General features: G+C 39.2%; 1 protein-coding gene across 2 annotated transcripts; it reads left to right on the top strand.

The window, feature by feature from the left end:
* Window positions 1-21,382: 21,382 nt before the first annotated feature.
* On the top strand, window positions 21,383-40,400 carry EMB (embigin). Of its 2 annotated transcripts, XM_088540320.1 has the most exons (11): window positions 21,383-21,464; window positions 25,403-25,489; window positions 26,720-26,809; window positions 28,650-28,739; window positions 30,475-30,649; window positions 31,882-31,970; window positions 34,044-34,171; window positions 35,347-35,629; window positions 36,378-36,411; window positions 38,073-38,148; window positions 39,528-40,400. In XM_088540320.1, the coding sequence occupies exons 1-10, from the start codon at window positions 21,383-21,385 to the stop codon at window positions 38,128-38,130; spliced, it is 1,116 nt and encodes a 371-aa protein (XP_088396446.1). In that variant the 3' UTR covers window positions 38,131-38,148; window positions 39,528-40,400. The 2 variants fall into 2 exon arrangements, with proteins under 2 accessions (XP_088396446.1, XP_088396447.1); XM_088540321.1 differs by lacking the exon at window positions 21,383-21,464 and having other exon boundaries at window positions 25,406-25,489; window positions 31,882-31,934.
* Window positions 40,401-72,089: the final 31,689 nt, after the last annotated feature.

Genomic DNA, 72,089 nt, shown 5'->3' with positions numbered 1-72,089 from the left:
TAACCCCTCAGAGGTGAAGTGAGGAACCTTCCCCTTCTGTCAGGGCTTTTCTGCCTCTTACGACACAACTGAATAATGTTTCCGGTGGAGGAAACCCATCACTTCAGGACTAGTGGATAAAATTTTCACTGCGAAATGAAAATTTGAAACATTAGACAAAAAAAAAAAAAAATCAGATTCCCCACTCTCTTTCTAAAGCAGTTGCTGAATAAAGTACATAAATAGGATTTAGAAGAGTTCTCGTCGCTCCCTAGTGGGTGCTCTCCCACAAGGCAACAGATTCACACTCCCTTTCAGCCTGTGTCTCTGGGATAATTAATCTTTAATTGTGCTATGACAAAGGTAAGACCCCTTGCAGGAGGACGTGGCGCGTAGGCACTGCAGCCTCCTCAGCATCTACCGGCTCTCCTGGGCCCCACGAGACAGTGGGCAAGTGGAAGAGCAAGGGTCTGCTTAGTGCGCTCCTGACAAGGCTTTTTCCTCCTGCTCTGGAGGCTGCAGAGATGTTATTTCATGATTGCTCCTACAGCAACCATTTAGGTCATGGTCAGTCCCAAAGACAAACAGGTCGCTACTTCTGCTCTGGCTATAGCTGCGTTCAAGGCAGTTGGGATGGTGGTATCAAAAAGTCTTCCCTTGAGAATGACATTGCAATATCTGATTATGATTTTTAAATCCTTTACTAGAGACACAAAAGCAGATTTGCCTTACTGCTTCTTTCAGAAAATTAGTGTATTTTGTAACAAGCAGAACTACCAAAAGAAAGAAAAAAATACAAACAACACACCAATTAGGTAGGAAAAATGAAACTATTATCTTTGTTCTTGGACCTGAGATAGAAGGGAGTCTGTTAAAAGGACAAAGCTCCTCAGAGTTTCAGGACAAGCCTGAGGGATGGGGAAGGAAAATGATGCAATTTCACTTGCTGATGGGGTAGGAACGGTGGGGAGCAGAGTCCTTAGAAGAAACAAACTGATGACAGAAATGTATGTATAAAAATATAAGCAAACTGCTGACTGTAGTACTGAATAGGCAGTTTTATTCAGCTTAATGGTAGGAGAACAGATTTTCATGTACATGAGATGAATTTCTTTCTCCAAGAAAATAAACGATCCAGATGAAATCTAGAACAACATCTGAACTCTCAGCAGGGGCAGACCTCAGTACAAATAAAGACAAGTGGCCTTCTAGGCTGAAGCTTTCTCGGGTCACAATTTTTCTTTTCACCATGAAGGAAGAGGGAGCGCTGGGTACATGCAGCAGGCGAACAAACAGGACCTGCACCCAGACAGGTGGGTGCAGACTTCACACATGCTGAAGGGCATGTGGAGGCACTGAGGGAGGCACACGGCAACCACTGCTTTCACCACAGGGTAAGGTTTCCCGAGGCACCACCACCAGGTTCATTACATGCTGCCTACAGCATAACCACCTACTGCTTAAAGACATCTAACGTGTTGTGCCAAACCACAGTTCACCATATGACCCACATATGCAAGCCATCTTTTTCCCCGAAACAAAGACACAACACAAAAAAAAAAGCCTTCAAAAGCTCCTGAAAATTATTGTAACGTATTTTTCGTCATTACTGAAACTCTGAAAATATCAACTAGAATTAGATAACTCTTTGCTTTAGTAATCTTCAATTTACAGGGAAGTCCTCAGTTGCATTTGGCAGACAGCATTAACTGCTGCATTCAAATGTTTAAAGCAACTAATTTTAATGTTGATAAAGAAGAACCGAGGTATCATTTCTGAGGTTGTCTCTATTTCGTGTTGATTTTTTTGAGGGAATTTGGTTTAAAAAAATCTTTTGCCAACATTTGGTATTCAGTATCCTCTCAGATCTCTAAGCATGAGAAACAGACCTAACAATCATAATCCAACTTACTCATAGCAAGCATAAGAGAGACAAATTATACCTTAAAAAAAATGATGATTTCACAGATTTAATCATTATCAGAAATACGACCAAAAGAACTACACGCTAAAAGAGCACACTAAAATCCTACACTTTTTGACTTAGGCCAATGACCAATATTCACAATGTTATATGGGTATGTTCTGAGAAGAAAGGCTCATTTCACCATGATGCATTCTTACAGGCAGTCCTATATATTTATGATGTCCATGTGTATCTAGACTAAGCAAAATGTCTAACACATACTGTTTGCCAACAGTTGTTGAAACCCTTTCTATTTTCAGCTTTCTTCTGAAAACACCGCTCAAAAGTTTTTTTAAAAAAGTCATACTAGTCATTCCCATGATACTTCTGATATTTCTTTGACATTCTCTCAAGTTTCTGTGCTCTGTCTGTGTCTTTATTAGAGACCATTGTGTAAACAATATTAGAAAAGAAAATGTTAAATGTTATTAGAAAAGAGTTATTAGAAAAGAAATGTTATGAGTGTTATTAGAAAAGAAATGTTAAAATTGCATGCAGATCTACATTTGAAAGCCTCCTACTGCCCCAAACGCACAGCTCCTCTCTTATTTCAGATTTTCACCTCTGTTTTGGACATAAACTCTCCCCATCTCTTCTTAAAATACATGTTCAATGAAATGCCCATTTTTAACTATCTTCTATACAGTATCATAGTTTCAACAGTTTTATGCAATACCCAGCAGAATGAAGTCAGATAAAAATAACACTTTAGAAGTTAATACTATCAGTAAAATTCAGTTGTTAGGAATACTCATGTAATTACACTGTAACATTTAACTAAATGCATATTTTCTTTCACAACCAGTCTCACCTGACTCCTGCTCCCTCCTGTCCTCCCAACCCAAAATTCACCAAATATTAGTATCTTGCAAGGTGCAATGAAAGCTTTTGACATTAAAAACTAAACAATAGGCTAGATATCTCCAGGGAATGGTCATCTCTCCTATTTTACAGGTCAACGGCTCAAAACTAGCTTGTCTCAGCAGTGAGGGAGTGCTGTTATCATCATAAAAGTACTCAGTGATCTATATAAAACTCATTATAAAGTCTTGTTACATTATGAGTTTTTTACCTCAAAATATTCTTCTACTCTATCTGGAGATAATTTCTGTCCTTTAAAGAAACAACCAGAGTATTCTACTTTAGACACGTCTACTTAAAAGATGATGTCCAGGCCCAGTGCTCACCCTCAGGCCTCCCTGTCCCTACACATCCCAGGGCCTTCCTCACCCTGCTCAGGGCCAGCCCCTGTTTCAGCCCCGCTTGTGGCCATCCGTCCCACACTATGGACTTCGCGGCTTGAGCTCAGACCTGCCTCATCACTGTGATTTTGCCCCTTGATCCTGGTTCTTGGACCTGACACCACCTTGGGGATCCCTCACTCCGGTGCTTCAGGACTGGGTCCAGCCCAGCAAGGCCCTGCCCTGCAGCTTGCGTTAACCCCTTGGCTCCCAGCTCTCCATCCCGGGGGGAGGTTGGGACAGCTCAAGGAAAACAAACACAGGGTGCTCACCTATTTCTGAAGCCTTTCAAAAGGAATGGTGGAGGCACTGACATTCCAATGCGATAGTCAAACACAGCAGGAATCTTGAATTAGTTGAAGAATATGTACTAAAATTTACTGTCACACAGGACTCTAGTCACACAGGAGTCTTAGCAGTTTTTAAAATAACACCAGACACTGCAACCTTAGCAATTTCTTTGCAGTCTCAAAGACAAACACAAAGGAGGAAACTGTGTCCAAAACTATGTTTGCAGCACATGCTTAGCCCTACGAGGGCCCTAGCAAGGGCCTTGGCTCCTAGCTTGCTGGTGCAGTATGTGAGGACAGTCTGGCTGCAGAGACATGAGGGCAGCTTGGTTGCTCGCCCTAGGAACTGTTCTTCTTTGGAGCCAGAATTCAAGAGATTCACAGTCTGCTCCTGGGAACAGAGGTGTTCAAGCTCCCCCAAGAGGGCTGGCTCTTCCCCCAGGCAGCTTGGAGCTGCTGCTGCAGAGGAAACTAGAGGGCACCAGGAGGATGCTCCACCTGCTCATCAGACGGAACACAGGCCCAGCCATGCAGTAGTCTAACCAGAAAGCATCAATATGCCCTATATGCTAAGTGCGGCAGAAAACACAGAGAACTAAAACCAAAAAGCTTTTCCTTTTCTAATTTTCTATCGCGATAGCTATTTGTAACAAGAATCAGTGAAAATTCACACAGAACAGTTTGTTTGATTGAGATAGACATTTTCCTCTGTCATCTTCAGAGGGGAAAGTTTTTTCCTGATATATATCAGTGATTTCTATACTAATTCATACTAATTTATCATACACTGGTTTACTTCACCAGTTAATTGTTACTGATAGTTTTATTTTTTCCTCCTGTTAAGTTCTACTAGTGTTCTTAAAAGAGCTTACTGTTTTGGAAAAAAACAGACCGACATTCTAAAAGCTGCCTGGGGATAAAAGGCAGAAGATACAAAAAGGAATTTTTCTTTCCTAGAAAGCTGTGCCACAAGGTTTATTCTATTTATGAAAAGAAACTTAGGATTTTTTGTATCATACAAATAATTAATTACACATTGAAAGAAAGCTTTTTTGTTTTTATTTTAATTTTTAGTCTGATTTACATATTCTCATGGTTTGTTTTGGCCATGTCTGAATGGTCTTCAGACACAGACCGAACCTTGCACGCAAGTCCAAGCTCACCTGTGTTCAGAAGTCCATGGACTACAGGCAAAATTCAGACCATTCCCAATAACCCATCACACACGGCTCTCTAGTATGATCCAAAGCACAGTCTTATCCACTGTTGAGTACTGAAAGCACAACAGCTGCCTTGGAAATACTATAAGGAATTTGATGTGTGTTTCCTGTAAGCCAGTTTGTTAAGGTTCTGCTTCAAGATTTGACAATGTTCTACAAAGAGCACTATTCCTCTAGGTCTGTGCAGGGAGACTTAGACTTTTTTTTTCCCCTCTATACAGAGGAAAAGACTATGTAGACTTCAAACTAGAGGAACCAAGCACATTCAAATTTCCTATCTCAACTTTTTCTGATAAGAAATAAAACAGAGGAGCATTCAAATTCCACTCATATCTACAACAACAATAAAACATGGCAAGGGCTATCATATGTAACACCTAAAGAACAGGAAAAAAAATGCAATTGATAAACATTATTCTCTAGCTTGTGCTCCAGGAGCAGAAAAGCAGCAAGCATTACACAAGCAAAGGCACTTTCTGAGCAAGAGACATCAAAGTGTTACTTGCAGCACTACTGTTTTCAGTAGAAAACTTTGAAAAATCTTTGGTCAGTTCCCAGAGAAATCCAATCCTTCTGTACAATATCTCCCTTTTCACAGAATCACAGAATCACAGAATGGTTGAGGGTGGAAGGGACCTCTAGAGACCCTATAGTCCAACCCCCCCTGCTCCAGCCGGGACAACTGCAACTGTGCACATGGCACAGGGTGACATCCAGGTGGGTTTTGAAGATCTCCAGAGATGGAGACTCCACAACCTCTCTGGGCAGCCTGTTCCAGGGCTCTGTCACCCTCACAGTAAAGAAGTTTTTCCTCATATGGAGATGGAACTACCTGTGTTTCAACTTACACCCGTTACCCCTTGTCCTGTCACCAACCACCATGGAGAAGATCCTGGTCCCATCCTCCCTACAGTCACCTCTCAGGTACTTGAACATGTTGATCAAATCTCCTCTCAATCTTCTCTTCTCCAGGCTAAACAGGTCCAGCTCACTTAGTTTTTCCTAATGTGACAAATGCTCCAGTCCCTTAATCATCTTTGTGGCTCTCCAATGGACCCTCTCTAGAAGCTCCATGACCCTCTTGTACTGGGGAGCCCAGAACTGCACCCAATACTCCAGTTGAGGCCTCACCAGAGCTGAGTAGAGGGGCAGGATTCCCTCCCTTGACCTGCTGGCAACGCTCCTCCTGATGCAGCCAGGATCCCATTGGCCTTCTAGGCCACAAGGGCACATTGCTGCCTCATGGTTTACCTGTTGACAATGAGGACTCCCAAATCCCTCCCTGTGGAGCTGCTTTCCAACAGGTCGACCCCTAATCTGTACTGGCGCCTGGGGTTATTTCCTTTTAAAAAGACTAAAAGTTTGATTTTTTTGAACTACAGAGGATGTCTGTTTAGGACTAAATGTGGACAGTCATACCGAGAATCAGATAAGCTGCATGTTTGGCGTACACACAAAGGACTGGAACTGGTGATGCTTCCGGCTTCAGCTGACTTCGGGTTGCCATTACCAGATCCTGTCTTTTTCTAGAACTTCCTCTTTTGCAATACTACAAGTTTTCAACCATTTCAAGTGTTTCTGGAGGGGCTTGTTAATTATTAACAGTAGTATCCTATGGTATAGGGAAAATGTATAATGTAGAAGACCTTCCTTCTGACAAAAAGCTACCTCAATAAAGATTCATTTTGCAGCTTGAAATGAGCTAAATGAAGTAATTGAAAGTGCCACTGCTCAGCCTGTTAGTGAGATTAAATTAAGTGATGTGTTGATCATATCAAGTTTTCTGTTTCGAGTCCATCTCCAGATGGGCTTTCTTTGTAAGTATCTAGTAGCAACACATTTGAAGGTCCACTCAGGAGTGCAAGGTGCAAAGCATGAACAGACTGAAGGAAAACTGTCAGAAAATACATGTATATGAATCAGGCTCCCCACCTCCCCATTAGCAGGGAAAGATGCAACTGATAGATTTTTTCAGTGGCCAAAGCAACTTCTGCAGCATGCAACAGCTGGAAAAAGTACAGCACTGCAATGAGTCTTCTTAGGAATAATTTCTCTTTCACTGCTGAAGGACAGGAATGACAGAGAAACCATAAAATAGTGACGAACAGTGGCACACCAGTAAAATATGATGCACTAGATGATTCAGAAGGTCTTTCCATACACATACATGAGTATTTTTCCCTTATCTAGATTAAGTTAAATAATGACTAAAAAAAAAAGCATATGAGAATAGGGTCATGCATTTTCCATTCTATTCAGAGTTTCTGGGAAGTGACTTCTCTAAAAATCTACTCTTCTATTTTCCTATTACTATGCATGGAGGTGATAGACTGTGTGTGAAGTACTAACTACTTCATGATTACTTCAAAAAATGTAATTAATACCTGTACTGCCCCTGGTATATTGCACTGTAATAGCTATGCACCATCATTCTCTAGGGTGTATTATCAAGAGAAGAAAAAGATCTTAAGTAATTTAAAATTAATAGGTCTCAGCAGTTTAGCAATTTCATAAGAAGCCTTAAACAATTTTACAAAATATTCATGTTGAAAAAAAAGTAAAACTATAACTGAAATTGTACTTCTGATTACAGATCCCAGGACAGTTCATATGAAACAGTGAGCCATCACTTTGACAGTACAGCTAGTCTATCTTGTTGAGTCCAGAAGAGACACTTCTGCAGGAAGCTTCAGCTTCCAAAATAGGCTTTTATCCAGTCCATATACTAGACTGGTTGTAAATTCAGAAGACCTGTAAACATCAAGTTCTAGAGATCTGCAAAGAATGAAAAACACTTTCAGAAATCACAGAGGATGACAAACTCATGCTCAGGCCATTTTTTTGGCCATTTGTACTTGAAATCCACCTTCCAACATAATGTAAACATATAAAAACACAGGAAATTCTGCTTGCGTGAGGGTGACCCTATTCACAGAGCAACTTGCACTCCTAGATGTACTTGGCAATCCATACCTGTACGAGAGGGCACACCTCCAATTCTTCCCTAGCCAAGTTCAAACATGTTGTCTGCAAAGGGCAGGGCTCCCTAAAGGAAAGAGGAATAACAAAATAACTCAGCAGGGAATGCCACCATTCCCTAACGTTCTCAGTGAACCACAAGTAGCTTTTTCTACCTACCCAACCTCCACTTTATTCCAGGGAATCAAAAGCAACCTGCCACAGGGAAGAATGAGCTAGGAAAGAGCAGGGAAGTGTTAATTTTTTCCTGTGTTACCTCAGGTAAGCCACTTGGTGTTCCACTGCAGTTAACATCACCCAAAAGGTTGACGTGAGGATAAATGCATCCACTGTTACAAAGCACGAGAGTGGGGTCCATACAAATACATCAAAACACGCTGACAGACTTTTTAGAAATAACAGAGAAAATCAGTCAGAGGAGTATAGACCATCTAATCAGTCAGGATGGTCCAACATTTCCTCAGTAAACCAGTTCACATCATTCTCTGAAACCTTTATGTTCCAGCAATTATGCAACCCTTAGTTTTACTGCATTGTAGGTAAGTCTGAAGTCTTACTGACATACAGTATAATTTATTACTCACACTTTTTCCTGTATGACTTATTTAAAACCAAACTGAATCAAAATGTTTTTCTTCAAAAAAGCCATCTTAGCATTACTAATTCTAACTTGCAGCTGAATTACTCAAAATACAATAATTACAGCAAAGTTTTACTTTAGGTTACTGTAAATGGCAATTCTAGAGTATGGCTTACTGTTGGTTCTAGTAGCTTGCATAACCAAACAAAGGTGCAACAAGATGAAGTTGGAACAATGAAGGAGCAAAATGCTTTTTCTTCTGGCACCTGTGGGGTTACAAAGCCTTGAACCACCTTGATTCTCTGATTGTGATATCACAGAGTGGTTGAGGTTTGAAGGGACCTCTAGAGATCATCTAGTCCAACCCCTCCTGCTCCAGCAGGGACACCTAGAGTACGGGGCACAGGGTGGCATCCAGGTGGGTTTGGAAAATCTCCAGAGAAGGAGACTCCACAGCCTCTCTGGGCAGCCTGTTCCAGGGCTCTGGCACCCTCACAGTAAAGAAGTTCTTCCTCATATGGGGGTGGAACTGCCTGGGTTTCAACCTGCACCCCTTACCCCTCATCCTGTCACTGGCCACCACTGAGGAGAGTTTGGCTCTATCCTCCTTACATTCTCCCCCCAGGTAAGAATTTTGCAATCAACAGTTGCAGAAACAGACCTAAAAGTAAAACACACATATTGCCATTCTTTTTCGTTTTGAAATTCTTACATCACTTACTGATTATTTTGGGCTATTTTCACAGAAAAATGTATTTTTCTTTTCCCCTGGGAGCACAGCCATAGAAGTTATATCATAAGCAGATAAAACCTGTGTGAAAATGCCTCCAGGGTCAAAATCTCTGTTAAAAAAGTCATCTTCAGAGCTTTATCTTTGAATCTTTTTGGTGTGACATAAATTCAAGTGAAAAAGACATTTTAACACCATTTTTAGCAGTGTCAGGTAAAATTTATGTAGTAACAGGACCAATGGATACCCAAGCTGTACAATACCCCAGTAGTTCTTCTCTCGCATGTTCCCTTGGACACCTCTAACAGAGGTGTAGGACTTTAGGCATCAGAAAAACTGCAGGATCACAACATATACCCAGATTGAAAAAATCTACAGGTGAAAATGGTTATGCACAAATAAATATTCCAAAAATTCTAGACATGCAAAATATGACTCTTAATATTCCTTCTTATTTCAGATAAGAAAGCTTCTTTTTTGGAGTTTTGGTGGCTTTCCTTCTGCTTTTCTAAACACTATGTTTATGCAGTTTCTCCACTCCAAATAAAATATTTGCAGAGTGAAAAACGATCAGGTTCTGAAAGAACCTGAAGGTTCTGATGTACCTTCTCCTACATGCAAGGAACTAAAAATGTTTGCAGGCCTATTGTGTTTTAGAATGTTAGTTTCCTTCCTAGCCAAAGGAAAAATACCCAGGACTACCTCTCTCCAGACCAACATTTTTTTCTATTAAAGCACAAGCCATTCAATTCTGAGTACGAACCACTGCAGGGAGTGTCTGCATACTTCCAGGGTGCTGCGATTTCAGAAAAGAATTAGATTATTTAAGAGAGAAAAAAAAAAAATCTTCTATGTCATACATTGACAAAGTGTGGTTTCACTACACATTAAAAAGCCAAAGACTTAAAAACTATTTAGAAATACAGGAATTCTGGATTACAAATAATGGCGTAATTTTAGTTACATAACGCACTGCACTTTTTGAAGCCTTCATCTCTCTTTTCAATAATAACACATAAAAATTAAATGAAAAACATTGCTAAAGTGATGGGATCCTATTATCGGTAGATTTTCTACAGTTTCCTGAAATAGACTAATATATATATCGACTGTTGTTTAACTTAAGTGACCCAATTTGATTAAATTCCCTCCACCAGGAATATAATCAATAATGATTAGTCGACTTTACTGGTTATTTGTCTTACGTTGTCCTTTAAGACTAATTTTCAGCATCACAGGCATGTTAAAAAAATAAAAAAGAGAAACTGCATTTATATGAGGCAACCAACAAAAACCACAGCAGACACGAAACAGGTCAGCGCTGTCCCACACACACAGGAAGCAGGCAGTGTTGGGAACGTCTCTCACACGCACATGATGCTCCTCCACAGCAGAAGCCCCATACCTGAACGGGAGAAAAGGGCCCCTCAGCCTCGCCACACACTTTAATATTCCCACTTACTGCTCACAACAACAAGCCAAAAAGAGCATTGGGCCGTGATGGACGGATTTCTGCAGTTCATACCATACCAGGCCTGCTGCCATTTTTAGCTTTGCAACAAATCAATTTTAAGTTTACTTTCAAGAGTTTTAAAACTTGGCAAACGCAGAAGTCATGAAAAGAAAAGACTTATCAGAGGCAATCTGCTTGATATTAGAACAGGAGGTGAGACTGTGTGTCTTCAGTAATACAGTTTAATACAATTTGAGAACAGTTACTCTGAAGGTCACTGTTTCAGATTAGAGGCTGGTTTGCTTTTTCTACATGGCTATCATGAAAGTTCTGACATCTCTCAAAATCTGGCCTTGCTTGGGACATTTAGAGTACTTTCTGCACCTTTTGAAGCAACAGCCAGCAAAGCAAACCCTGCCATGGGATGCCACGTGTTGGTAACACAATAACTTTATTTTTACGTTTCACTAACAGATTGTAGAAAAACCTTTATATTCCTGCACATAAGGTTTAAATTTATCTTGCATTTTAAACAAAATATTAGTTTTATTTTACTTTATTTTCTATTAAAAAGGTCTCATTTTTTTCAGGCTTCAGTGGAGGAAAAAAAGGAAAAGACTGTTAGCCAAAAATCTTTCTTGGCTGCCATTGTGGTCAGTGGTTTCTGATTAAAATGGGCTTGACACATAAACGAAGCCTTTCTGGAGCAGCCTCAAACTACACACGGAAGCACTGTAATCCGGCACAAAACCAACCCCCCCACTATAATGACTGAGATAGTATCTCGTGTACAGCAGTATCGCCAGTGCCAATAATTGGTAGTGGTAGCAACACAATGGATCCCAACACCAAATCTTATTTTCAAACAACCTGTGCATCATATAGTTCTTATGATATGTTTCTAAAGCACGACAGCTCAGATTTTTGTTTCTTTTACAACTCAGCTCTTTGCCAGTGTCATTGAATATTTGATAAATGGCATAATTCCTAATAGAGGTTATAGGCTTAATCTTGCAAATTGCCTTCTGTGAGGTGACAGGAGATACTGGTACTAACAGCCCTTCAGGAGCACGCAGAATTTGCAGATTATACAATTGCAGAATAAGATGACTGCATAATCAAACCTGTAATTTCAAATCCAGCTAATTCCCGCAGAGAGAGCAAGAACAAGATAAATGTCTGATGAAGCCAATAAAATTCATTTTTGTAGTCTTGCATGCAATTTATTGCTTTGGCTTTTGCAAGCACATACTCTACAGTGTTTTTTATTTTATTGCGACATAATGGGGACCCAGCTAGATCTCACGAAACATTTCCTCTACCCTATCTTTTTGACAGCAGCCCGCAGCTTAGTAACACAGAATCCCTAAAATGCTGGCCTGACTTTCAAGGCTCAGTTCTCAGTTAATTCTAAAATGTTTCCCATACTTCACGCTGTTTATTCATTCATGCTTTCTCATTTCTTACTTTCTGTTGCACCTTGCGGAAGAACAGACTCAGTCTGGGATGCAGAGTGAGACAACTTTATTCTCAAAGCAACTTCTTTCATACCCTTTTAACACAAGTGTTGCAAAGATTACAGCCAATCAGCATCTTGGCAGCCATGCAGTTGTGGTTTTCTTCTTCTCCTTGCTTTGTTCCTCATCTGCTGACAAGACATTCCACATGCGGTTGTAGTCCTCCTCCTTTTCCTGCTTTGCTCCTGGCTGATAAGACATTCGTCCTTGCGGTCAACCGTCCACTACCAAGGCATCCTTGCAATTAACTGTCTACTAACAGGCATCTATTATCTACTAGCAAGGTACTATGCCTCCACATCTCACCCTTCTTTATTTGTTTTTAGTTGAACAGCCATGACTTAGTTAAACGATCAATCAATCGTTAAACACATAATAAGAAACTAAGCAGATATACACTAAGTACAGTTAGTACAAAATACAGCTAGTATGAATGAACAAAAAACAGTTACTACCATAAACTTTGCGTTAATATAGCTAAGCAAAAGATTGTTTAGTTTGTTGCGTTTACTTCCGTGGTTTGATTCCAACAAGCATAACAGTGTCCTTTTCCCAAGGTCGCTCCGCTCTCGAGTCTGTCCTTGAGACCCCCACACCTCCCCCTTCTTTATTTATAAAGAATGCTTGTTTCAAGGCACGGTCTATTAAACACTGAATTGTTTTTAACAAACACGGGATACAAATTAAAAGGCAAACAAAGATTATTAAGCACATCAAACTTCTTTGCAACATTCTCTTAATCCATGCGGCTAATCCTAAATTCCCAAAAAGATTCCCAAAAATATTGAAACCATCATCTTGACGTATGCACTGAGGCATAAATACAGGAGGAGAAGGTTTCAACAGAAAAATGTACATATTTAAATCTCCCAAATTCAGGTATATGCATCACATTTGATTGCCAAATTTCAAGTGCAGAAAGACCACAAGGGTTTACACCAATGCATGGTACTGGTAAAATGTGCTGGCAGTCTGGGCATGGCTGTATGATTTGTCTAGCTTGTTCCTGAGTCAATTGGAACAAACTCCTTAATGCTTTTGAATTTTGGTGATAAAAGCAATGCGACAAACGTGCTTGTGCAATGCGATCCAGCAGAACTACAGCACCTGCAAGGCTGTCTGCTTGAGCATTACCTTCGCCAATTGGTCCAGGCAGCGAGGTGTGCGAGTGTACACATTGGATAAAGTACAGATAAATCCTTCTGTTTAATATCCATCTAAGCTTCCAAAGAAGCGCAAAGAAGGTCTCATTTGAAACCTCTTTTAAAAAGGAGTGTTCTAATCTAGAGATTAACCCTGCAACATAGGCAGAGTCTGTTATAATGTTAACTGCAGAGGGCCATCGTATAAAGGCGCGGACAACTGCTGATAATTCCACTATTTGCGATGAGTCTGTGACAACATGTATGTCGCTCTCCCAGTGCCCTTCATCATTTTTCCAACCAAAAGTGCACAGCCTGTCTTACCTGAGCTATCAGTAAATACTGTAAGGGCATTGAGTATTGGCATAAGGCTCAAATGGCAAACAGGTAATAGAGAAAGAGAGTTGAAAGACTGTATGATTGTATGTCCTGGAAAGTGGATACTTATTTGTCCTGGATAATCTGCCAAGGCACACTGAAAAACAAAAGACTGGTGAGTCAAAAAGGTTAACTGTTTTGTATTAAGCGGTAAATAAATAATATCAGGCTCTGTGCCATCTAGAAACATCCAACCCTCTCTTCCTTTTTGAATAACCATCGCAATGATATGAATAGCAGTGGTGACAGTTTTGCCAAAATTATGAGATAGATACACCCATTCTAAGATTATTAATGGACATGTGTTGTGCTAATAGGCCATAGCGTTGCAGGCTAGAATAAAAAACAAAAAAACTGACAGGATAATTCTGCTTTCGTCTGCGAAGAGTCTGAGTGGTTAATTTGTCCACGACTTTGCCAAGCACAGCTTGTGCAGGAGGGGTAAGCTTCCTTGGGCATGTCGAACTCGTGTCTCCCTCTAAAAGCTTAAATAGAGGATGTAATTCTTCTGTGGAAAACCCTAAGGAGGGATGGATCCAATTAATAGTTCCCAAAAGTTTTTGAAGACCATTTAAAGTCTTTATGTCTGTCTTTAGGGTCAATGATTGTGGCCAAATTCGATGACCAGAAATTCTGCTGAGGCAGAGTTTCCTGTACTTTTTCGTCTGCAATTTTTAGTCCTGCAGCCAATGATGCTCATGTAATCTGATGCAGGGCCTCTTGTGCCGTTTCCTTCTGTTCTGCAGCAAACAATATGTCATTTATATAGTGATAGACGAGGACATTATCAAAATACTTGCGTACGGGGCTTACAACTGCTGCCACAAATTGTTGACATAATGTAGGACTATTTTTCATGCCTTGTGGCAAAACTCTCCAATGATACCTGTTATGGGGTTCCATAGCATTGATAGAAGGTACAGAAAATGCAATCCGAGGTGCATCCTGCAGTGCAAGTGGAATGGTAAAGAAACAGTCTTTCAAATCGATTACTGTCAAAGTCCATGTCTGAGGTAACATTGCTGGAGAAGGGAGTCCGGGCTGTAAGGCTCCCATATCTTTGATGACCTCGTTGATTTTTCTAAGGTCATGTTAACAGTCTCCAGAAATTATTTTTATTTTGAATTACAAAAACTGGTGTGTTCCAGGGGCTTGTAGTAGGAATTATATGTCCAGCTTGCAATTGCTCCTCTACTAATTTGTGTAACTGCAGCAGTTTATTTCATGGAAGGGGCCACTGATCTACCCACACAAGATTGTCTGTTTTCCAGATCATGGATGGGACCTGCTGCTGGATAGTGGCCCTAAGAAAAACCCATACTTAACTGCATGCCCCATTGACTCAAACTGTCTCTCCTCAACAAGGAGATGGATCCAGGCAGTATAAATGGTCTAATGGTTGCGGTTCCCCCTTCTGGGCCAATAATATTTATCAGTCATTTGCTTTGCATTGGGGTTCTTTGCCCACCAATTCCCGAAAGCGATGTATGTGCACTCATTAGCGGTAAACTGTTAGGCCATTGCGAGGTGGCGATGACTGTAACGTCCGCTCCGCTATCTAAAATTCCTTGTGCATTAAACTTTATCATTCCTGCTTGTAGCGTACAGGATATCTGCGGGCGATTCACAGTTATCTGTTGAGTCCAGAAAATCTCAGGTTGCCCTCTGGACCCAAAAGAGCCTATGCCGCGTTTAGTTTTTGCAGCATTTGGTGTCTGTGGTAAAAAGTATTTGGCTCCCCACTGGCACAGTACACGGTGGTATCGGTGGTATCGGAGACCATACCATTATCTTAATTTCTCCTTTGAAATCTACATTGATAACTTCACGTAACACAAACAGCCCTTGTCTCGATACTGAAGATCACCCAATCAACAATACTGCCATTCCTTGCCCCATGGGGCCACGGATGCCAGTGGGGCCACGGAATTAGCACAACTGAGGTATCAGTAATTGGCGCTTCTGTTGAGGTGGCCAGGTCTACCCGGTGCTACCACTGGAACTGGCACACAAGCGGCAGCTGCTTCCTGGTGGGACCACTCTGAGGGGTGATTTGCTGTCATGGCGCGACCCCTCGCCACACTCTGCTTGAAGTTTCCCAAAGGGGCCAGCGGTTGACTTTCCTTATCAAATTTTGATCAACACTGATTAGCACAGCGTTGTCCTTTGTGGCAGCACGGACATATTCCAGGCACTCCTCCTTTGTTTGCATGCATCTTTGGACAGTATTTACGGATATGCCCAAATTGGCCACAAGCAAAACATGGCTTTTTCACAGACATTGTTGCAAACACCTCGGCCATCAGAGAGCATTCATACAGTTTAGAGCCGACATTAATGCACGCCTTGAGCATGTCATCAATAGTAAGATCCCTGAGTGGCCGCAAAACTCTCTGGCAATCAGGGTTGGCATTCTCAATTGCTAGTTATTTAAAAAGGTAGCTTCGTGCTTGTTCATTATCAATCTGCTTTTCCAGAGCCTCATTAAGTCAGTCCAAAAACTATATATGGCTCATTCGCACCTTGCCTTATACTAACAAAAGGCTGTCCTTGTTTACCAGCCTCCGGGACAGCCTTAAGGGCCCCGAGAGCAATGCCTTAACTTGCTGCAGGTCCTCAGGGGGAATTCCTGCTTGTGCCGTAGTAGCACTGTGGTCACCCTCCCCCATTAGCACGTCCACAGTAACAGCCCGTAACGGACCTTTTCTCGACAGCCGCTGGTTTTCCTCCCTCTGTGCTCGAGCAAGCTGTCTCATTTTCGATTCCCACATCATATATTGCATATCAGTTATAATGAGGCGAAACAAAGTTTTAAAATCATGGGGAGTAAAAAGCGAAGAATCACAAAGAGATTGTATAAGGTGGGTGGTATATGGTGCGCCAAGGCCATGATCTGTCACTGTGCGCCGCACATCCTTAATAAGATTACACAACAAACCTTCCCAACGCGGATTCTAGTCTGGTGCATAGATAACAGGGAAGGCTTTCAGCATGCCCACATCCGCCGTCTGTTTTGCTCCTCGTTTCAGGGAGGGCCATTTATCATGCAGATCCAGGGGGTATAGGTCCGGCTCCTTTACAGGGTCAATAGCACCCGAGTCAAAAGGATCATCGTCCTGGTCATCAGGTGGCAGTACCGGGAAAGGCATTTGCAGCAGGTTTTCTTTTCTGATTTTCATAAGGACATGACTGAGGTAATGGAGGCACGGAAGGGATGGCAGGGGGCTTGACCCCATCATTTATGTTCGACTGCGCCCCACTATGAGATTTCAATGTTTCGAATACAACTCGCCATTGTGGCAACAGGCCAGAAGCAGCCTTATCACTGCGAGTGGCACAGTCCGACAGTCGGACCCCAGTTTGGTCCTATTTCTCCGGATCGAATACATTCTTACTGTTCACTGAAGGATCGCTTTTACAAGCCCATGCAAGAACCTTTTGTAGATCTTCCTCATCTAATTTCTTGTCCTGCTGTTTTAACATCTTAAGAAAGACTTCTAAGACATCTTTTTGTTCCTTCATTTGGTGTAACCTCACAGTTCCCAGCCACTAACCTCTTTCCTTTCAAGAGGTGTTGATGCACGCACAAAGGAGGCTTCCTTTCAGAGTGATCCTTATGCTTCCTTTCAGCATGAATCCCAAGAGTTCAGCCGGGCAATGCAACCAGAGAGACAGCTAGTCTTTGAGCCGCACGTTGGGTGCCATTTGTTGCACCTTGCGAAAGAACGGACTCAGTCTGGGATGCAGAGTGAGACAACTTTATTCTCAAACCAACTTCTTTTTTAACACAAGTGTTGCAAAGATTACAGCCAATCAGCATCTTGGCAGCCATGCAGTTGTGGTTTTCTTCTTCTCCTTGCTTTGTTCCTCATCTGCTGACAAGACATTCCACATGCGGTTGTAGTCCTCCTCTTTTTCCTGCTTTGCTCCTGGCTGATAAGACATTCGTCCTTGCGGTCAACCGTCCACTACCAAGGCATCCTTGTGATTAACTGTCTACTAACAGGCATCTATTATCTACTAACAAGGTACTATGCCTCCACACCTTTCTCATCTATAAACAAATGTTGCCTCTTATTTCAAGTTCCTTAAACAGTACAAAAACATACTGAGAGTCCCAAGAGGGTTTTGGTGGCTCAGCTTCAGAAACTGATAGGAAGGGAGTGCAGTCCCCATCACAGAACTGAACTGCCACCCCAGGAGGCTTTCAATCCCTTCTATTTCTTCCCCGTTCTGCTTGCACATGTGCATTAGTTCTCCCACTTTGGCTGACTTTATAAAAGCATATCCTCAGCTAGGGAAAACTGCTGGATTAATTGATCGTTTTAGTTTTTAACAGAAAGACATGAGCATCAATGCTTTGAACATGCAAAAGGTTGTTGGACAAGAGGTGCCACAAAAGTACAAAGGATTGTCACACGCATTTTTCTTCAGCTACTAATGAACATGTCAAGGATGTTTTCAGAGCTCCATTTATTTTGCTGCTGCCATAAAATCATATTAAAAAAGACCATGTCAATGAATGAACTAGCCATTTCCCTTTAATTAGAGCTTTTACTTAATATAAAAGTTTTCTCACAGTCAAGAGTAAGGTTCAAGACACAAGTCCCTGTTCTACTACAACTATCACATTTTCCAAGTTATTACGATGTGAGAACAAGGTTTCTCTCTGGACAGGACAGCAAAGATTAGCTGGAGAGAGAAGATAAAAGCACTCTGGATGTTTATAGATGCAACCGATCAGTCCTATTGAAGTTTAAATAGAAATACTTACCTGGAATTCCTATTGCTCGCCAATCGTGGTTACCAAATATAAAGCAAATATGAGACCTATTTTAAAAGTATTCTTGTTATTCAGTTTCCTCATAGTTTGTTATTACTAACGTTACCATTTCTGAAATCTCTTAGTATAATAATACAGCAAATCCCACAGTGCTATTATAAGAGTAATAAATATGTGTTTGGTTCTTTACTTCATCAGTTTCTGTAAATTCTACTTCTTGTTTGATTCTTCCCCCTTTCATTGCTTTGTGGCTTCTATGACATAATCTTGAGTATCAGAAAATAATGGCCCATGGAGAAACAGTCTAGTACTTTTTTCTTGCCTGTTCATCCCATAAGCATGGGATATATCTTTAGCAGATGACAAGCCCTGAAGAAGCTCCAAGTTGAGAGGAATCCTGCAAAGCAATTCAATATATCTCCAAGTTGCTTTAATACTGTCACGGAATGAGTGGTGGTGGGGGTGAGTGACACAATGCACTTCACTCGTGGGAAAGAAATAGGAATAGGTTTTATTGGTAATGACAATGGTTTCATGAGATTCTATGGCAAGGTCACTTATTAGTTACTGCATGGAGGTTCAAGACACACGCAGAATTACCAAGGACACCCTCCCCTTGCGTCACGAGGTTCAGATTGGACCCCCTGCTTTCCAAACTCCTTCTGAGAGGAGTCTGGGTACGTCTGGTCCCAGACTTGGTCAGTGGTTTATGTCTAAGGGATTTGTGCACAGTTACAAGGTGAAGTTTACAAATTCAGAAAGAGAAAGGCGCGCTATAGTCACTTATCACAAATCTGTAGTGGGAAGGATCCCCAAAGAGTATCCTTGAGAGGCGCCCCTGCTCAAGGGGAGATCCTGGCGTGCAGCCCACTGCCATGCAAGGAGAGCTCAATGGGCTCTTGGGCTGTTCCCGTATTTATGAGATAAGATGACTGACTGATAGTCATTCTTTCAATTCAGAAACGACTGTTGGCTGGTGTACTCACAGTTAGCCTTATCTCGCCATCAGGACAGGGCCATCAGGACTGTTATTGATGGTTAATCTCTGGGTGGGGGAAGAAATCAGGGAGGCAACTACCAGGATCAGATAATGTGGTAGTTAACACCTGAACAGGGCTATGTGTGAGAAGTCAGGATGAGCTGGGGAAGGAGCATATCCGTCACAAACACCCCATCCAAAGTGACTTGGAAGGAAAGGTAGGAGATATATAGTTCTATGTAGCTATAGAAAAGCTATAGTTCTACACAGGACACAACATAAAGTCAGGCAAAATGAGGCATCTCTGCCAGAACCTCTGCAGTTTCCACTAGACAGTAAAGCTTGAGCTAGATCCCCAATCAGATTGTCTTACCTGCTCCATTCTGGCAGAGCTTAACCATACGCTTCTAGGCAGCATTAATTTGTCCACTCCTCCCAGTGAGAGCTATCCTGAACTAAAGAGCAGCCTTTTCACACCTAAGGACAGCTGCTATCTCTCTCCCACACACCCCCTCAATCTTTTCCTCTTCTGGCCTAAGAGATTCCGATAAACCAGCTTCCAATTTCAGCCTTTTTTTTTTTTTTTTGCATTAAAAGACAAAGATCTTTTGTCATTTCTAAACAGCCTTACCTGAACTGGATTTTGCCTCTTAATTCCATCATTTCATGTGGTTGTAGCAGGCTGACAGATTAACCAAATGTTGTGCCTTTGGTCTCTCTCTCAGACAACTCCCCAAAACTGCAGGCTGCAGATTAGCTGTAAAAGCAGTGCATTTCCAGCTGCATCAGTATCACTATGCATCCACTATGTATGACTCCCTACTTTCTGTAGATAAACAGGATTGCGGAAGGCTTCAAGTTTATGAAAGGTGCTACTCTTTCAACAGCAGGGAAGCACCTCTCTGCATGTGGTGCCACATAGCCTTCCTCTACCACACAGGTTGCCTTAATGCACCAGCTCTATTACCAGTCCTTGGCCATTGATTGTATTTCTTGGGATATAATGGAAAATTTTAACCTGGAGGAGACTATTCTGGTCAGCGCATGCATGGTAGCATGATGCTGAAATATCAGTATGTAGGGCACTTGACTTATTCCTGCTCTGCATAAACTCCAAGAGCTCTGCCAGCATGGGAGAACTAAGATGATTTAAAGGCTTAGTTGCAGTGACCTTTCTGCATTATTGATGCAAACCTTATGAAGTCAACCTTTGCATCAGCTGATGAAACTGTATCTCAACAAGAAAGCAGCAGCAAATTCTGCCCTCTTCGGGAGACCCTCTGGCAGAGAATGCCACCTTGAGAGATTTTGTAGTGCAAAGGTGAAGATCAACTATATGTCAACTATACATACGCACACTGGTATCATATACATATGTGGATATACTACATATATGTGCAATATAGACACACCCACAGAAATATTCTGAGCGATTGAGGAGGGCCTCTAAAGGCACCACATGCTAGTTAAGAGACTGGGGAAGTGCTGGTTAGAACCGGTGCTGCTCAGGCACTGCTGCCCTTGCCAGGAGGTTTACAAGGAGCTCTGCGGAGCCCTAACCCTCACACCGAGTAACCCAGCTGCCATGCCGCCCCCGGCCCGCGTTGGGCAACGGGCAGAAGGCGGCCGTGCTGTTCCCCGGATAACCTTCTCCAGGGGAACCCCATCGCCGTGCAACGCCGCAGAGCTTTGCTCAGAGGCAGTTCTGCAGCCCTAGGAAAAAGGAAACCCTCCAGGTGCCCCGCCAGCCCGTGACGAGGGGCGTGAAGGCTCTAACGGGGCACGCGGCAATGGCGCCGCCCTACCACATTAACCGGCGCCGCTCACCCCCTGCCCGCCTTCCCCTCCAGAGGGCTCCAGTGCCGCCCCTGCACCCGCCGCCCCTGCCCTCCCGCGGCCGCACCGTGGGGGAGGGACGGGCCCTTCCCGACACCCCTGGTGCCGCGCGGCATTTGGCCCCTCTGGTCTCTCCGGCGAGGAGCCGCGGCCGGCTGCGCTCCGCTCCTTGGCGCTTCCGCGGCGAGGAGCCGCGCGGGCTGCCGCAGAGCGGCGGGGGCGCCGGGGCGCGGCGGGAGGCGGCCCCGGGGCGCGGGCGGAGCGGAGCGCGGCTGCCCGCGGCGCGGAGGAGGCGGCGGCGGCGGCACCATGTCCGCCTCGTGCGGGGAGCGCTGCGTGCGGCTGCTGCTGCTGCTGCTCTCGCTGCGGCTGCCCGGCGCCAGCCCCGCAGGTAACGCGCCCTGCGCGCCGCGGGGACGGGGCAGGGCCGCGGGATGGCGCCCGGGGTGGGCGGCGTGGCCGGGCCGCGCCTGGGGCTTCGGGGGTCTCCTCTGCACCGGGACAGAGCCGGCCTGGGACACGTAGAGCCGGGCTCGGGTGTTGCCGCCCGGGAGGGATGTTGCACGTTGGTCCAATCGGTCCCGTGCCGAAATCTAGTGGTGCTGAAATCCTGCACCGTAAGTCTGCGCTTTCTGCCTCCCGAGCGGGAATGGTCATCCCCAGCTCGCAGTTGGAGGACTTGGAGTCAAGGCGTAGTGTCCAGTTGTTGCTTTATCTTAGCCGAATAATGTGTTGTTAAGGCTTAAGAGTCCCAACTCTGTATGTTCTGTACTAGTAAATTGCTTAAGTAAAATATCGGTATGCCTTGGGGGTTTTGAGGAATGCTTTTGAAAGGATTTTGTACTGCATTTTTAAAAGCAATGGCTAAATTATTCATGAATGAGAGGGGACTCAAACATTATGGACTGTATTCTACCTCTGATGGGTTTTCGTGGTTCAAGAGCAGGCCAGCCATTCCTAAGGAGATAGGAAACTATCTGTAAGACTTGTGCACTTCATTGTTAATCACTATTTTTGACATGTAGTAATGGAAGTAATAATCAGGTTGCCGATATTTGCTGTGCAGAATGTTAGTTAGTAACGGAGCATCTTCTGCTAAGACCAGTTCTGCGCAGTGTATGTACACAACCATTACATTACAACCATTAGTGCTGCGAGTTTAATTAACCGGCAGTGCCTGAGCTCCATTTTCAGTGTGCAGCCTGCAGCTGAGCAGTGTCGGTGCCTCTGTGCCACTTTCTGAATACGGTGCCCGCTTTGGTGATAAAATTTTACAGGAGTTATCATTTTACGGGGGTTATCGTGTTATATGAAAATATGAAAAGGCAGAAAATGTAGTTTCAACAAGCTTGAGACATGCAAACCATTATACTACATACACACAGTAGTATATGTGTGTGTGTATGAGAGAGAAGTTTACTTAGAAGCCCTTTCTAAAGGTTTCTTCCATCAGTGAAAAGGTTTTGTTACTATAAATGGACTGATATTTGTGGGAAACTGTCAGTCACATCATGACAAGCAAGCCATAATGATATTTATTTTCTGCTGCTGACTTCTACTACCAAGAATTATACCCAGCGGTCACTGAAGCAATTCTAAATGTCAGAGTGCACTTACGCAAAACCGCAAGGGAAATTATACCTTTTCTTGCCATAAAATTCCTCTTTTGGGAGTAATTTGCCCAAATCTCCATCTTTCTAAAGTGATGAGTACTATGTCTAGTATTAATCAGATATTAGTAATTGACGTCACTTGTATTAGTACCATTTATCAGTATAAATTAAGGCTTTTGGTTTTCATGTTTGTATCAACCCTTTTATATTCATGTGAAATAACTTCTGCAAGTGGGGAGGCTTTATGCTGCAATTTCCATGCAGTCTTAAATGTGGGGAAGGTTATTTTATTCTTCCGTTAGTTAATAATTTACAAAAACTTGGTCAGGAGCTAGCACAGCAACTAGCTGAACCCCACTTCAAAGGGAAGCTAATGTTACCTTGGAGGGAGATGTACTAAAACTGCCTTCTAGTGAAATATAGAAACAAGATGTATTCTGGAGATGTGAGGAATGAAATTTAAGTGAACCTCCAAACCAGCATGTTTCTTGTAATGGAAATGTTTGTGGTTAAATGCAACCTAAGGAAGTACTGTGTGCAAGGAGGCTGTGCTGCTGGTAGGTGGACTAGATATCCTGCAGCTGGTCAGGTAGATACCAAAAGAGAAAAGGCTTCCTAGTTTTCATTGTGGAATAAGTAGCTTGTATAGTTTTGTGTTCTGTCAACTCTGTCTTTTAAACCTTTGTAATTGTTTGTTGAATTTTTCAAAGCAAATAACCATGACTTGTATTCTGTGTTGAGTTGAGGGTAATGAAAGGGTAAATACTAGATGCCAAGACATGTTTTGCAGAGCTTGTTGCTTCATTTAGTTGCTCAGCTTAGTTTTTTACCTTAGTTGCACGGTGTGCTGCCAGATGCACTTGAGAAAAGGAACCCCATCACATGCAATCTTCTAACCTCTGAAGCCCTGCATGACTTGCAGAGCACAGGAAATGCCTCATTTCCTATAGACTTTGCTTCATTGCTGGATTTTTCTGGTTTGTTCTGAAGAAAGGACTTAAACTGAGGTATTCAGGGTCCCTCATTGGGGTTCCCTGGTGTCTAACGAGAGCTCACACTGCAACTGTTCCTGTAACAGAAGTACCATGATGTTCCCAGCAGACAGTTTTCGCATGTTACTCTCATGCAGTTGCAGAGAATATAACTAATACTAAATTAATTGTCATTAGTTTAAATGCTAATGATGTTAAATTAAACCAAGTTGCATCTCAGACTTTTCCTGTTTGGGCACTTTCCTCAATTACATTCTTGTGAAGGTGAGTCAGGCTACTTGTAGGGTTTCAAAGCAAGAACAAAAAGCCTGAAATTGCTCAGATAATAAAGAGGAGGCTCTGGTGTATTTCCTTCTAAAATAATGACTAGTAGGGAGCGAAAGAAAAAATTGTATGCTCTCTTCTGTTTCTTTCTCCATAAAGACCAGGCCAACAAGAACCCAGCAATTCACCGCTTATAATGGATTTATATTAGATTTAATCAAAAGGCATTCAGCCCAGAGCCAATAGTTTCTGAGAAGTTACGTACATCACTGTCTGGCTTAATGACACTGATCATCTAGCTGTGGTTTGTCTTGGTCTTTTATGTTGGTCAGCATATGAGAGGACAAGACAGATATGTAGCATTACTTCTACACTACCTAGGTTTCCATATGATCACATATAAGCTAAGATGTAGAAGCAACTCTGCCTAGAAGTGACATTCGTCAACTGTTTTTAGTTGGTGCATGACTTGAGGAAGAAAGCCAAGATGAGAACTCGATTAGTGTGCAAACTGTACTGCAGGTTACCTGGCTTCCTTGCAGAGGGGTGACAGAGCTGCCGTACAGCCTGATGCTGGCACCTTCTAAATTTATCTTGGAAGATTTTTAATTACTAATTACTATGCCCATGATGCATCTACTAAGCTGACACAAAGGTGATCCGTGACAACCTTAGAAGACACTGTACAGATGTAAAATTCATGGACCTTTCTTCAACCTTATCCTTAATATAAGAAGTATAATAGCCTCCCTTGCTTTAATCACCCCTGTCAAGCTTGACTGTTTAGTAGAGTTTATTGACTGTTCCTAGTTTTTATTATGACTGTATGTGTTTTAAAACCTTTTTGGGGGAGTGGGTGAGGGGAGCTACAAGTACAGCTTTGTAAATGCTGGTCAAATCATTTAAGTTATTTGTGTAAGATTGCTTTGTGGCTGAGGAACAGCAAAATCCACTGCAAGTTCTATAGCAGTAGATTGTGTCCTGGAATATCTAAGTGTATATGGATATAACATTAATCCTGAACCACCCATTATTAGGGAATGGAAAGGATGCTAAAAGAGTCTTCATCTTCATAAATCATGTAGGGACCATGAATTCTTAATGTAAGAGGGCATACTCTTACACAGCTTATTCCAGCTAAGCAAATCCTGTTCATCTTTCCCTACTGTCCTTTCGCCAGTTGAGAACATAAAGGAAAATCCTGGAGTCTAAAGTAAAGTAAAAAGTTGGCTAAAATAAAGTAAACTGGCTGAAATTCAGCTGATGAAAAGTAATTTTTTAGAACTTTGGCTGTACGTGCTTAGAACTTAGGTGGGAGAGGGAGAGAACTTAGGTGGTAGTAGGCTGTGGTGAGGGGGTTCTATTAAAATTAATTTTATGAACTAGGTATTTCGAACTTGGTTCCATTGAGAAGAAATAGAATTTCTTTAAACACTTTTTTCCTCACTTTTTCTTTCTAGATCTACCCATGACAACACAAGATGCCAGCCAAACTCAGGGGAACATGACGACGGAAATGCCAGCTGGACTTAATGAATCATCTACTGGTAATCATTTTACTTTGGCACACCTAAAGCTATAATATTTTTCCCAATCCTCTAAAGTGGAGGATGGATACATCCTAAATGTCACGTGGAGCTTACATTTTCATACTAATTAAACCCTTTGAATTTTCTTTACAAGAAACAGAAGTAAATGTATCTTTTAGGCCTCTCAAAGCTACTGTGAGAGTTTATCATGTAACTTAAGCAGTGTAATGCTCTCAAAGAGTTTGCACATGTAGAGGAACAATTCCAGCCCTTCACATTTAATTTCAGGGGAAACATTTGGGCCAGTTTCTCCTCTGATCGAGAAAGAAAGTCTGCTCACACTCCTGTCTAAAGAAGCGGTATTACTGTCCACAACTGGAAAACAATTTTATAATTCATAATTGCTCAAAAAAGCCATTTGGAACCAGGGGTGGGGCTGACAGTAATGCTGTACAATGAACAACTGCCAAATGTGCTGACCTGCAGCTCTGGGCTTCCACATCAGCCATCCTAACATGCAGGCGTACTGCATGCAGGCTTACAGGTGTGAAGCCCAAGACAAGGTGTGAAGACTCAGCTGGTGCCCGCAGGCATCATGCTGATTGCCTGGGGTCCAGCATGCCCCAGCATGGGGTCATGAGCTGGCATGGGGCAAGGCCAGGACTAGCTCTGCAGAGTTGGCAGGCAGCTGAGGAGGCACGTGGTGCCTCTGCCAGAGCTTGCTCAGAGTCACCTTTAACCTAGCCCTCTAGCAGGGACCTCCTCTAGCACAACCAGATTCTGGTAGTGACTGTAGCTGGGAGGCTTTTTTAAACAAACAAACGAAAAACTTTAAGATATACTTCAGTATTTTATGCAACAGGATAGAAGAAGAAATATTTTGAGATTTCTTAGGCTTACAGAGATTGTGCTTCCACTGTGCCGTGACCAGCTCTGTCACCCAGTGCTCAGAGAGGACTGAAGCCAAGGCCCTGCTTTCTTCTGTGTTTTTTTTTTTTTCTTTCCTGCTTTGGGGCCTTTCCATTCCTTGGGCAGTAGTGATCAGGATGCTCTTTTCCGTCTGCAAAACTGGAATTATTTTCTCTGTCTTGCTGCTCACATCATTTCTGAGATGTATTATAAAATATCTGACAACTGTTTTGCAGGCATGTAAACCGCATGTGGTTGTACGGCTTCTATTTCCGTCTCATCATTTTAATTAAAATAAAATTAAATTTCTTTATAACAGCTTTATATTTCACCTTTCAGAGCCAATGACAGCTACACGAATTGTCAGCCGTCAAACTCGGGAGAGCATTTCAGATTATTCACCATTTGGGCATAGTGTATCTACACCAGGTAAAAGCAAGCAGATGTCATTACTCATTATAACATTCATAAGACGGAGATTCATATTAGTTGATAATACTAGAAATAGAACAGTTTGATGAAATCAAGGTCATTTAAGTTGTACTTAAAGCAGTATAGAAAATAATCATGGAAACTGGAAAAACTCTAAATTGCTGTAATTGTACTGAGTTGACCTTTTCTTTAAGTACAGTTTCTGCTGTCTTCTTGTAGGGGTTGTTCTTCAGTTTGCTAGCAAGTTGTATACAGATAGTACAATGCCAGTGAAGCGGTTATTCGTGTAGATTTGGACAAATGATATTTTCTTAGCTGGCCTAAAACGTGGTGTTAAAGCTGTATTTTATTCATTTTCTTTTCTGCCCTATTTTTGAAAGGCAGACAGCACAAGTACAAGGCAAGTGGTGGGAAGCAGCTGTGTCTATTGCCTGCCTGATAGCTCTGTCATGCTTTCAGAGCTTTGTAAAGACAGAATTCAGTGTGCTGTTCATAGTGCTACATAAGAAGAGCGTCTCCAGCAGGTCGAGGGAGGTGATCCTGCCCCTCTACTCAGCCCTGGTGAGGCCACATCTGGAGTATTGTGTCCAGTTCTGGGCTCCACGGTACAAGAGGGATGTGGAGCTGCTGGAGAGAGTCCAGCACAGGGCCACAAGGATGATCAGGGGCCTGGAACATCTGCCCTATGAGGAGAGGCTGAGGGAGCTGGGCCTGTTCAGCCTGGAGAAGAGAAGGCTGAGAGGGGATCTAATCAGTGTCTATAAGTACCTCAAGGGAGGCAGTGAGGAGGATGGTGCTGGCCTCTTTTCCCTGGTGGCCACTGACAGAACTAGAGGAAATGGCCATCAAAAGTTCCACAGGAACTTAAGGAAAAAATTATTAACAGTGAGGGTGACAGAGCCCTGGAACAGGCTGCCCAGAGAGGTTGTGGAGTCTCCTTCTCTGGAGATCTTCCAAACCCGCTTGGACGCAGTCCTGTGCCACGTGCTCTAGGTGACCCTGCGTGTGCAGGGGGGTTGGACTAGATGATCTCTAGAGGTCCCTTCCAACCTCAAGCATTCTATGATTCTATTCTATGATTCTATGATTTTGCTCGCCATTCAAGTCCATTTAAATGTGATTTTCTTTTCTGGAAGGAAGTAAGTACCTTTTGGTCTGTGATGGTGTCGAACATTTTTTTGTGTGTGTGTGTGTAAGGAAGTCTATATTCCTTCCATACTGATAGAAAGAATTTTGCAGAGCAGTGAGAAACTTTGGATGAGATTCCAGTGAAGCCCATGGCATTTAGTGGAGCTGCCTCTGGAGTAGATAACCTACATCTATCTCCCTGGCTGTGTTAACTTGTAGTGATTCTGAGAATAACCACGGCCTGTCATCCCATTTGTTTTCCTTGCTTTGTGCTTACTTGGTTTTACATTTTGGTTTGTTGTTTAATTAATTTTCTGAGTCATACTTAAAGATTGATTTTTAGCTCATACAGTTCTGGAGACCAGCCAGTAGGCTTTAGCAATGTCTATAGGTGGCTCTCTGAATTAGTTTGTAAAATAGGTAGCTATTCCATTCTCCCAGTATGTTTTTAACATTCATAATTATTATATGAAAAAGCCAGAGGCTGTTCTCTTAAAATGGCAGTGGCACTGTACCAGTGGTTGTAAAACTCTGATACTCTTAAAATTCTGACCATTAACACAAGGTGTATGTAAAGAATCTCTGTAGGAATCAGCCTTTGGAAAAGTCTCTGTTGTCAAAAAATACAGTAACAATACCATAGTGAATCTCTGCTCCCTGATTACTTCTGTAGGATCATAATGTTTCACTTCTCCCTCAACCTTATTAGGTCCAGATCTGACCACGCAAGACTCGAAGCAAGCAGCTAAAGTGAAGCCATCTAATCTCACTTATGTCATGTATGAGATACTCCTATCTGGTAAGCGTGCTATTTTATCTTCCAGTTAAATTGAATGCCTATGACTGCGCACAATCTTTTCTATGAGTTGCCAAGTAAGAAGCTACAATGAGCTTCCTGGACTCTAAAAGATTGATCTCACTGGGAAGTCCTTTAATTTGTGGAGGTCAGTTGGAAGTTCTTTACAAAATATTGGAGTGATATTTTAAGGACATAATAGCACAGCACTTATACTTTATGTTCTTCTAGAAGAAATAAACAAAAAAAGAAATAGTGCCTATTTCTTGTTCTGGTACACGAATTCCTGGTAAGCGGTTTTCTGCTGATGCAGATGTCATAGGTATCATTCTTTCTAATGGCTGCTCCCCAAGAACACAGGGATTTCATTTTCAATTCCTTTAAAAGGCAGATTTAAAGAAGTGAATCTCAAATGGCATCCATTCTGTTTTCAGCCACTTTTTAATCTGACTGCAAAACTTGCACTATTGTGAAACTAATTTCATTTGCAAATGACTCAGGAAAATAAACAAGGTGAGTTATGTTTGGCTCACTTGCTGAGGTTTAATAAAAGGATCTAATAATTGAGTGATGTGATTACAATTTTGCTTTTCTGTGAAAGACTGAGGTGTTATACCTCTAAACTTAAACACAGGTCAGTGGATTCTGTAATATTTCATCTTGGACTTGGCATTCAATGTGTGCTGTTCCATGAACTTCAAATGTCTCTGCCAGACCCCAAAAAGCCTAAAGCATTTTATATGAGGAGCTTGTGCTTTTTCACTTCACTCAACATTTTTTTTTTTCTTGACATGAATATGTAAGTCAGCAAGCTGTACTTTAAAGAATTTAAACTAAAAAACAGCCCATTTTTTTTTACCCATCAGGGTTATGGCTGGGATTATGAGTGAGGACCATAGTAATTTCTTGTAGAGTGTTCAGCTGGACTAACCACAGCTGTATCAGTAGGGCATAAAAGGAAAGTCCAATTATGAAATAACGTGTTAGCATCTGAGAGTACAAAGTGGGTTTTTACTTCATTTTATTTATTTATTTTTTTTCCATAAATGTTCACAGAAATCAGAGCATAACTGCTTGCTGTTGAAACAAACTATCCATTTATGCACATATCGTATATTCAAACTGGTTAAAAGACATAAAAGGGTCAGTTTTCCTATTATTTGGTAATCTTCACATTGCTATATGTAATGCTGTTGGTAGGCTAATAAGAAGACAAAGGCCTTATAAATAAATGGTTTTGAAAAGTATGGTTTCAGGGTATTTCACTGACAATAAGGCAGTACCTATAAATTCAAGATATCAGGAAAACTTAACTGGCTGAATACTAGATGCTTAGAGATATTTACCAATCTAATGCTTTTTTACATTAGTAATATTTTTATTTTTTATTTACTAATATGTATTTAATTCAGTAGCATTTGCTTGTTCCATTATTGCTGAATTTTGCTTTTTAATAGCAGTGCAGTCAAAAAGAAGGCTTAAACAGTAAGCCTAATGAGAAGGTATTGATTTTTCTGGTGAGAACTATGGACTTAATATGTTTTGAGTTGGTTTAAATGACACAGAAGCATAGGCCAGTCTTGCTTTCAGTGAAATGAATGTCTGTATTTTAGCCCATTACCAAATTCAGCCATGGATCACATCTACCTGCAATCAAGCACATCTCAGACACAATCTTTCAGACTTTTCTTCCCCTAAAATGAAAATGATGTTTGTTTGTTTTTCTCCCCCTTGTTAGGTGTTTCTAGTACTTCTTCGGAAAAACATATCACTTTGGACAGCCCAGCTAATGTTGAGCTCTCATGCAGCCTGCCCAGTGCATATCCTCATTTGAAAATTGTTCAAGTGGCTTGGAAGAAGGGAAATGAAACTATCAAACACATCAATAAAACTGAAAATAGCTGGAGCATCCGGTAAGTAGTCTTGGCAGTTTCACTTGTAGGTTCTGGTGAAGTATACCATGTGTGTATACACAGCCAAAAACTAATGATGTTGTATTTTGGAAAAGAGTCGAAACCAAATACATTTGCTAAATTGATAGCTGTAATCAGCGTATTGATAATGAAGGAAAAGAAGGAAGATTGCAATTACCTTGAGCCTGGAGAAAGAGCTCCTGTTTCTTCTAGTGCTGGAAAAAACAGCATTCTTCCAGACAGCAGGATAGGATAAGGATCTGATTCTTCCAGCTTGTATTTCTGTTCAGTAGTTGAAGTAGTGATCTCTGCCTGCTGTGCTGCTAACTAACCCCACCGTTCATCAACATTCTCCCCCCAACAAGCTGTGCCTTTCAGAAGACTCTGAAAGGCATCACTGGTCAGTTTGTCTACGTTGTCAACAAAATGAAAAAAGAAGGATTCACCTTTACAGAAAATAATATTTAAATTGTTGTAAAGCTTTTCTTATCTCTTCCTCTATGGATTCTCTAGAAATGTTATAGAGAATATTCTTTATTTATACATTTTAAAATTGGACTCTGAAAATCTGTAAAAGGCCTAGTATTAGCCAGGTAGTCTCATGCTGTTTTCTGTATATTTTCAGTTTCTCAATCTCAGTAATGTCCATATAAAATTTCTACAGTGAAAACATGGGGACATTGTAGCACTATTCTGCTATTTCGTATGCACAACCTATGTAAACTCTATTCCAAGTGCCTGTGAAGTAGATGGAGTCCAGCATTTCCTCTGCTGTCAAATTATTGGAGGACAGTTCTTTAAAACTGTGCTGTGTTGGTATTAACTAATTGACTGAAAGGCTTTGAGAAAGCACTGTTTAACTTAAAGGAGTTTCATGTCATTCACAGCTCATGCTATAAATTTTGCATGGCAAAGCTACATTCAATTAAATATTTTTATTCTATTGGATCTTATTTCTGAAAAGACATTTTGTCTTCTCTGGGTGCCAGTGAGCAATAAGGATGAAAATGCTGTTCGTATTCTGGAGCAACCATTTGCTGTTCTTTCTTTTTTTTTTCCGAAAAATGTCATGCTGTTTCTAGATCGAACAAAACCTTAATCCTAGTGTTTCAACCATGTATGTTCTGTGTTACATTGCCGATCTATTCTGGCTTCTCTATAACTACTACAAATAGCTAAGAGCAAAGAATTATAAACAAAAGAGCAAAACGATGAAGCTTCTTATATTTCAGATTGACAGTCACAAATGAAAATGAATTGGGAAGTTACACTTGTACTCTTAAAGGTAAAGAAGAATTCAAAGCTGTGTTCCATTTACAAGGCAAGTCCTGTTAAATTTTACTATTTCACTTTTCCATTGAAATCTTCCATTAATAGCATTTCTGGATAGTATGGAAACTGCAATTTAGTTTGATAAGCAGTGGCTAATGGAGTCAAACTAAATGGGAATCTCTATCAAATGCCATTTCTGTAACCTGGAGAGAGGGAACAAAAACTTCAAAAGAAAAACTCAAAAGCACTTTTTATCGAAATTTGGTAACAGACAAAGGAGCAAGTATGCTTACATTCTTCTAAAGGAAGAACTGGTTTCCTCCCTGTTCCTCCAGCTTTCTGGGGTGGAGGAGGGCAAACAGCCAACAACAAAAATATTTTAAAGGAGTCTCAGATCTTTTATTTAAAAAACAAAGCCAATGACATGTAATTTCTGAAAACTTGAACTGAGAAAATTTGGTGCTAAGAAAAGATCAATGATGCCTGGTAGAATGGAGGCACATTTTTGGTGGAGAAAATCAGTTCTTTCTGAATCAAAAAATAACTGCTCAAGTGCATCTTCATAGCACATGCAAGAACATGCTGTGCATTCAGGTAGAATGTGCCTCACTAGGTAATATGAGAGAAGAGCTGAGCACCTGGATCTTCCTTCTGTTCCTTTCCCCTGCTAGCCCTTTCTTCTGCTCTAGTTTCACCATGGATGATAATAGGTGAAATTCAGTTAATTTTTAAAAAAGACTTCAGCTTGTACAGGAACTATTCCCCTTTGTTTGTCTTGTTGTCTAGTTTTTGGAAAAGAAAAGGGAAAAAAAAAAAAGACAATCAAGTAATCAAGGCAGGCATTTGATCAGTGAAAGCAGGGTTCTGTAATTCTCAGTGCAGCAAGCTGGCTTTGTTCAACAGAGTACCTGGTCATGCATCTTCAGGAAACTCTTTCATGTATGTTCACATCTTAGATAGCAATGCTGACATCTGCTTTCAAACCTTCAGCCAGAGGAGACGAGCTGGCAATACTGTGGAAAGGCAGAATTGTACTAATTTATTCAGACCTTTTCATCTCTAAAAATGATTCTGTATTTTTCTTGTCAACATGTGGGTAAGATTTAGCTGAACAGCTATGCAAGTCTATAGTTTTCTTGTTTTGATTTTAAGTCAAAGGATGCCTTATTCTCTGAAAGCACGAAGGTAGCTACTTTAATAAGGGCAAGAATTTATTGATAGGGAAGTTGCTTTTTCTAGAGCTCTGTGTGTAGAATTGGCTGACTTACTACAAGATGGGAGAGTTGCTTAGCACTGGTCAAATGTAGCCCTGTCTGATGCTACACCAAGTGGTGGCTTGTCATTTTTCAAGATTAATAGTGTAAAGAAGGTGGGAAGGAGAGCTTTGAGTCTTCCCATCAGAATTCCCATGCAGTGAGAGTGATTCTCCCACTGATGGCTAATGTGTTGGTAGACCTTTTTACTATATACAGTGGCTAAAATCATCACTACTGTCAAGCACCTACTGCAAAGGTATTTCCTTTAGGCAAGAGCTAGGTATTTTTGGATGTGTGCCACCCCTCTCCCCTTGCCTTCTGTCCCCTCATCTGTGCCCAGCACAACACCGCAGATTTTAAGAAGGATTAAACTTTTACTCATGCCTGCAGAAAAGAAAACATATAGAGCTGCAAAGCTTTCAACTCTCGCAGTTTGTCTTAGTTAATTTTAAAAAAACACACTCTGCACATGCAACTTGCTGATAACATTACAGCTAGAATAGATGTCTGTCAGTTTTGCTGATAGAGTAAAATTGCAGGAAAAAAAAATCATTTCAAATTCAGTAGAACTGAAGCAATGTAGTTTTCAGCTGTTGTAGAGGGCAGGGAGGAAAAGCTGCCACAATCTGATTCTCATTTAGTTTTCAAGATTGGCTACTGAAAACAGGATTCCTGTGGCCTTCTGCAGAAATTCCGTATGAAGAACATCAGCCTGAAATGAATCTTCATTAAATCATAATTCCCAAATGACATAGTTATCCATGAGCTATTCAAGGAAAGGAAATGGATCAGATGTTTCATCTTTTTTAATATTGTAGTTAAAACCCGTAGGTCTTACACACTTTTTTTTTTCTACTTATTCTTAGTACCAAAAATTGAAGGAAAAGAAAAAACAATAATCAGTTATGAAGGAGATAAAGTTGTGATGATATGTAAAAGTTCAAATTATACTCCCAGCACTTGGAACTGGTACCTGACTAACGGAAGTGAACAGGTAAGATTTCCGTCTTTTCAGCAAACAAAATAATATGGCAATAAACAAGTACAACCAGTTTGTAAGGTATAATGGCTTCTAGCTGTAGGTTCTACAAATTGCATTTCCATCAGTGTTAATGTAAACCTCTGAACATGGAAAAAAATGTCATATATGTCATTTGAAAATATTGGTTATCATAAAGGTGTTCATTTTGGTTTGATTCATTCTGGTTTGTATTTGAAGAAGGGAGCTTGTTCCTCTTACTAAGTTCCTTCCCTGAGAAAATTAAAGACAGATAAGAATAAAACAAATCAGATTAGTCTTGAGGTGTTTGTTTTTCCTATATTAATAGTAGCTCTATTTCTTGAAGCTCGTTCATTGATAGCAGGCAATCTCATAGCAGAACCCTTTTTAGTTACGATGTTAGTAAGATTAAAGTGACCTAACCTAAGCATGTGCCTCTTCCTTATTTTCCTAACTAACGTGTATTTCCCAGCCAGTGTCACCTCTTTGAGGCACTGGGCCTGAAAGAAGTCCTGCTGTGGAGGAGTGTGTAACCTTCTCAACTGCTGTCTGCTGAGGGCTGTGGAAAGCTCTAGCTCGGCAGTTTCACTCCTTCTAGGATCCCCACTAGCCTTGGCAGCAGGGCCGCGTTGTTCTAGGCCTCTAGTAGGAGAAGCACTGTCTGTGAAGTGGAGGCAAAGAGATGCGGCCTCCTCTGCACTGCTGGAGGGAAAATGTTGCACTGCCTTCGCAGCGCTGACTCTTGAGGCGATATTGACTCATTTCCCAGTGCAGGGGCATTCCCAGCTCCGCTTCCTTTGGAGCGTATTATTTGTCCTGTGGTAAACCCTGGTCATCAGATCTTAACATGTAAGGCTACTTTTGTCAGTGGGGAATCAACAGAGTCAAAGGCATCTCATCTCATCCCAAATGAATTAAGCAAGGTAGGTCAGATGATTTGCTCCCTAAAAGTGCATTTTCCTTCACTGATTATAAAGTAAGTAGCTACTAGTAGGGTAAGTAGCTAAGATAAATCCCTCCCTTAAAGAAATGCTTTACAAATGACATTTATTCTTAATTCATTTTAGATCTTTCTAGATAGAATTTGATATAAAATTACAAATGTTGATAACAAAATTTGATGAAACACTTTCTCATTAAGCCTTCCTAATGTATTTTTCTGTTTTTAGATTGCCATTAATGAATCTTTGCTGTCTGACAAATATGTAATTGATCGAGTACCTGCCAACACAACCCATCTCAAGATACTGAAGCTCACCAAGAAAGACGGTGGTGCCTACTGGTGTGAAGCTGTTTTTAAGCTAGGAAAAAGTAGAGGAAAGCTGAAGCTTACAGTTCTCACCTTCATGGTGCCACTCACACCATTTCTAGCAATAGTGGCTGAAGTTGTTATTCTTGTTGCCATTATTTTCCTTTGTGAGGTATATTCCAAAAAGAAAGTGAAGAGTGCAGGTAGGATTTCTTTTTTTTTTAATGTAATATATTGAATTTAGTGCCTTAGAGCTCTTCATTTGAAATTACAGGCAAAAGTAAAAGGCAGCTCATACCCCTTCATGTAAGTTCAGTTTAGTAGCTACTTCTGTATGTTTTCTCCTATAAAACAATTATGTACCTAGAATATTGCATTACTTAAGCCTTAAAATCTGCTACAGGAGTCTCAAATTCAACTAGGAAGTGCTTTCAATATGAAATAAGTTTCCCTTAAAGGGTCTGGTACTAACTCTCAGTCCTTACTAACTTTGTTTGTAGAATAAAAGAAGGCATTAGGAGGCCATACCTGCTTATGGGATACTTGCAAATGAAACCAAATGTTATTTATCTTGGTGAGAGTGTGAGAAGGAAAATGTGCAAGGAGGAAAATGTAGACATTAAAACAGAATGCACTAATCTTTGTTGCTGAAAGGCATATGCCAGTCAACTTGGATGCAATGAATCAAACAAAAGTGAAATACAGGAATGTACAGGAAAAATCAGATTTATAGAGCCTGATCAAAATCAAGTTCTTGATAAACTTGTAGGTATTTCCAGATGGGCAGAGAAGCAGGATAATTTGAATAATAAGTTTAGTACAAAGAAATAGTATCAAACAAGGATTTTGTTTTGCTTCACTTATTTTATGCACATAATTATTCTTTCTTTGAATTATTTAATGTGTATGTTAAACTTAGAGATTTATATAATCCTTTTTTCTGTTATGCAGAAGATGAAAAAGAATTTGAACAAGTGGAGCAACTGTGAGTAATGAACTTGTATACTGTATTTAAAAATTTCCTCTTTTACATACTCCAGTGTACTATAGAAAGTTATAGTCCTTAAGCTTTCTTAGCTCCATGAGGTGCAGAATGTTGTTTTCTGCCTAGTACTTAATGTTATGTTTTGGAATTTTTTTTGGTTTATTGTCAGAGCACCAAGTGACCTTGGTATAAACTCATTCTAAAAGGCTATAACTAAGTCTTTTGCCTAAATGATTATAACTAATCATTTTCAAGTAGAAACTTTCCAGAAAAGCTTTTTTAGGAGTATTTCAGGCATGATTTGCTCATGTTAACCTGCATCTAAATTTTGCCAATATGTGGTCAAAACATAATTTTTCAGGTGTAGTTACTGAAACTTTGGCATCTGGCATTATTTTTCTGTGTCGGGTGTAAATAATACCTGATTGTGAAAGGTTTGCTAACCTTCCGTTTTTTGAGAAACTGTTTCCTTCCCCTTCTACCCACCCCCAAAGCGCAGTCTTTTCCTTTGGCCTCTGTTACCTTTTATTTCCTTTCAAGATGCCCTTCAGTAGTTGCGGTTCTCTTTATGTACATTACAACCCTCTCCAGCTTTCCCTCTCTCAAGCCCTTTTTCCCTCCTGTGCTGATCCTGCTCTGTCCCTCTGAGTGGTACCAATCTTCTTTTGAATCTCTTGTTGCTGTGAACTTTTCTGTTATCCTGTGCTGTATTCATTTCCCCATTCTTTTTTCAATGCTAGCTAAAAATGTTTTTTATATATTTCCTTTGTTTTTCTTCTCTAAGCAGTTACAAAACTGTAATTCAGGGGAATATATCTTGGGAATAGAGTATCCTATTATACTCTGGAACATTTGGGGATATGTCTTAAGTTGAGAATTCAATAACTGCTTGTGTCGCATAGTCCTGCTTCTTATAAACATCCTGAAATTGCATTAAAACTGTTACTGTCACTAGTGCACTAGTGATATGTTTCCATGCCTTATGAGATGTGGCGTACTTGTGAAGCCATGGGACTTGATAAGTTTATTGATCTTTATGGAGTTCTACCTTGTTAGTTAAATCCCTGTGAGAAAAATCTATTAAACCATGTAATTCTGCCTAGATTGGTAAGCCAGAGGGGATGCCTCTAAAGGAGCACTTCTGCTCCACCATGTCAAGTGATGCTATGTAACACAGTTGAGTTTGGTTGATGAAGTGTCATTAGAATGTCACACAGAAGATAGATAGGGAGCAGGTGTGTATCCAACAGCAGGTAGGAGGGTGGTGACTTGTCAGCAGGAAAGACCTGCTGTGCAGACCTAGACCAAGTCGTGTCTGTGAGCGGCACCATGTTAGTGAATTGCCAATACTTCAAAAGAAGCAATGATCTGAGATGATGCTTTCAGGCCATGTGGAATGAAATAACAAACAGCACTATACTAATGCAATTATTGTAACTGTTCTTACAACTTTTCCCCAGACTTTGAAGCCTTTTTGTGTTGAGCCTTCATTAATTATTTGAAAGTTAAGTCAGTGTATTTGTTTCTAAATTCTTTTTTTTCTCTTTTATATATCAGAAGACAAAAAAAAATCAAATATATTCTAGATGTGCTCTATGATTTGATTGTGGAACTGCTGGTCCTACATTCTGAAGGATGTTTGGGAATTTAATTTCTTTCAGTAAATCAGAAGAAAGCAATGGCATGGAAAGCAGCAGCACTAGGCACAGGAGAATATAAACCCCTTCCTAAAAGGAGGTAAGTAAGGGATGAAATAGCCTGAAGATTTCTTTTTCCTTAGACAGTCTAAAAGGATCATAAAATGCATTATGCCATCCCAGTCTGTTTGTGGGAGCAGTGTAGTAGAATTACTGTTTATAAAACAAACAAACAAAAACTGTAGTTATTATAGTGATTGCTGATTTAATCACAGTAAGAGAGTAAGTCCAGCACCTTTTAATTGAATACCACCATCATTATCACCACTGCAGTTTAATAGTTTGGTACATCCATTCAGCTCTTTAAAATAAGGCCCATACTAACCTAATTAATCACTTCATTCCTAGTCATGAAACACTTCTGTGAATGCTAATGTAAATGCTGAGATCCATAAGGACTGCTGATGAAGCTGAAGTCTTACTATCTCAAGCTGTAATTTTGGATGCTGAGTTAGGTTATGGAGGAAGGATGCAAGTAAAATAGCAAGAGGAGAATCCAAAATAGGGAAAATTTGGCATTATTACCAGACGTGTGAAACAACGAATTAAAGAACTCTAGATAAGAAGACAGAGCTTATTACATGAAGGGATTAGTTGCAGAAGAAAGCAGAAGATACTAACCCTGTGGAAGCTGTACAGGGAGCTTTGCTGGTTCCCTACCCTCTTTGCCATTCACTTACAGCCTTCTTCAACTCCTGCCAGCTGAACATGCTCGTCAGCGGCTGGTCTGCCCCGTGGGGACCAGTCCTGCACAGTAGCCACTTCCCTTTGCCACTTCCTCTCTGCATCTGCCACCCCGTCTGTCACGCGAGGGGCACCGATGCGAGTGCCTCTGCATTGGTGTCGCTGCTGGTAGCGCTTCCTCGTAGGCCCTCCGCTTGAAGGAAGGTTGTTTCCTGTGCCCTGTGCTCTGGGTGTCCCTGCTGGAGCAGGGGGGTTGGACTAGATGATCTCCAGAGGTCCCTTCCAACCTCCACCATTCTGTGATTCTGTGTGATTCTGTTTCCATAACCTGTGTGTGCTACAGACAGGGAATACTGTCAGGTAAAGCTTGTATGGGGAGAGTAACAAATAAGAAAACGAGTGAGAACAATCCGTTTCAAGAGTGTATTTTCTCCTGTTTCTCATGTTGCTGAGCTTTCAGATGGTTGCTGTGACAGACTAGCAAGGACTTACTCCATTTTGTATTCAAGCTCCTGTTTTTATCAAGCCATTTTGGCATGTGGCTCTTACTGAATTACCAAGGACTCACCAGGTTGTGAATCCAGTTTCAGTAGGTACCTAAACACCTCTCAGACTGGACCATTCGAAAATTTTGCCAAGTATAAATGTGCAACTGAAAGTTTAGTTTCAAACAAATAAGGGGAAAGAGAAATAAAATAATTCATGTCATAATGTGCTTTTTCTTCTTTAATTCAGATTTAAGCCAACAGAAGTGGAATGCTGTGCTACCATTACAAAGCTCCAGAAGATGTATGCAGCTATGCATTTTAAACATCCCCTGTGTGTCTACATACACCTCTCTATACTTACTTGTGAGAAATAAGATGCTTTTAAAATGGCTGTGAAAATAATAATTTTATACAGACAACATTGTATTCTGGTATACTGCATTTAGACCTTTGCTGTCAGTAAGATCGATGTTGGCCTTTTGCTACTGAAAGGCAATCTTTATGCAACCATGCTTGCAGTTATTTTATGACTGATCTGCTTGATTTTTTTGTGCCCTAAATTGGGACTAATTTTGTGTTCACTGAATGGATGGGTAATGCAAAATGGGCCCATTATCTAAAAGTGAATATTGAAGACTTGCTATAAAGCAGAACTCATCACATCAAAAAATTGTTTTCACCAAAGAAAATGCCTTTTTCTAGCAGATTAGGCAAATGTGACACAGAGCCATTTTTTTTTTTTACCAAAGAATAGGTGAAAGGGAAATCATTATCATTATTTAAATGAAAGATTAACAGTTTCGCAATTTGCTGTGAAGAGTCATAAAATGAGTTTATTTTAACTTCTACATAGAGTCATTTAAGCCCAGAAGAAATATAGGTATATTCTGAGTATTTAAGATATGACTGTCTTTAAAATGCCTTTCCAAATGACTCTGCTACTGTGCTGTAATTCTAAATAGCCTAAGCATTTAAACACCGTGTGAGTAAATTACAACAGCAATACTTCAGAACAGCTGAAAGCAAACAAGCAAAAAGGAGACAATATCTTAGAGGAATATAACTGAGCTAATTCCCAACTCTTGCACAAACTACCCTCCAGTCTGTGAGTGCCATAGGTGAGTAGATTTAAGATTTTAATTTGTATAGAAGACAGACCTTTTAGAAGTGTGGCTGTATGGTTCATATGACTGCAACTTTTGCATTAATACGCAGCTGGTCTTTGGTCCAGTTGGCAGTCCTGTTTCCTGTAGCATACTCTTTAACAAGTCCCCATCCAAACACAGAGGAAGTCTTGAGCAGCTAAATTTTTTTAGGGTAATAGGATAAATCAGCAGAGCATTTTCTGTGTAATACTGCAGTTGTAATACTGCTGTTATGACTCTACGTATTGCTATAGAAGTGCTAGCTGCTGTAATTTGAAATGCACCAATTAATTGCATCATATATTCAGCAAATAAAAATTACACAGCTAATGGAAAACCCACTGATTACATTAGTAGCCTTTTAAGGGAAAAATATACTCAAAAATGTTCCTCCCTTCAGCAACAATGTAAGAGAGCCAGGCAAAGGCCAGGTGGCATTTGCAAGCTCCTTAGTCAAGAGAAAAGAAAAGGCATCTCCTCAACTGCACAGCCTCAAATAGCCATTCCTCTTTTGAGAGGAAAGTGTGCGTAAAATAGAGAAAGATTAAAAAAATAAAAGAGAGAAATGGTAATAATTTTTTTTTCAGCTTTTATGGGTTTAGAAACATTAGAAAGGCTCTCTCAGGGTATTTTGTTGGAAGAGAGGGGAAAATACAGTCTTACCTATGCTTGTTTGTTTGTTTTCTATTAATGCTTCATTTTGTAGCGTTAATTTGTAGAACTTTTAAAGCCCAAATGAAAAGCAATGGGCAGTGTGGATGCATAAACTGATTCACTTGAGGGCTGAACACTGATAAAGATTTCCCTTACCTAGATCCTGTTTTATTTATTTGGCCTTGGAGTCTCTATGCACTATACAAACTGAAATGCATTTGCAGTCTTTTAATATGAATTTATATTGTTGATATGACAACTTTTTTGTTATAACAAGTAAATCTTTGTGCATTTTTTTAAAAATACTTCTGTATATTGATTGTTTGAAATGTATCATTCCAAGATTATCACTTTTTTGTAGAAAATATATATATTTTTTGTTGGAAACCTAGTAATAAAAAATGTAAGTTTACTTACAGATCTATGAATTGGATCCTGCATAAAATGAAGTTAATATATTTTCACAACAAAAAATGCATAGGCATAGTATGAAAAGGCATACTATCTGAGAGGAGGGAAAAAGTAGTTTCAGCCCTCATATCCTGATTGCCACTACTGAGCTTCAAACTTTTTTGGGCTCCCCTTGAGGAGGGAATAACAACTACTACATGATAACTATTAAATAACAGCACAATTAACTCTCATAACTCCAAAGGCAAATAAAAGCTTTTTTATTATTCCTGGAAGACTTTTTTTTCCAGAAGAAAGCTCTGGATGTATAAATTCATATTTCATTCAAAATATATATTTTTATATGTTCAAAATATTTCTATTGCAGTTTTTTTTGTGTATGTTTTAGAATGCATAAATGCCTTTAAAGACAAAAGCTTTACAAAAACTCAAGTCAGGGACTTTTTTTTCCATCTGCTTCAAGCAAAGAGATTGCCAAATGAGAGCCAAAGCAATTCTCTAGGTACTTTTCCCTCATGTGCAGCATTGCATTAAGTGCCAGGATGCCCAAAATTAGTTTGAGTTGCAGCTTTGATTTGTAATGATTCTGTTACACTTCTTTGATGTCTCTTGTCTTCCATGATCAAATATGGCTTATGTGCAAGACACGATATATTATAACCTACAATACCAGGAAGAACCTCAGTTCATTCTCAGAAGGAAAGACTTGTGCTGAAGTACCATCAACAAAGCCTGAAGGGTCCTGTTTCCTAATGCTTTAAACTGGTCACTAAAAATTCATCCATTTTCTTTATTTTCTTTTTCTTAAGCCCCTGTGAGACCATATTGCTAAGGAAGCATGATAGATGTTAGCGGAGTTTCCAAATTTGGGCCTACATAGAGAACCATATAAATATTTCCTTAGGATGGAGAAATAAGAATTTGTCAATGTGGAGAGCAGAGTAATTAAATAGTTGTAGGTTGTTTGACACAAAATCCTGAGGAAGAGTGAAAAAGCCCACAGCACAGAATCCATATTAAAAGTGATATCTATGTGCATTTAAAGTAATTTTCAGACAACGGAAATTTCTTCTGCCTTTAAATTTGTTCTTAAAACTATCTGGCACTATTGACAGACACACAATAAAAATAAGAAAAAAAAAAAAAAAAGTGGTGTCTTTGCTATAAGGAAAAAAGTTTCAGCTGGGCCTTTCTCTAACTTGTTCCGGTTTTGGGCCTGCCATGGAGTGCCCAGCAGGACCCCAAGCTTGTTCCTTGTGGGAGTCCCAGCTGGAATCAATTGGGAAGGGCCAAGCACTGAAGGGAAAAGCAGCTGGGAGTGACTGCAGGAACATGAGGAGGAGCTGCTGCTGTGATCTTTGTCTTCATGAAAGAAGATAATCCAAGATCCAAGCTTTACGACTTGTTTTTTTTTACTGAAATTGTCTTTGATTTCTTTTAATTTAAGGTTGCTAATTGATTACACTAAGTTTTAGATGAGTTCTGCAAGACTTCAAACTTGTACCATTTGTTCTATCTTACTTAAAATAATGATTTTTTTCTTCCACATAGAAACATTAGTCTAATGTAAAAAGAAGTTAGTCTTTTTGTTAAACAAAGCTTCCAGGGAAAAGTACACCGTATGAAGTTTGTTAGCTGACTTGCTTGCTGAATTATTCTCAAGGTGACATTAAAAGTTATGCAACAGTGCCTTAAAGGAAGGGATTCAATTGCCATATTGTTAAGTTCAACTTTATCTTTTGACGTATGTTTGTGAAGGAGTTTCAAAGGAATCTTGACAGCAAAAGCTGTTTTCCTAGTGAAAAAATACTGAGCGTAATGCTTTTACCACGCTTGCCTTATTTTACATTCTGATTTTATAGTCTGTGTTCACTCAGCCTATGTTTTATGGTTCTGCTTGAGCAGTAAGATGAGTACTGAAAATGGAATATTGTCTCCTGTATGTTTACTGTAAATGCAATAATACGGGGATTAATGGTATGAGTATGGGAACTGGCAATATTGTACTTGCAAATAATTCCAATAAAGTTAATCACAAAGATTCTGTAATGTGGAGAGTGTATTTATGTTTCTCATTTTGGAGGAGTGAAATCAGACACTGAGTCTCATTTCCTCTTTTCTTTGTCTGCATAAGTAACCCGTCACAAGGACCACCTGCAGGTACCACTAAAGTCCCAAGCCCTTCAAGCTGCTTGGGCACCAAAGTGGTTTTCACATGTGAAACTTTCTGTGTTTCTAGGTAAAATCAACTACGGGAGTGATGTCTGATTAATTCCTTTCTAAAAACTCCTTTGCATCTGGCCTTAGTTCATACCTTCTAGTTGAGACGTCCAAGTTAGAGATCTGTTGTGTCTGTGTATCCTGTGTGCCTATGATGAAACAGTACGTATCTTACAGCAGAGGAATAACAGCCTACATGGAGCTGAAAGCTAAGCAGGGTGTATCAGGCTCTAAGACAGAATGTTAGTTTTTTAAAAACACTTAAGTTGTCAAAACATACTTAAAACAATGTTAATCTTTCCACAAAGAGAAAATAGGTATGTGCTATTAATCAAGGGTATCAGGAATGATTTTTAAGACCTAAGGATATATCATTACCTTGGCTCCTACTGTCCTCACAAACAGATGTAATTATTACATTTTCGTAGCTCATACTGATACTTTGTCTCACCAATGATAAAATAGCATCATCCACTAGAGATTTTACTCAGTGACAAATGTTGATAACTTTACATGCCTACCTAGTTCCACATGAAACAACTACATATATATGAAACAACTGTATACAAATGAAACAATTACAATAAACTGCACGGCAGCAAGTGAGTCATCAGTTGTCAGTGCTTATCTGTCTGAACCTCCTATCCCCTCGCCCAGGAGCACGGGAGAGGCAGACAGGCACCTGGAAGGACGCAGACTCCCATGGACAGATGCACCTCCAACATCAGGTCAGCTGTCAGTTCTGCTTTGTGCCAAAGGAAAGGGGAGCTCAGACATGACTGGATGTTTTCTGTCCTTTTTTGGTGAAAATGTTAATTTATCAAAACTGAGCCCTTCACCATAGAAGATTTATTTCTGAAGTGAGTAGACCATTCACAAGTAGAATATTCTAGTGGAGGGGGGAGTCTGTGTTTCAGTTCCGAATAACCTTTTGTTTGAAAACTTACAGCAAAGTGGGAAAAATGTAAATTAAAGAAGCAGATCATTTTGGTATTTTTTCCTGTAGTTTTTTTTTAAAAAAAAGAAGTTCTGACTGTAAGACAGCAAGAAAGGTTCCTTGTCCTGCTTTAGCTGGATGCAGCAAAATTCTGTTTCTAAACGGAAAGATGAGCAGAATGACAATTCTTAAAAAGAAATAAGCAGCAGCAACCTTAATAATTAGAGGCTTGCAGACAACCCAGAGGGTGTTTAAAAATGCTATAGCAAAAGTAAAAAGCATCTTGTGCTGCTGTCAAAGAAATGTAAGAAAATGAAAGGCAGACCAGTATGATTAAAGAGCAAAAAGAAAGATGGGATCATCCTGCAGGAATAGACCCATTATTCAAAATGTGAAAGGTAATAACCAAACACGGAAAGCATCTGTGACAGGTAGATGACCAGATAAAACAGTGATAATTCTATTGGGAGGGCTCCAGGATTCCAGTAAACTGGATGTCTCCATGAGTAAATTGGTAGAAACACCAATACAGAATAAAATCAACAGACATAACTGTACGTGATATACTGTGACAAAGAATCAAGACGAGTTGAATTTTGACAATATCCAATTAAAAAAAAATGTTGCTTTAGCAAGAATCTAGGATCAGGAAAAAATGGTCAGCTTTCAGTACGTAAAAAGGATCAGGGTCAAATTCTATATTGTTCAACATGAAAACGAAAACAGGTGCATAGTAAGATGAGAAAGTTAGTACCTGAAAATGGGCTCTCAGAATTGTAGAAGTGGCAGATGACAAAATCCAATGAAGGCAAAATTATATTCACTTTATGTATCTATTGTTAGGTTGTAACGTTCCCAATTTATGCAATTAAACTAAGAAGCTGCAGCATGTTGTGTCAAAGTTTAGACAAATTTGAAAAGCTTATACATTCACATACATACATATACATTCACTAAGGAAAACACTACCAATATGGTTAATATTCCTTGTCTGAAAGAAAATCTAATTCAAGGATGGTGGCTCCAGCCGTGGTGGCTATCCCTGGGGCATGTCCGTATTCCCTTCCCTGCTGTGACGGATATGCTCCTTCCCCAGCTCATCCTGACTTCTCACACACAGCTCTATTGAGGTGTTAACTACCACATTATCTGATCCCGATAGTTGCCTCCCTGATTTCTTCCCCCACTTAGACATTAACGGCCAATAACAGTCCTGATGGCTGCATCCTGATGGCTAATTGCGCATACACTGCCAAAGGTCATTTCTGAATTGAAAGAATGGCTATCACTCAGTCATCTTATCTCATAAATACGGGAACAGCCCAAGAGCCCATTGAGCTCTCCTTGCATGGCAGTGGGCTGCACGCCAGGATCTCCCCTTGAGCAGGGGCGCCTCTCAAGGATACTCCTTGGGGATCCTTCCCTCTACAGATTTGTGATAAGTGACTATAGCACGCCTTTTTCTTTTTGAATTTGTAAACTTTACCTTGCAACTGTGCACAAATCGCTTAGTTATAAACCACTGACCAGGTCTGGGACTAGGATTGGATGCAGCTGCTCCCAGACTCCTCTTAGAAAGAGTTTGGAAAACAAGGGGGTCCAATCTGAACCTCGTGACCCAACGGGAGGGTGTCCTTGATAATTCTGTGTATATCTTGAACCTCCATGCAGTAACTAATAAGTGACTTTGCCACAGAATCTTGTGAAACCGTTGTCATTACCAATAAAACCTATTCCTATTTCTTTCCCACGAGTGAAGTGCATTGTGTCACTCACCCCCACCACCACCACTCGTTCCACGACATCCGGTGATCTGTTAAGGGCTATTATCAGATAAAAGCTGGATTTGGATATTACTGTAATAATTATAGTACAACATCATCATAATAAGGTGTTTATATCAAGATGGTGTCATCACAAACAACTGAAAGACTTCTTTGGGAGGAGCAGATGGATCTCTGGTCTACCTTGTGATGTAGTTACTTCTTCAGTATCATTATCAGGGTGATACTCATATTTAGTATCGGTAAGTCTGCCCAGAAGAGGTAAATTACTGTACAGGGAGGAGGAAACAAAGCATAATTTTGTGTTCCAAGGATGGGAAACTATAAATTATGCTACCTTTCAATAAATGTATCCATAAGAATAAATTATCTCATGTTGAACATTCTAGAACATATATCTTATGCTGCAAACTATAGCAAGTGAGACAATGATACAGCATATGTCTAATAACACTTGCTAGATCTTGGACATCAGAAGATGGAGTTTTTTGGAAGCGTGGTGCAGGGTTGTGTAACTCTTGACTTCATTTGTCATCCCAGTGATTTCATACAGTTAATGCGTCCTGTATTGATAAGAGTTGATAACCCAAGTCAAAACACTGTTTGCTTGTTCTATCTTCTCTAATGATGGTGAAAAAAAAAAGCTCATGAGACTTCACTTGTGTATGACCACTTAAGTCACAGACTCCCTATTGTTACAAAATATTCTTTAATACAGAGAGAAAACAGCACAGCAGAGCTAGACCATGTGACAGCCAAGAATACCGAACATTTTTGTTATGACACTCAGCAATGTCATTCAGACCTAACCACTGTTTTCTAGACTCATACTATTGTGATTTTATCTTTGCAGATCATTCAATTATTGAGGTCCTATTTTCTGACTGAAGGATCCAGTGCCACAGGCTTATAAAGATTTACTTATCCTAATCATCATGTTATGGAAAGAGTTACAGAAAGGCAGTCCAAAGACAGATGTGCTGCCTCGGAGATGTGGTGCACTAATTTTGCTGCATTTTGTTTGCCACTGATTGCTACTGAGCAGAATTCCCCAGAAAATATTTCTGGAAGAAGTCAATATTAACATAACATTCAAAAGAAATCCAATCAGCAGAAGGGAGAATGCCACAACACTGATGAATAACTGAAGACCCTTGAGGGGAAATTAAAGCCGATGGCAAAGAAACAACTGACTGAATTATGAGCATGATTGAGGCTGGGTATCTTGTCGTCAACACACTTGTAAAATTATTGGTTTTATTTTTCTTTTGAGGGGATTTTTTTTCTCACTTTTATCCCTTACATCTGCAGACACCCTACTTGTGAAAAACAGAGGTGCCAGTCGATTTCATTTTCTTCTTTCTAGTATCACACCTTAAGGCCCGAGGCTCTAAAGAAAATCACCCATCTGTTTGAGTTACTAAGTGTCAGACCACCTTTAAGAGAGTCTTTTTGTCCCATGTTACAGCTGTTTGTGAAGTTTCAGGTGGTCTAAGAGCACAAAACTGATGCACCAGCTGAGCCAAACAAACACCACCACAAAAATCTCGGCTGTTCAATGCCCTCTGCTCTCACTACCAGAGCTGTTCATCAGTTCCTGATACATAATACTTCAATCAAGAAAATTTTGTGATGACTTTCTAAAGACTTCCAGGAAATTCATTGGTTCAAGAATATTATAAAGGTTATCTGAACAAAACTATCCTGGTGCCTTTCAGACACTCAGCACATTAAGCTGCCTATCAGTTTTCTGATACTGAAAAGAAACTGAATGTTTCAATTTGCCATCTGTGTCATAATATATGAAATCCTACTTTTCCTGCTAAGTTTAGTCTTTGTGTCATGCTGAGTAGTTATTTGCATGCCACATAGCATCATGATAAGGTAATGAAGATGCTATTAATATAGATCACTACAGATGTATATTTCCCTATACTCATTTAGCTAATGAATATTCATAGATTGCTTTATTAAAGACAAAAATCACTGAAAAAATAGTGGTTTTCACTTCTAAAGAACTATTTACCGCAGCTCAACTCTGAAACAAAAAAATGTGGCTAACAAAACATTAGCAGTAAAGCATGAAGATTTCCAGGTTAGTGTATGATGCTAGTGGAAAGCAATTAGATGTCAAGAGCAAACATTATTTATTAAGTAAAAATAGAGATGGCAGCAGCTATAATAATGACCTGCTCCATTCTTTGCTCCACGGTGGCTGCCTTGCTCTAGAGCTGCTGCTTGGGAGCAGAGCAGATCTGTTCTTTGGCCAGGAGGTGGCACTTTCCTACTGCTGTTTGCAACCCTGCGCCTTGAAGCGGCTCTTGGAGAGACAGGGCAGTGTCTGGAGCCGGTGGCTCGTGGGGACACCGTCCCTGCAAACCCCAACGCCAGGCTATCCCTAACCAGAAGCGCAGCAGGCCTCTGCATGTGCTGCACAGACCGGCCTCCATCCGGCGAAATGAACTGACATTCGCAAAGTGCCGTGTAACTTTTTAGAAAAAAGAAGGACTTTTCTTTCTTTCTTTCTTTCTTTCTTTTTCTTTCTTTCTTTCTTTCTTTCTTTCTTTCTTTCTTTCTTTCTTTCTTTCTTTCTTTCTTTCTTTCTTTCTTTCTTTCTTTCTTTCTTTCTTTCTTTCTTTCTTTCTTTCTTTCTTTCTTTCTTTCTTTCTTTCTTTCTTTCTTTCTTTCTTTCTTTCTTTCTTTCTTTCTTTCTTTCTTTCTTTCTTTCTTTCTTTCTTTCTTTCTTTCTTCCTTTCTTTCTTTCTTTCTTTCTTTCTTCCTTTCTTCCTTTCTTCCTTTCTTCCTTCCTTTCTTCCTTTCTTTCTTTCTTTCTTTCTTTCTTTCTTTCTTTCTTTCTTTCTTTCTTTCTTTCTTTCTTTCTTTCTTTCTTTCTTTCTTTCTTTCTTTCTTTCTTTCTTTCTTTCTTTCTTTCTTTCTTTCTTTCTTTCTTTCTTTCTTTCTTTCTTTCTTTCTTTCTTTCTTTCTTTCTTTCTTTCTTTCTTTCTTTCTTTCTTTCTTTCTTTCTTTCTTTCTTTCTTTCTTTCTTTCTTTCTTTCTTTCTTTCTTTCTTTCTTTCTTTCTTTCTTTCTTTCTTTCTTTCTTTCTTTCTTTCTTTCTTTCTTTCTTCTTTCTTTCTTTCTTTCTTTCTTCTTTCTTTCTTCCTTTCTTTCTTTCTTCCTTTCTTTCTTTCTTTCTTTCTTCCTTTCTTTCTTCCTTCCTTTCTTCCTTTCTTCCTTTCTTTCTTCCTTTCTTTCTTCCTTTCTTCCTTTCTTTCTTCCTTTCTTTCTTTCTTCCTTTCTTTCTTCCTTTCTTTCTTTCTCTTCCTTTCTTTCTTTCTCTTCCTTCCTTCCTTCCTTCCTTCCTTCCTTCCTTCCTTCCTTCCTTCCTTCCTTCCTTCCTTCCTTCCTTCCTTCCTTCCTTCCTTCCTTCCTTCCTTCCTTCCTTCCTTCCTTCCTTCCTTCCTTTCTTTCTTCCTTCTTTCCTTCCTTCCTTTCTTCCTTTTTCTTTTTCTTTTTCTTTTTCTTTTTCTTTTTCTTTTTCTTTTTCTTTTTCTTTTTCTTTTTCTTTTTCTTTCTTTTTAGCAGGAAAACAACTTCTGGCAGCTCCTTGATGAACCATGGCATGATTTCCAGTGCAATGATTTCCATTGGAGCATGACACTGTTTCCCTGGGACTTTGAAAAGTGAGTTTTTGAGATCATGATGGACCTCAGATGCTCTCATTTGCTTTACCTCTGTTCATGTGTGTGCATGGACACACCACAGACTGCAGCCTCTGCCCCTCCAAGTCCCCCTTGCCTCCTTGTTTAAATTAAACAGGAGAGAATATATTAGAGCTACTTGAGGAAACTAAAGGGTTTCTCTCCTTGGAGAGTAAAGATAGGAATTGATAAAACTCATTCAGCTTTTCAGTGCCTACAGACTAACACACTTCTCAACACAGGTTTTGTTGGGTACTGTTTTATCCCCAGAACTAACTAGCCAGATCCTGAATTATGTCTAGTGGGTTAAAACCGAACTTCTGTAATTCTTAAATACATTGCTCAGATAGTAGAGCAGCTACTGGAGCTCCTGTAACCTCCATGGGGCAAGAGCCACAGAAGCAACAGGAAATTGCAAATTATTGTAGGATGATTTAAGGATCATTAGTATTTCACAATTACTCTGATTATTACTACATCATTGTGTTTTTATGGTGCTTTTTGAAACATTGTCACTTTCTGATATGAGAATTATGTAACACCCCCAAATTTCTATTCCCATTTTGGTACTTCGTCTTCTCTCTACAAGCATGCAGAGACTGCTAATGATTTTGCATATATATATATGCACATCATATCGACTAGGAATCCTTCTTTCCATACAAAGAATTGTTACTTAAGCTTCTGAATCATCTTATGTTGTAAATTGCAAGACATATTGTTGCTGTTTACAGATAACAGATCATAGGGAAGTGTGTGACTAAAGACAGCAATGTCACTGAAAAACAGTGTATTAGAAAACTATGATGGTAACAGCAGATTCACAGACAAGAATTTTTCTCTCCTAACTTCAGGCACTTTATCTTCTAGCTTAGACATCCATTTATCTCAGGTTCCCTCTGCACTGCATGGAGAGTCAGAGAGAGAATTTCAGCAGCAATTCAGATTAAGATGGAATAAGTTGCCCTCTGTCTATAGGGGAGCCTAAATAAAAGATTTCTCTAAATTAGGCATCTTGATAAGGCACTAGAATTTAGCACGAGGATTGATCTGGACCACCTTTTCTTCACTGGATCTTCTGAAGGCCGGAAACCTCAATTTATATGGGTCATAACAGTTGTAGATTTATTTTTTGCCTGGAAAGACTCCACTTGCTTCCACAACAACTAATTGCCAACGCCATAGATTTTTACCTTAAGAGAACACAAGTATCCAGCAGGAAACGGAGTGCTCAATCTGTACCAAATCACCTGTAAGTGCTCCGCTAACAGTTAGTAGGTAATCACCTTCTGCTTAGCCTTAAAACACTCTCCATGTCAGATTTGAAGAGGGTCAATGTGAACACCGTTATTCTACCATATCAACACATTGTCACTAACCGTGCTCGTTCATGACAGGATATGCTAGCATTAAAGCAATAATCTACCAGAATAAAGCTAAGAAAGTATTAGGCAAGGGTTACAGTTCAATAAAAGTAGAAATATATACTGTTTTGACTAACAGTATATACAGAAAAAAGTACTACCTACAAGGTTTGTACTCTCTATAGAAACAACAACAAAACAGCTTCCATATTTCAGTTTTGGGAAAATAATGAAGTTCTCTGGGTAAGTTTATCATCTTTCCGATGTGAAAATGAAGATGAGCCATATAGAAGAAAAGCACTGCATTTGCCATGTAGTATATTACCATCAGATACTCATTATCATTCCAGAGAGAATTATGTAGTACCTGGACCTTAGTTTACATTCTCTATTAATTAAGGTGCAAGAGGCCAAATCAGGAAAATATTAGCACAATCCAAATGGATTTTGACTGACACAGCACCTCAAAGCGGAGACTGCAGAAAAGCCAGTCACCCCTAAGAAAGTCAAATTCCTTCCTTCCTTCCCAAGCTAGCTCCAAGGGGCTTCCTATGTAGCCTGTGTCACTTCTCTCAGTAAATTCACTGGAAAACAGCTGGTCTTACTGCATGCACAGTACGCGGCACTGTGGCATAATTTGCTGAGAATTAGCACAGCATTACTATACCAATGTATGCTGTGTTCCACTCTATTCACTAAGAATGAGTTGTTATTCTAAATAATTCCTGATTACTTTACCTTTATTCAGGCTTTTCTCTAGTCTGACATCTCTTTAGTTCTAAAAGGGACTGTTATCTTCTTAAGTTAGCTTTGTGGGTTTTCCTCAGTCCTCAAGAGAAACACAATTCTTGTAGTATCTGAAGAAATTTAATACCTAAATTAAGTTCCTTGGGAAATGAAGACACAATGTGATGGCTTTTTCTGAGGATATCTTTCAAATAATTTTGGACAAACTGTTTTGTCCAGACTAAAGGTCTGAACATACCATATTCTGGCAAAGAATGAAGTCTCAGATCCTTTTCTGTCTTTCCTCTTTTTATGTTCTCTCTTTTAGCATTCTAAATGCACAAACCAGATAAAGGGTAAGAAAATAAAAAGTACTGTTGCTCTCATTTGACATAAATACTTCCCTTATGATTAATATTGCTAAGCAGTGGAAAATTAAGAAAGCAAATTAAAATGCATATGAAACCTGTGTTTTAAATAAGAAATACATACTGTTACGATCGTTCTTTCTCAGAAGTACTGAATACAGAATACAGAATATATTCTTTTTTTACTTTTCATTTCAATAACATTTTTGTTCCTCTGAAGTCTTACTTATTTAGCATTTGAAGAATAACTTGTTTATAGAGTATGCCCAGTTAGCACAGGTTGGTGTCCAAAATATAATCAGGTATTTACTGCCTTTTTATCATATGTCTACATTGGGATTTTGTTTTTCAGTGGTGATTAGTCTAGGCGGACGTTAATGAGGAATACAGTGTTCACAGAATGTGACCTTGCAAAGCTGTTTTATCCCCAGCAGCTCACACAAAACAGTCTTTTCTAGTTTGCAGTGAGTCATTAATTTTATCTGACAGACCTGAAGGCGGCAGCGATATTAACGTGCAGCCTGCAAGCCACCTCTCTCTGCTGACTGAACCAATGAAATCACTCTCATTTTACTGTCTTCTCCAATTTGCCAGCAGTCCTGAAAAACTTATCCAAGTCCCCAGAGATATCTTTTCAAAATGACCTGCATGTTACAGCAGTATGCTTGTAAGGGTCTCCCCAGCTGTCCAGCTTAATATGTAGGAACAGTAATTAATATTTTATATGTTGCATCAGCAATTAAAGGTGGGAATATCAAACTGGTAATAATTTATTGATGAGAAGCTGAAGTTACTCACAGGCTTGAGGCTTTTTTTGGTGCCATTGTTTCTTCATGAGGAATCAGAAGTTGTACAATGATTAAAGGACTTTTGCCATCCTTCCACAGTGTACACCACTCTCATTTATTACGCTGATGTCTTGTGTTCTCTTTTTCAGTGTCCCACCAGGTATCATATTATTTGTTAAAAAGCTTCAATAAATTACAACATTAATATGCATGAGACTCACTGGATAGCACTGACAGCTGCAAGGAGCAGCATTAAGCTGCATGATTGATAGCTTTCTCAATCCAAACAGAAATGAATTTGGAAAGGGCAAACGGAGATAGGAAATGGAAATATCAGGAAAAAGACATTATTTTCTGACAGCAGAACTGAAGAAGAAAGATCAACTGAAAAGCATTAATTTCTTATAAAGGATTCAGATAAGAACTTTTGCCATCAGCTTTACTAGACCCTCAAAAGAGAAGTTTTGCCCATACAAGACAATTTTACTTTCATTATTTCCTTACTGTTGGGGGCAGTAAGAACTTATATGTCTGCCAACAAGTCAGGAAGCGGAATGAGGAGGTGGTATTATTTTCCAAATCAAGATGTTATTATTTCCTAATTTCCTTCTGCCAAGATTGGACAGAATAGCTTAAACATTTTGAATGGATGTCTGAGCTTATATTGCTGATTTTCCTTGCAGTTATGAATTTTGAATTCATAAGGTGGTTCCTTCCTCACAGGTGGTTCCTTTCTCAGCATGATGAATTTTCTTTTTGAGGCACATAACGCCTTTCCAGAATTGTACAGGGAACCCCTGTGTTTCTCTCAGAGCTGTGATTCTGCTGGGGATGCCAATGCCAAAGAAGAGGCACTGCGACGTTCGGTGCTGCAATCACTAGGCCCTTCGGTAGGCTGAGCCTCCAGGCAGGCTCACACCTCCGAACGTGGGTTTGTAGCAACGCAGCAGCAGTAGTGACACCTAGAAACACTGCTGTGCATCAGAGAGACACCGAGACATGATGGAAATGTTAATCAAGCGACTTTAGGGAGAAGCCCAAGGCTGCTCATCAGCATGTGATGTCTCAGGGTCTAACCGCTGTTGCTAAGAGTGTAGGGAGAAGGAAAATTGGAGTTCACGTTTGGATCATTTGGAAATACATAGTACACTGCTTCTCTATGCAGGGAGCTGCAAACAATGAAAGAATGAACAAATGTAAGGGTCTCCAGTACATTCTAGCCCTTTAATAAACAATGAATGGAGTTCTTGAGCTTTGTTTGAAAACATAAACTTAATTTTTAATTTTTAAATCTAGTCAGTAATACCTAGCACTTTTTAGGTAGTGCTGAACATAAAGATACACTGTATCATTCTCAGTGTGAATCTGTGTCTTGGAAGTGCTGAAAATCTGCAGTACCTGCTTCTGCCGAGCTTTAGAGGCCAAGGTCACAATACATGGCACTTATGGTAACATAGGATACCACCCTTTTAAAGATAAATTCAGAGACAAATTTATCCTGAAAAGGGTTAACTAGAGCCTTTTTGTAAATAACAAGAACATGGGAAGAGAGCCTAAAACTCTGAGGTCACAGAGTGCCTGCGGTTAGGCAGGGCACAGGCTGATGCTCTGTCACTGATCATCTGATAACTATGGTGACACCTCCCTATTTCTGCAGCAACCTTCCTATCTCACTGGTACTTTTGTGAGGGCTCGATGAGTTCGGAGAGATCACCCAGGGAAAACTAATCATTTTCTTTCATTATAATTAGTTTTCTAAAAGTTTATCTCCATGAACTGACTGAGACAGTGGACAAAAATCAGGGGAATGAGGCTGCAGCCCACCTTGGAGAGTGGCCCTGCTTTTGAGGACGGTTAGCTGGTAGGTCATCCTAGAGGCACTGTTAAACAAGCTCTCAGGTCCAATAGTCATCTATCACCTCTTGTCTTCATTACTGAAGTCAATACAACAAGAAAATTGAGAGGAAAATGGACCTTATCATACCATCAGGTCAAGTCTAGAATCTGTTAAGCCCTATTAAATGGCCAACAGAAAAGCGAAGAGTCATCTGTGGACTTGATTTCTTAAATAAACAGACTTCTCAGAGGCAATAGTTTCTTAGAGAGCAGTTTGACAAACAACATGTGGAAATCACAGTCTCTTAAACAGGTGCAGCATACATTGCCAGAAATAGTGATTCAAAGATTTTTATAGCATTTATGTAAATAAGTTTTAAAATGCACCCTTATTTTTAAAATAATGATGTTTGTTTTGCCTCAAGCACTCACACATTGGATTACATATGCTTGTCCAGACATTCTGATTCTCTCCTCCCTGGCTTGGATCTACTACACCCAGAGTGCAAATGATGGATTAATTTATGGTCAGTCAGGTATCTACTTTAAAATGTACAACAAAACATCATTTAGTACTGCTAGCCTCCTTAAGTTACATTTAATACTCGAACTGGAAGAATCTTCAACCACATAGAAATTTTAAGGCATGATAGATTAAAATCTACTTGATGACTTCAGAGCATTTTATGAATGTCATCTCATACCTCACTAACTCATCTGGAATTGAAAATATTAGGCAAATAACTTTGTAGAATGATAAAACTCAAAAAGATCCATACCTACTTTATTATCTAATAAAACCTAAGAAATAATCCAAACAGGTATGTAGAAAGAGATTTTTCTGTATATCCAGAAATCAGCATGTATATTTGGATTTGTATAAAGTCTAATTACTGGTAGATGCATCTATAATTTAAAATGCATCCTATTAACTTTAAAATCTTGGAAGAAATAATCACTAGCAGTAACCTATGTTTGCCAGATGAGACTTCCCCTCATGGAAAATTTTCGTTATAAGAAACAGTAATATTTGCTGCAGTAATTCCAAAGGGCAGTTTCATTTCGGAGATATTACTGTCAGCATCCTCACTTCACAGGCAAGTGACCTGGCAGAGAGAGGAGCACATGTTGCTAAAGGGATTTTTCAGTTAAAGGACCTCAAATTAACTGTGCTGCCAGCTCTCATATCAACAAGGAGACTTTGCCTACTTTACTGGTCAGTAGACCAAAACAATGTTGCAACCTTTAGAATCAAATCTTCTTCCTAGATACAATTGATTAAAGGCTATGATTTTAACATGAGTTCTCTTTTATACAAGGTAAAGCCAGAAGAAACTAAAATGATGTCAAAGTGAAATCTTCTACTCCACTGAGTTCTAGTCCACTGTCTCTAGTAATGTAAAAAAACACTAGGAGGGTAATCAGGTGAAGCCATCAGATAGTAGGTTTAAGAAAAGGAAAGAACAGGAAGAACTTCTTTCCTGTGAGGGTGACAGAGCCCTGGAACAGGCTGCCCAGAGAGGTTGTGGAGTCTCCTTCTCTGGAGATCTTCCAAACCTGCTTGGACGCAGTCCTGTGCCACGTGCTCTAGGTGACCCTGCGTGTGCAGGGGGGTTGGACTAGATGATCTCTAGAGGTCCCTTCCAACCAGAGATCACTCTGTGATATTCCAGAGTAAACTCTAGTCGAGCTATATGTATGCACATAATCTATAATCTAGCTGGTACAAGACACTGTAAATGCTAGAATCACCTACAGGGTTTGTAAGAGATGAACAAGTTAATGCAAGAAAAATGCAAGAAGATACTATGTCCGAGTCAGAGACCATTAGTCATGAAACACTGGGGGAGTATCCTGGCTAAGCACTATCCAGTCTTTATGCTCTTTCATCTATGCTTTCCTTAGCATTTCCCATTAAACTAGGCACATCTTTGGTCAGACTTAGTACTTCATCAAAGGAAAAAGATATTAAAATACGGGGAAAAGCCATACATGTTATATCTTGTCTGCGTATTTGTCTGTCTGCTTCTTAAACAGTGATGATGTTTTAAGAAAAATATACCTTTTTAAATCAATGTTTACAGGTTCTTTAGAACCTAAAATCATTTTAGATTTACTGAATGGTGATTTCTTTCCATTTCCATTGGCATTCAAATGGCATTTCCATTTCCAGTGACCATTTTCTCTTGCTAAATTAAAATATGCTAAACTAAGACATGCATGGAGTAAAAGTACCAATAACTATAGCAGCTGCAATAAAGTGCAAGGTCTAATATATCTTCATGATGATTTTACAGGCTGTTGAGAAGGCTCTATCTATGTGTTGTCTCTCACAGTTCCTCTTTTCTGTGGAGAGTTCTTTTTTCCCTATAAAAAGTGAGAGAACTTTATTTTTGGCCGGTGAGTCATTAGGAGACCATGCAGTTCTAGCATAGTTTGAAAGTCAGAGGGTAAACATGTCACGTTTCTCTTTGATTTGAGCTAAGCTCAGAGATGTCTCCTTAGCACTTTTTTTTTTTTTTTTTTTTTTTTTAACAGGACTTTACTGTAATATACCATTTTGTTAGGAAGTGTCACAAGATGAGGCAGCTTTGGAGGAAGATTCCTCATTTTTATATGTCCTTGAAAAGACATGAGAATTATAAACTTACCATAAACAAATGAAATGTGAAAGCTACTTCAAAAAGAAGCTTAGGTAAATCACAAACAAGAATATTGTTTCATAACAAGCCGAGAATTCCCCTACCATATTTTCTTCGCTACAGGAAATGCTGAATGTTTTAGGTATGAGCCATGCATCTGCTTATTCAGATACAAAATTGTAGCATGTAATGCAATTTGTACAGAAAGGGATTGTCTGATAGGAGACACTATTACTTTGGAATTAATCACATTAATAACCTACGATAAGAAGAACATAATGTATCCTGGACAGGTTAATGCTCAAATGTAGGCAGAAATTTCTACTAAAAGCATACTTATATGCGCTGTAAAGATAGAAGGTTTTCTCTGGAATGATAGCATAACTAGAAATACATAAAATTTATAAGAATTTGGGTGATCTTCAGAAATGAAGTAATAGAAATGTTGTAATACAAGGTTTGAGGGCATGCACTTAATGACTAAAAAAAAAGATGATGGATATCAGTGATTGGAAATAAGAGGGGGAGGAAACATTTCAGACTAGGTGACTAGGAAGCCATAGAAAAGTTAAATATAAACTTTGAATAAACCAGGGAAGATACTTTCAAGTGAGATAAAAAAGTATGACTGTCATAAAAAGAGGCTTCATGTATTCTCATGAATATTCTGAGACAGCTAAAATACCATTAGAGCTTCGATCACTGATATGTTTGAAAAGGAACGCGATACAGAAAATAATTAGGGGAAAGATTGGGAAAGGGACATACCATCTTTAAACTCCTCTTAACTAGAGGAAAAACTTATTTTTTAATAGCTCTAAATGGCAAAGTTCCTTCCACATGCTTAGGAGACTGTTCCACAACTGACAGCATTGACAATATGAGAGACAATATAATTCACAATATTTCAGGGAATAGAAAATACCCTAGAAAACATTTTTACCCCAACATTATTGGTTAAAATCTTCAGCTTCAGACATAATTGAAAACCTACTAAAGCCAGCACCGTGCCACATTAGCAGCCCATCTGACAGAGCACCCCATCTCTACTGGCCACTGTTTCCAACACTGCAAAGGCAGGCACTATGAAAGAAGTATAAGAAACAGAACAACCAGCTGGTTAGAGACTAAACAAACCACATTTATTTTGATGGATACCAGAGGATGCTATCTGCAGCATTCTGGCCTATCGGGATCTTCACACAAGCTAGAAGATGGCATCTGTATGTACTAAAAATCCCCAAGTCTAAACCTCAAACAAATAATCAAAAACTCCCAAGCCTTCCACTCACAAAGACATAGTCACGAATTCATATGCTTTCTAAATAGTATTTCGTTTTGTCTCGTAATTGTGCAGGGGTTACCAAGGATATTGAAATTTTTACATTGATTAGAACAAATGAGATTAAATAATACCAAAAACTGCATATTATAACAAGCAATTAGCCGTGGTTGCAAACTGCATACAAGAAACATTTATTGTAAAATAGCTAGACAAAAATGATCAAGTTGAATAAAACAGTATATTTCAAAAACTATCTTACAAGCACACTGATCTGATACTTTTCTAATTCTCTTTTTAGTGTTTGAACAGCCTCTTCATTTACACACCAATTACAAACTGATATACATAAATATTTTAAATTATCTCTATATTCTGCCTGTATCAGTGGCATTAGCATTTATAAATCCACTCAGTGATCTTTTTAATGACACAGGTGTCTTTTAAACTGCTTCACCAAAACATCAGTAGGTTGCATAATTCTGAGATCAAATTGCACACGATTCCAGATCAAGTACCATAAAACAGATAATAAATTTTAACTTTTGCACATACAGATACTGGAAACTTCACATGCATCCACAGCCAAATCACCAACAGGTCTCTAGTTCAGTCAACAAAACTTTGTTTACATGCTTCCCAGAAGATGCAGTCCAACACCTGCAAAATACAAAAATTCATTGTCTCTATTCAGAAGTATAGAAAAAAAATGCAGAAAGAGCATTTTGCATATTTCATGGTGGAGAGGAAAGGAGGACTGAATGGCTGAATTTTATTCACTAAATATTATGATATGACTTAAATGATGTCTCAGAAGTACAATATTCTGAAAATGTATGCTATACAGATATAGAAAGAGAAAACATAAGGAGTGCCTCAGTCTGACTGTGTGGTTCCTCCTATGTAAATGACTAACACAGGAATTTGTGAGACATCACAAACCTTTCTGCAAGCACAATATCATACTTTCAGTGTCTCTGTTCGATCCTGGAGGAAGCTATCACCGATCTGTCACCACAGAGCTCCCAGGAGCAAACTGGGAAGCCTGGTGGACAGCGGGCACAGGTAACGACCACATGATGGAGGATGTGCTTGTCAGAAGGTCCCTTCCCTGCCTCTTGTCCCCCCTTCTCAGCAGGAGAAGGCTGATCTTCTGTTCCCAAAGAGCATCCAGAGAGAAAGCACCTGCTGTGTTTAACACTCTGCTCCAGAACATCTGCTCCTGAGTATAATCAGAACATGTCTGCTTGCAATTACCTCCTAAGCAATATTCAAGTCCTTAAAAGAAAGCCCATGTCAAAACTTTATTCATCCAGTAGGGTAAGGTTGTAAGACATAAATAATTAGGGGCTTACTTTCTAGCACTTCTAGCACTGCCTTTGTGCCTGTTGGATGTGTTGCATATAGTTGTGACTCTCTATTAGGGGCTACATTTTCTGTTTTCAGAAAAAAATCTCCACATTTAAGGTAGAGTAGAATTTATCTACTGCTTGCAAGCTTTATATTTGCACCCCAGGCATACCTTGGTCTTTAGATGATCATTTAAACAACTCATTTATAAAAGTGACATATAGGCTATTTTTAGTGGTAGAGTTTTACTTTTGTACACTTAAAAAGAGCTACAGAAGCTCTGAATTGCATGAGGAAAGTATATGAATAAGTGATGGCAAACAGAGGCACCACAGCTCTAAAACTGTGTTTAGTTAATATAGCATTTCACTTTGTTTTGCTTATTTTAAAAATTTAAAGGTAGGGATTCACCCTGCATTAACCTTACTGCCTTCACTATTCTAATATAATATTCAGTATGTATGTATCATTTCTTATTTAGATTTAAAGACACTCAGTAATAAAATCTTCAGTTTAGGCTGTCCTTTCAGCTATTGGAAATCATAGATAAGCTCCTTACAGGATAAATTTCAACATTTCTTAAGTGGAAATACTTCTACAATGAATATAATGCTGCTTTCATAAGAACTCTATTAAATAGTTTAGTACAAAAAACTAGGTAAGAATATTTTACCATTTGCAACTGCCACGAAATTGATAAATAGGATGTAAACACTCCATGTGTAATTTGTTCAAGTCACTGACAAGTATTACAAATTTGTCCATGGAGGATTACAGTCAGAGTAACATGTTCTGATGTGTTTAGTAACATAATTTAATAGTAACCTGACCTTAAAATTTCTGAATCTTCTGAAACCACAAACATTAAGGAACATGCATTAAGCTGCATGCAGTGACTAAGTGAATCACTGCTCTCTGTCATAAGCTGGTGGATATAGGTAGGTTTTGTGTTCCATCTCCAAGGAAGACTGCCACTGATACAGCACAGGTTCCTGCAATGATGCCTTTCTATTCAAGTGCTATTTGAGCTGGCCTACATTTGTCTTGACAACATCACCAAGAACACATCCTTAGTAATGTTGTTATTTATGTACGATTTTGTAAATATACATATACCAACTTTAGGGAATGGTATAGTGCTAGGATGGCCTTTGGCAAGCTTGGACTTTTAGGGACCTCTACACCTAACAGCACCTGTCTCTCCCATCAAAATGAGGGGGCTCTACAACCGCAAACCATAATCCCTGGGTCCTGTAGGGCCTGCTCTGATAAAGGCACTTCCCCTTTCTTCAGTCACGCAGTAGCATTTAGCTGCTTAGTGTCACCTAAAATCCAGAAAGTCTCATGTTCAGAGAATTAGTTCAACAGATAGGCAGAAGGAGGAGCACAGCATTAGATCAACAGTGGCTGCTGTACAAATATAGATATAAAAAGTTGCTCTTAATCTTTAGACCTCTAAAGAATCAAATGTGAATAACTTATTTTCCAAGTTTTGTAGTTTATTATTTTATTATGGTGTTTACAGGTTTGTAAATCATGCTTGCTTCACTGCTGTTTTCCTGTTTCACACTGTTTGTCAGCGGACTGTTAACACCACTTTTGTTCTTTAAGTGACTATAAATGAGCTGGGTGAAATCTGGTTTCATTTGCACAAATCCACTGGCGCTATGAAGATTACATATTCAGTGTTTGCCCATTTCCAACTAAACCAGCACCACCACCAAACTCTTTGTCTTGAGTAAACCTCAAGAGGGTTTCAGCCAGTACCTGAGACATGATCTTGATAACTCTCCTCCTAGTCACATCCTTTATGCCCTTACATTCTAAAACAAAGTGAAAGGCACCATACCCAAGATCAAAGTGTACAGTGTTTTCTTTGATAGAAAAAGGAAGATGTATTCTTGAGGGAATTCCTGCCTCAGGCAAACCAAAGAGGAATGATCCTCCTAATCAAATAAATCTTTATGCAGACACCTGGGGGCAGTATGTCTTCACTATCTGCAATGTTAATTCATTCTTCCAATCTTCTCCAGGAAAAAAAAAAAAAAAAAAGAGGAAACTATCTGTAGATCTGTAATCATTTTATGCTGTGCTGCTACAGGCTTTATATTATTGCTAAATCATGCACACTGGTCTCATTATTTGTAATAATTCTATATTCAGTGTGTATACGAAAGATATGCATTTTTTTTTTGTATTAGAATGGTTTCCAATGCTAACTTTTCGTTGGGTGCCTCATAGGACTCACAATAAATCACTTCATGTAACTTTATATGTTACATGACCGATGTTTAATTTTATCTTTCCTGACTGGTATATATGCTCAACTGTGTTTTAAACACCAGCTTTTCCTTCTGTTTTGTTTTGAGGTGTTTTTTTGGGGATGTGGAGAGAGAAAGAGGTTGCCGGGGTGGAGATCAACGGACAGACTCAAACTCTTCAGGGAAAGATGTAAGAGACTTTCACAACTGTCTTTTTTTTGAGGCTGTATTCCTTCCAAAATGTGTATACATTTTACCCTGACCTTTCTGACATTTTCATCAAAACTGGACAGTCTTTGATTAAAATCTAACTGCACCTGCTCTGAGTAGGAAAGGGGATTAGAAGGCCTCCAGAAGTACCTTTCTATCTATGATTTTTTCTAACTATGATCCTTTGATTTTACCCTGTGCCTGGCTGTACAACAAAATGTGAATTATTTTGTGATACCAACAACCATTGATCCATTTACAGTTTTGCTATTCTCAGGCTATCCAGAATAATTATGAGCTTGATTGCAACAATCTTAATCCTGTTAAATAGCCAATGAAGCTGCCTGAACAGAATACCATTGCACTAATTGTGTAGCTTTTTGATTCATATGATTGTTCAATGAACTTGTAAATGGTATTTCACTGCCACAGCAACCTTTTCCTATTTAATTTGTTTTGGTTTGTTCACAGCTACAAAATCTCCTACATCTTGACAGGCTGAATTTCAGCACTCTGGTCTTCAGCAGGGCACTGTGTCCCTCTGGGAAGGGTACCCAGGCCAAATGGATCCCACAAAGGGGAGGAGAACACGTCTTTTCCAGAAAGCAACAGAGCAGAAGCAGAGGAGCAAGAGTATCAACAGAAAACTCAGAGCTTGAAGCTCATGAGACCCCACAGATCCTGAGCAGGATGCAGAAGCAGCTTCCTAGAAACAGAGAAAATGGTGCAGAACTTGGACAAAGACAGAAAACTGCTGAGTTGTTTGAAACCTTGTCTGAAAGCCAGAACTTGCCCTGAAAGGACACAGCGGGCAGAAGGAAAGTTATTTGTAACCTCTTTTTACTTCTGCTCTCATTTACTCACTTTGAATTTTCCTTATGCAGTCTCTATAACAAAAGCTAAGGAATTTAATTTATGATCTAATAAAAACTGGCTTTGAGTTTATAAGCTCTTTCATTTTCTTTCAGGAGGTTATTAGAAGAACACAGAGGGGCAGATTCACCTCAAAGCTCTGCACAATGTGGGAGTTTGCACACAATCTGCAAATACATTTAAGCTAGATTTTTCAGATGTAGTTATCCAAGCTCAAGCACCTGGCAATTTCTAGAAAAAAAAAAAAAAAACAACTAGCATCTGTAAAGCAACTCACATGAGGACCTAAAGGAATTTTGTGGGAAATTACAGATTTTTTTTTAAATAGATATTTTTTGCTTTTTAATTTTCAAAAGAGGAATTCAAAATAGAAATGGGACTTCTCAAAACATTCAAAGCTGTTGATGGAAGACTGTGCATTAATTTGTCAGATCTGTACTAGAAGAGATAATAAATTACGTATTGATTCAGCAGATTTAGCTTCATCTGTTAATTCCCAGAAATGTATTCTGTGGCATGATCATGGACAATTCATTTTATTCCTTGTTTTTTTATCTATAACATGGAAATAAATGATATTACTCAATCATTCAGACAGATTAGGAGGAAAAATCCTTCCTCAAAGAAAAGCAGTTATTTGCTATGCAATTTGGAAGATGCAAAATAATTAAGAACTGAAGCAAACAATGAAATATTGACCAGTTGCCTCATTCAGTGAGCACAGCAGCTGTTTGTAGTATCACGAGTTAGGATTTCTTTAAAAAATTACTCTTGCTAAAAATAATCGACTATTTTCAATACACACAAGCACAACTGGGAAAAGTTACAGCACACACAACCACAACTGGGAAAATATTCTAATGAAAAAGAGTATAAAAATCCTTTACCTCTTAGGACGAATCATAGGATGGAGGTATATTTGCACATGATAAGAAAGATGCTATCAATCAACTGTAGACTCAGGATCCCACACTGGATTTCTTCAATATATAAACAGCAAAATAAGTTTACAGATGAAGGTGTCAATAAAGTTTTGACACTATCTGTATGTCTTACACTTCAGGACAAACTTTTCAAGCTGGCATTTTTGTTCCTTCACTCCCAAACACACTGAACTCGTAGAGGAGTACTGAGTAGCAACACCTCTTCTTATCTGTGACCAAATCATCTTCTTCTTTATCTTAATGAACCACTTTAATTGCTGGGAGAAAGTACAGAATGAAGATCCTGTTTATGTCATTACATTTACTATTTAATATACAGCTTTGGGGAGAATGCTGTTCTTTAATGATGCATTAATGCCAGCCTTCATAAACATGGTACATAAAAATTTTCATGCATCAACCATCTAGAAATAGCAAGTAATTAATGCTCATTCTATTTGCATAGTCTACAGGGTATGTTTTTTCTCATTATAAGCATACTATGATAGAAAATCTGAGAAGAAAATACTGTTTGTTTGCCTGATTATATTAATTCTGTGAATATTACATTCAATGTTTCACTGCTTTTTAATGGTTACATGCAAAACATTCACAGTGAACATATGCTATTGTAAATAAACAGATTAAATTCTACAGAAAGTTTACTTATGTACATATCCAGATAAATAGGCTTTTTTATTAAGTGTTTGACATTTGTGAAGCTTGACACTCCAAGAAAAATGTTTATAAATTTCCAAAGCAAGTAGAGTTATCATAATTAATGCTAAAATTTAATAACAAACTTCTGCATATACTTTTTTAATCATATGTTTGCTCAGAGTAAAATTAAATTGTTTTGATACTGTCTTCCAGTAACCCATACATTATGTATTTACTGTTTTGGAAATAAAATATTTTTTAAAATGGGTGAAGTTAAATAAGGCAAGAGGTAAATGTTCACACTGACTGAAACTAGTCCAGTACTGCTGTTGAAAAGCAAGATTAGATCCCAACTTCTGTAGCTCCAGGCAATACATATTCAATGATAACATTAACAGAACATAAACCCCAGCTTATATCTGAGTATATTCACACCAAATGACTGTTTCCAAATTGAGGTTTTATAAAAATATACATCATTCATTACTGCTAACTGAAAGGAAGATATTCGTTGAGCTTTTCCCACAGACCACCACCATCCGTCCATGATCCTCTCCTGTTCTCTGAGTGGTTCAGTAGAGCTTCTGCTCTTAAATGAGTCCCCGGTAAGAGGACGCGATGAGGATCCTCTATAAATACTACTGAAAGCAATACTGTATCAACAACATATTCAAGCCATGCACTTGACTTGTTAACATAAAAGTCTTAACAAACACATAATAACTTAGCTTCAAAAAGTCACTGTCTTTCTCTTTCGTCACTAGCTTTGAAGTTGATTGGGAAAAACCTGCACATATCACTTTCAAGGTCTTAAATTTAGCAATAGAGTTAAATAAACAAAAAGGCTCCATTTTAAAATTTAACCTTTGAAAAGCCTATTCTGGCTCTGCATTATGTATTCAAATCCTCCTTTGAGTATTTTAAAAACTCAAGAAATTCTCTGATATACATTTCTGCCCTAATTATATAAGTTATTAATACCTGGTTCTGTCATACAAATGCCATTTTTATTTACAATACAGAATGACAGCTCACACAGATAGTCAAACATTAACATGGATTTCATGTCTGTGTGATAACAGTTTTGTCTGAATTTCATATATTAATGCCATTTTCCCCTTGAAGTAAATAAAAAGAAACAGTATTACCTCTTAACATTTTGGCCTCAAAATGGAATCATTGGATTTTGGAATCGTTTTTCTCCTCACCTCCCCAGTTCTCAATAGCGAGGAATCTTAAATTTCCATTGCTCCCAAGGAAGACTTTTATTTTGATCTATTTCTTTCTAGAAGATTGTTGTATTTTTTGAATATCAATAAAGTTTTGAGAGAGAAATCCACTGTAAATTTTGCAGTTTGATACTTACGGGAAGCACATACACACCTACACGTCATAGGTCCCTCAGCTGCAAAAAATCAGAGTTCTTCAGTACTGGCTTGGTCTTTCCCCCTCCAACTCCAAATTTTCAAACTGACCACCTCACTAGCTTTCCAAGAAGCCATTTTCCTTTTTGCTGATGCAGTCTAGGATTTCCAGGCATTATTCTTGAATACAAGAGAGCAAAACCATTTCTGGAGTTGCAACAATCTGTTGCCTCTCTATTGAAAATGCAAGTTTAGCTAAAAGCCACTTCTCAGTACATCTTGTCCCTTCACAACAATACCTTGAGTCAGTGGATTGATGTAAATGCCTTTGGTATTTTGAATAGTATCTATTTTATATTCTGATCTTCAGCAGTAATATCTTATTGCTTATCTACAATTATAGCCTGTAGGAACAGAATATGAGACTGATTTCTGTTAGGAATAGCTTTATGCTTTTCTTCTTGCTCTGCACTTGCAGTGGTCCTGCAAGTAGTTTATGTGTCCTTAAATTTGGTCACATCCATATTTAGAAAAAAAAGTAATATTCAATTAATGCTTGTGATTCAATAAGAACTATTTTTTTTAATTGTTTGATAACACTGCAGTCTGAGATCAGTTCTTTCACTTCAGCTCAGTATCAACTGACCACCTCAGGAGCTATTGCTTAACTTCGCAAAACTGAATGTGAAAATCCATCCCATGTGTTCCTCTGCCAGCTATAAAACAAGTTCAGAGACACTTCCGTGAAAAGAATAATCACATCCCGTAAGTTATACTTGTTTTGGCAGGGAAAAAGCAGTTTCATACTACAATCTGTACTCTCTGCAATTATTTAAGTTTTACGGCTTTATTTTTATGAAGACTCCACTTCCTCCCCTCTGTTGTAATATAACTGAGAAGACAAAGGGTAAAGTACATTCTCTGTGTCTGTACTGCTGTCCCAAAATTCCACCAAGACTGAGGAGGGAAAAGATATTTTGTGAAAGTGCAGGGCCACATCTTTGGTCAGAAGATAGTCTGTCTCAAGCAGCTAGATTAGAAAGTCTTGGGCTGGCTCTTGTACTGTTCCTGTTGTGACAGGAAAAAGAAAAAAAAAAGTCAGAGACATCAGGATAGCAAAAATAGATTTTTTTCTTCTTCTTCTTGGCTTTGAGAATTGTTTATTACTTTTCCACTAACCTTCCTTGGCATAACAGCAACAACAGAACTTCAAGTTTTGAGGTAGATCTTCCCGTATCTTTTTCTAAAGCACATCAAGAACACCAAAGACTTGCTTATCCACAGTGAGAAACCTTGAATTTCTATTGTTTGAAAATGGATGCTGTAGGTCTTTTGCAATAACAGGAGCAGCTCAAAAGGACTAAAAAAAGTTTTTGTAATCAAAAGAAGGATTTTTCCAAGCAGATGCTACAGAGAAAAATTCCCAGTGAAGTAAAAAGTTCAAAGCATGTTCTCCCTTCTGCCCTTCGTGAACTTTCAGGGTGTGTTTTTTTGCTCTTGTTTTTACTTCCTTCAGGCCTTTTCTCACCTCAATAATCTTTTGTTAGCTTTCTCAGGCACAAAAGACCCTATGCATTGTCCCATACCTGTGTGTGCTTCTGGTAATTCTCAGCAGTATTTCAGCTGTACTAAACGCTGTACTAAAATCTTCCTCTTCCTACACTTCATTTTCTCCCTCTTTTACCACCTGTCTTCTACTGCCCTCCAAAATATCCTCAGGTTGAAGCACCCTTAATGATTCTAAAAGAAATCATATATTCCTTTTTTTTTTTTTGCTAGACTTTCCATCTACAACATGGCCGGCCCAGGATAAACAGCCTCTGGGAGGCTCCACTTGTCAGAATCATATTTTCAGGACATAGATAGGAAATGGAAAGGATGAGGCCCATTCATAACTGTACAACCAGGTTATATTAGTGCCAAAACTAGGACAGTGATGTTTTAAAACATTAACAAGGAGGCAGGATATAAGAATTCTCAAAAAGGCTCCCCAATGACTGCACAGAGTCTTAAAGATGGCACCTTCTCTCCTTCCAGCAGGTTATGGGACCCAAGTGCCAAACTCTAGTGCCAAACAAGAAGTCCTCATACACTAACCTCCTGTGGCAGAACTGGGGAAGTTACATTTCAGTAAACTCACAAACATGCACTGCCTGTCTTCAGCATTACTGTTTATCAGAGATGGGCCTGACATATTTTGATATATATATTTTTTGTGGGGAGGGGGCGTGGGGAAAAGTATTTTTAATTCCTTTCATGCTTTCTCAAGGGCATATACCTTATTTGAAGCATTTTTTTTCCCCCAGTTCTCCATTTTGCCTTTCTTAGTCGGTTCTTCTTTTGTTACAGCACTGAGACAGGCCAATTTACTATCATCTCCAGCAATGTACAGAATCCATGTTCATTCAACTCTAGGCTGTATTGAAGTAGTTTATACATACGTACTTGATTAAAGCAGATATATTTTTTTCCTTCCAGTAATTTTAATGCAACAAATACAACGAGAGTCATTTCACAGACTGCTTGAATAATTCTCTTACCACCACATAAATGTATTTTTGTCCCATCTCTCACAGCTTCTCTGGCATCTTCTGATACAGCCTACCATGACGGTCAAAGAGATAATAGCATTAAAATGGGGTCTTGGCTGACAGACTCCCCAGTTGTTACTGATCCAAAGCAGAAAGAGTTATCAAACTAAAACTTTGAACTAAACATCAAAGAAATATCACAGCTTTCACAAGTTCCTAAGGTAGTGGGTCCTTTTAGAAGACATCAAACATTTCTGCAGCAAGCACAGGCTCAGTCTAACGTGAGGGCCTCATGAGGACTTCAGTTTCTATTAGACCTTTGGGAAATATATCCTAGCATTCCTTGGTGAATATTGCATTACCTTACAACACAAATATATGAAGAAAGAGGCCATCTACTCACCACTCCACAGAGACACCAGAGGATATGAATGATGACGATTTATATCTGAATATTGACCAGAATAGTAAGTAGATGTTGAAATCTTTGTTGTTTTTGAAATGACAGATCATTGCCAGGACAAGATTTACATGAAACTAAAGCTGTTGATAACATAGATGAAGTCTTTTTAAAAACAATTGAAGCTCCTGGTGTGGTCATTTATTTGTATTATGTTGTATTTTCGTATTTGTATTGTTTGTTCACCCAGAGGAAAAAAAGAATACTCTAATTGATTTAAAGCTTTCATGCTTTCTGCATCAGACAAAACTCCTTGAAAATAGGCAAGACAGACATCATAAACAAAAGACAGTAAACTTAAGTATTCCTGAGAGTAAAAGCAGTTCAAGAGAGAGCTGACAGTTAGAAAGCAGAAACTTGTCATTCAAGAGTATCAGGTCAAATATGGAAGAGTGTAATGGCTGGGGAATAGGTTATTTTCACATGAATAAATATGAGCAACACTTCAATCCTATCTAAAAGATGAACAGGGTAGTTATTAATTGGGAAAAGAAGAGATAAGTAAGGTGTCATTGCCTAACAAAATCAGAAATCAAATTTTCTTCAGATCTAAGGCTTCTGATGTATGCTTCCCTTTCAAGCACACATCAGAGGTAGATTCAAACGCAGTCTTTAAACCAGGAATATTAGATTCAATTGCAAACTTATACTAAAGAAATTAATTGCTCTGTGAATTCAAAGTATTACTCAGAGCTCTTTCACATGGAAAAAACACTACATCTTCACACAGGCTTTGCAAGACTGCTTTTATAATTGCACTGCTATAGATCCAGAAATAATCCTCCCAGAACTGCAGAATCTGCAGAGTATCAAAACAACCTGGTATATCTGTGATTAAACTGAAGGTCTGCAATCTGATAACAAAATGAGTCATTTATCCTCTTGCTAGGAAGGCCTGCAAGCCTGTTGTTAGCTGGTTCAAAATGATCACTTTGACATCCTAGATAAGTTTACTGTTAAGTACATTATTACTTCAGATGGCAGCGAATTCACCAGAACAAGGTCTAATAAAGAGGAACAAGAGACTGGCTGGTTCCTCCTTCTAGAACTTGTTGGCTTTCTGGAATACTTCAGAACCAACAGGGATGTATTCAGAAGGAGACAGAGAGAACTGGTTATGCACAGTTTCCTGCAAAAACACTGCTGATGTTCAGATACATGGTCTTCTAGATCCTCTTTCATTTTATTAGCAATTTTTTCTCTCACAATTTTGAAGGCTAAGATTAGATTAATAGAGGGACATTTCATCATTATTTTAAGACTTTTTCTCCAGTTCTTTTAGGCAATTATTTTTTTTAAAAAAGATGAAATATACAGCAAAAATCATTAAGGAGACCACTTATATTGAAACGCCCTGCTAATTATATCATGCCAATTGCAAATAAATTTTTAGTTTGGGATTCCTACCAGCAGCAGTTTCTGGGGCCCAGAATAATATCTTGCTGAATTATATTTCAAGTTCATTTTTTCCACATTTAAAGCTACAAGGACATCTCCAGCCATATTGACAGTCAAAAAAAAAAAAAAAAAAAAGCCTCCATAAAACTCTAAAAAAACCACTATTGGTTCAGATTAATAATTCAAATAAGCCTGCAGCATGTGCTGTAAATACCAGAACCAGTGCAAGTTAAGCTGGAATCAGTCTGGTATGCAGATACGGTCCAATTCCACTCACCTACCGCTTTATCCCCTTGGTTTTCATTACCCAGGAGTGTTGAAATATGTACCTAGAGCTTTTAGTCTTCTACTCTGCTTTCTGAAAAAAAAAAAAGAATTCTATGTGTGCCAGTGAACCCAGCATAACCTTTGAACAATGACAAAGTTTAGCCACAGCCGATAAAAAAAGAAAAGTCACAAACATTCTGTGAAAACCAGTCTTCTCACGCTTCCACGGCTGAGAAACTGCTCAGCTCACCCGCTGGGTAACACCAGAGAAGCCAGATGAGAGGAAAAGCTTATGTGTGCCCCAGCCATAAGCTCATAGCTTCAACCTGTTAGCCTTTGATACATACAAAACAAGGATTTGTTGGTATTTAGTAGTTGGTATTTAGTACAAATTTAGTACTGGTTGGTATTTAGAACAAATTGGTAGTTATGGCATGATTTTATTGTTATTCCCTTCTGTAAGCAATAGAAGGAAGCTTTATTTACTTACTTGTATTTTCACCTCAGAGTGATTTTGGGTGCTTTTCCCCTCAAAATTAATTAATTTCTCTTGCAGTCACCGAAGGCTTGAAAAAACTTGCACTTAAATCAGTGCCATAACTATAAACAGCACCATTCTTTTTTTCTTAAGGGTGGAAGTTCATATGGGAGCTGC

The sequence above is a fragment of the Tinamus guttatus genome, unplaced genomic scaffold (genome assembly GCF_059628265.1).
Source record: "Tinamus guttatus ecotype Peru unplaced genomic scaffold, ASM5962826v1 Tinamus_guttatus_pri_ptg000059l, whole genome shotgun sequence".
Taxonomy (NCBI): Eukaryota; Metazoa; Chordata; class Aves; order Tinamiformes; family Tinamidae; genus Tinamus; species Tinamus guttatus.
This window is presented reverse-complemented; position numbering and strand designations above follow the sequence as displayed.

What these genes read in the sequence shown, in the direction of transcription:
- EMB (XM_088540320.1), top strand. Translation starts at nt 21,383, where the DNA reads ATGTCCGCCTCGTGCGGGGAGCGCTGCGTGCGGCTGCTGCTGCTGCTG. An exon ending in ACTTAATGAATCATCTACTG is followed by an intron (nt 25,490 to 26,719) that starts GTAATCATTTTA and finishes TTCACCTTTCAG; the next exon opens with AGCCAATGACAGCTACACGA. An exon ending in AAAGAAAGTGAAGAGTGCAG is followed by an intron (nt 35,630 to 36,377) that starts GTAGGATTTCTT and finishes TCTGTTATGCAG; the next exon opens with AAGATGAAAAAGAATTTGAA.